The sequence below is a fragment of the Lactuca virosa genome, chromosome 9 (assembly GCF_052849685.1).
Source record: "Lactuca virosa cultivar CGN04683 chromosome 9, Lactuca_virosa_CGN04683_v6, whole genome shotgun sequence".
Lineage (NCBI taxonomy): Eukaryota > Viridiplantae > Streptophyta > Magnoliopsida > Asterales > Asteraceae > Lactuca > Lactuca virosa.
The window spans coordinates 167,247,938-167,320,026 of record NC_136434.1 but is presented as its reverse complement, the minus strand read 5'-3'; the positions used below and the strand labels follow the sequence as shown (position 1 = coordinate 167,320,026).

The following is a 72,089-nucleotide window of genomic DNA, read 5'->3' as shown; positions in this document are numbered from 1 at the left end:
CTTATAGGCAACAAATCATATCTCTAGGTTTGAAGACTTATATGATATTACCGTCTCACGATCACTCGAGATAAATTCCATGAAGTGATACAAGTGAGCGTGGGTTGAATCCAATACTCAGAACTTATGAGCACTCATGAGTGATGTAGCCCCTCTTTGTCTAACATCTTAGACCTCTACAAGCCAACCCATGACAGTCTTGATTCATATCTACTTCCAACATATGACCGACTGTGGAGAGTTTGAATAATATGATATAAACCATAACATAATTATTCTGGAAGTCAAAACATGCAAAAAGAAATAATAGTAAACGATTGACAAGAGATAGCAACACTTTACTCATAAATAACAGCTTTTATTTATCATCAAATGTCAATTACATTTTACAAATTTCAAGATTATCTAACTACTAAAACTAATATCATCCTTCAGCCCTATGCTCCGAGCATGCTGGAGATGCTTAGCCCGAGTCAGTCCCTTCGTGAGGGGATCTGCTGGGTTCTCATCCGATGATACCCTCTTTGCCACGAGGATTCCTTATTCTATTCGATGTCTGATGAAGTGATATTTTCTGTCAATGTGTCTGGATCTCCCATGATCTCTTGGTTCCTTGGCTAAGGCAACCGCACTATTGCTGTCACAGAAAATCTCCATTGGCTCCTTTATAGCTGGTACAACTCCAAGGTCTCCGATGAAGTTCTTTAGCCATATAGCCTCCTTTGCTGCCTCGCTTGCTGCTATATACTCTGATTCACAAGTGGAATCAGCCACTGTCTCCTGCTTGGAACTTTTCCAAGTAATTGCCCCTCCGTTTAGAGTAAAGACCCAGCCCGACTGAGAGCGGAAATTATCCCTGTCAGTCTGAAAGCTAGCATCACTGTACCCTACAACTCTCAAGTCCTCACTGCCACCGAGGGTAAGGACCCAGTCCTTAGTCCTCCGTAGGTACTTGAGGATATTCTTTACCGCAGTCCAGTGTGCCTTGCCAGGGTTCCCCTGATACCTGCTAACCATGCTCAAAGCAAAGGCTACATCAGGTCGAGTACACGTCATAGCATACATGATCGATCCTACAGCTGAAGCATAAGGTATTCGACTCATTTCTGCTATCTCAGCCTCAGTACTAGGGCTTTGTGTCTTACTCAATCTGACGTTACTCTGGATGGGTAACTCTCCTTTCTTGGAGTTATGCATGTTGAACCTTTTCAACACTTTGTCCACATAGGTGCTTTGACTAAGTCCAATTAGTCTTTTACTCCTGTTTCTCAAAATACTTATCCCTAGGATATAGGCAGCTTCTCCAAGGTCCTTCATAGCGAAACACTTCCCAAGCCAGGACTTTACTTCCTGCAGGGTTGGGATGTCATTTCCTATGAGTAGTATGTCATCCACATACAGTACCAAAAAGCTTACTATACTCCCACTAGCCTTGATATAGACACAAGATTCATATTCACTCCTTGAAAAGCCAAATTCTTTGATTTTCTCATCAAAGCAAAGATTCCATCTGCGAGGTGCCTGTTTTAATCCATAAATGGATTTCTCGAGCTTACACACTCTACTGGGGTACTCTGTACTGACAAAACCCTCTGGCTGAACCATGTAAACATCTTCAGCCAACTTTCCATCAAGGAAAGCGGTTTTGACATCCATTTGCCATATTTCATAGTCATGAAATGCAACAATGGCTAACAGAACCCTAATAGACTTAATCTTGGCCACTGGTGAAAAGGTCTCATCATAGTCAACTCCCGGAGTTTGAGAATAACCCTTTGCAACCAGTCGTGCCTTATAAGTGTGTACATTACCATCCATGTCGGTCTTCTTCTTGAAGATCCATTTGCACCCAACTATCTTACGATCAGGTACATTGTCAACCAAGTTCCAAACTTAATTGTCATACATGGATTGTATCTCGCTATCCATAGCCTCTTTCCATTTAGCAGCCTCAGGGCCTGCCATGGCTTCCGTGTAGCTGTTAGGCTCATCCAGATTTACCAGTGTGTTATCACTGATAAGTGTCTCACCTTCTGCAGTAATATGAAAACCATAATAATGCTCAGGTGCATTCCTAACTCTGGTGGAACGCCTCAGAGGTATAGATTCTTCAGTCGGCTCAACAGGAGTTTTCTCCTCAGGTTGAGGGCTAGGGTTTGAGGTTCCTTCACCACTTGACTCTTGAATTTCCTCAAGGTCAATTTGCCTCCCACTGTCTCCTTGGCTCATGAATTCTCTCTCTCGAAAGAATCCTCTTCTTGCTACAAAGACCACATTATCACTGGGTCTGTAGAAGATGTAACCAAAGGATTTATGTGGGTAGCCGATGAAAATACACCTTTCGCTTCGGGGTTCGAGCTTATCGTGAGTCTCGCGTCTCACGAAAGCCTCGCAACCCCAAATCTTGATGTGGTCTAGATTGGGAACTTTTCCAGTCCACACCTCGTGAGGTGTTTTGGCAACCTTCTTTGTAGAGACTAGATTAAGGATATGGGCGGCAGTCTCTAAGGCATACCCCCAAAATGAGAATGGTAGCGAAGCTCGACTCATCATGGAACGAACCATGTCCAACAAGGTCCGATTGCGCCTCTCAGCTACACCATTCAACTGTGGTGTCCTAGGAGGTGTCAATTGTGAGACAATCCCACATTCCTTAAGATAGTCAAGGAACTCAGTACTAAGATACTCACCACCACGATCGGATCGAAGCATCTTAATGTTCCTGCCCAACTGATTCTCCACTTCTTGCTTAAACTCTTTGAATTTCTCAAAGGTTTCTGACTTATGCTTGATTAGGTAGACATACCCATATCTACTAAAATCATCAGTAAAAGTCACATAGAACCGATTAGCATCTCTTGTGGCGGTTCTGAAGGGTCCACACACATCCGTGTGTATGAGGTCCAACAAACCTTCACCCCTAGCATAAGTGCCAGTAAAAGGTGACTTTGTCATTTTACCAAGCAAACAAGATTCACAACTATCATCTGACTTTAGGTCAAATGACTCCAAGACTACATCCTTTTGGAGTTGGCCTATGCGTTTCTTGCTTACATGTCCAAGACGACAATGCCATAAGGATGCTTTATCTAAGCTAGTGGAAGAGTTAATACACAATACATTATTTCCTAGATTATCTACAACAGATACAGTTTCATACACGCCATCACAAGGTAATGCTTTAAAATAAAGAACATTATTAAAGAAAGCATCAATACTACCATTATTATTATCAAAATAAAAGGTAAAACCTTGTTTAAACAATGCATGAAAGGAAATAACATTTCTTGCCATTTCTGGCGAATAATAACATTTATTCAAATCTAATGTAAACCCACTATTTAGCACTAAGGAATAAACTCCTATCTTGGTGACAGGTGAAGCTTTCCTGTTTCCCATGATCAAGTTTATCTTTCCCTGCTCCACATTCTCACTTCTTTTTATTCCCTGCAAATCACAACATATGTGAATACCACAACCTGTATCAAGGACCCAAGACTTAGAATGAGGTGAGTTATTAGACAATATAGTGTATATACCTGCATGGTTGGGTTTTACTTTCCCATCCTTCAAATCTTGCTGGTACTTTGGGCAGTTTCGCTTCCAGTGCGACTTTTCATGGCAATAGAAGCATTCAGCCTCATTAGGGTTAGCAGAAGGAGTGACAAAACCTTTCTTGGTTTTGCTTGAAGAGGAGCCTTCAAGGGTCTTACCCTTGGTACCCTTAGAAGGGTTCTTTCTCTTCTTCCCTTTGCCATGCCCGATTGCCAAGACATTGGCCGCAGTTGGAGTAGGAGTAGGAGTAGTAACAACCGACTTACCCTTTAGACCACTTTCGGCGGTCTTCAAGAGTCCTTGAAGTTTGCTGAGGGTGACTTCTTCCTTGTTCATGTGATATGTCATGCGGAATTGATCATAACACGATGGCAAGGAGTGCAAAATGATGTCTATTACTAACTCCTCAGGGAAGTTCACATTCAGCTTCAGTAAACGGTCCACATACCTTTGCATTTTCTGCATGTGGCCCGTGATGGGTTCACCATCCTTCATTCGGGTTGTTATCATGGAGGAGATTAGTTCATATCGCTCTTGACGAGCACTTTGATGGTAGCGGTCCATCAAGTCCTGGTGCATCTCAAAAGGATAATAGTCCTCATAGGACTTTTGGAGCTCGGCTGTCATGGTGGTCATCATGATGCATGCCACTTTTGTAGCATCTCTTTCATGTACCTCATATTCAGCAAGCTCTTCAGGAGTAGCAGTTGGCTCGGGTACCTTCAGCTCCTTGTCGAGAACATATTCTTTGTTCTCATACCGAGTGACCATCCTGATGTTTCTGATCCAATCTGTAAAGTTGGACCCATCAAAGATGACTCTCCCACAAAGATTCATGAGAGAGAAGGAGCTAGTAGGGTTTGAGCCAGAAGCATTGTTATTGGAAGACATCTGAAAAGAAGAGGGAATAGATTAGATTAGATATAGAGATAGTCCTTAACAAAACACCCAAATGTAATATTAAGGCTAGGACCCAACACAATATTTTATAACTTAGAAGAGGGATGCCGTAATCTAAGTTATAAGATATTTGAAGGTAGGTGAATGACGATTCACCAATTTCCACCATGAAAAACGAAATATTTAATTAGGTTTTAATTGGTTTAGAAACTCCTAGATTCTTTGAGATTCATTGAACTTTCTTCAATGGCATGTTTCAATCTCGAGTGTGCCCTTCAAGTTTTGTGACTGGGATGCCGAGGATCACAAAACAAGGTGTGAAGTAACCATGCAAATTACTTGGTACCCTTAATGTATTACCCCTCAATCGATGTGCCGGTTAACCACACACGCTCCATCGATACTATGATAAACATTAAGTCACCCTTTACCTACCTTGTTAAGTTCAAGTTAGTGTGCCGGTTAACCACACACGCTCCACTAACGACTTAAACAAAGTGTAAAGTGTAATTTCATGGATTAGCACCTTATTCACATTTTCCTAAAATAACTAAGATTGAGAATTCAATAAAGTTTAGTTACTTTAGTATTATCATTATACTTTTAATGAGAATTTATAAGTCTTTGTCCTACCCGTTCGGCTAACGACCCTCCACCGATCAAGGAAGTGGTGGGTGAGAGTGGACACCCATTAAGTTGCCATTTTATAGGCAACAACCTTATACCCCCTTATAGACCGGCTTCGTGAATGAGGCGTACTAGCGGTAAGATGACTTGATCTTATACATATATAAATATTATTAAACTTATAATTATAAAGTATAAGGGTTGAATTTTAACTTTTAAAATTCTAGGGGTTGGAACTAAAGTTTTTAATATGACTTTACATGTTCCAAAACTTGAGGGCAAGTTTTGTAAACTTTCAAAACTTTTCATTTCTCATAACTTATGAGTTAATGGTTATTAAAAATGAAGACTCTTCATTTTTTGTAACCTATGTGTTCTTTTAATGGTTATTTATAAATGTGACTTTTGGTTATCCATAACTTAAGAACTAGTTATGGACTCCATTAAAACACATAAAGATCAAGAATTAATCTAATCAATTATTAGCATATAATTTCTATGATCTTCTAAACTCATATGTTTATGAATGTTCATATCAAAAATTTCAAGAATCGTAAGAACATATACAAAACTTGAAATTTTGATACGAGCTTTTGAACAAAACTTCGATTTTCAAGTTTTTTTTTTTTTTTTTTTTTTGCATCAAGTATCAAATAAACAAACCAGGCTCTGATACCACTGATGGGTTTTTGAGCATTCTAACACTCCTATGGTGTACATGCAACCCTAGAAACCTTGGATCTATGTTTGACTAAGATACATGCAAATAATTATTTTTCCAAGGTTCTTATCCTATCTAGCATGGCATGGGGAACTTGAATCAAATAAAGCTAGTAGAATTACTTACCTTGTAGTTGTAGTTGATTGCTTGGAGTTTTAGAGCCTAGCACCAATAGTGTGGATGCCTCAAATGGAAATCACAAATCACCACAAACTTGGAATTTTGAGAGAATAGTAATCACCTTTCTTGAAATCGGCCCTCTTACTTTACTCACCACAACTAGTGTGATTTCAAGAACCAAAGCCTCCTTTATATAGTGTGGTGGATTAGGGTTACATTCATGTAAACCCTAATACCCATGTCTTTTCATTTCCATGAGATCTATGGGTTAAAGCTCCATGGAGTATCCATGGACTTTCCATGCAAGCCTAGCCCATTCCAAATAAGCATTAGCCCACACTATATAAATACAAGAGCCCATATTTAATTAGTCATACTTTTGATCTCTAAATTAATTCTAGATTAATTATAGATCAATACTAATTAAATAATATGATTTTATATTAATATATTAGGACTTATAATATATTAATAAATCATAACTTATACTATTCTCAAACGATTATCCATAAATTGTTCGGGTGAAGTGCAACCCAAATGGACCATGCCGGGTCGGGTCAAGTACATACCAAATATAGTTATGGACTTAGACACTATATCCAACAGTTGAATGGTGTAGCCGAGAGGCGTAATCGAACCTTGTTGGATATGGTTCGTTCCATGATGAGTCGAGCTTCGCTACCAATCTCATTTTGGGGGTATGCCTTAGAGACTGCCGCCCATATCCTTAATCTAGTTCCCACAAAGAAAGTTGCCAAAACTCCTCATGAGATGTGGACTGGTAAAGTACCCAAACTAGACCACATTAAGATTTGGGGTTGCGAGGCTTTCGTGAGACGCGAGACTCATGATAAGCTCGAACCTCAAAGTGAGAGGTGTATTTTCATCGGCTACCCACATAAATCCTTTGGTTACCTCTTTTACAGACCTAGTGAGAATGTGGTCTTTGTAGCTAGGAGGGCTTTCTTTCGAGAGAGAGAGAGAGAGAGTTCATAAGCCAAGGAGACAGTGGGAGGCAAGTTGACCTTGAAGAAATTCAAGAGTCAAGTGGTGAAGGAACTTCAAACCCTAGCACTCAACTTGAGGAGGAAACTCCTGTTGAGCCAATTGACAAGTCTGTACCTATGAGGCGTTCCACAAGGGTTAGAAATGCACCTGAGCATTACTATGGATTCCATATTACTGCAGAAGGTGATACACTTATCAGTGATGAGACGCTAATAGGTCTGGATGAACCTAACAGTTACGCGGACGCCATGGCAGGCCCTGAGTCAGCTAAGTGGAAAGAGGCAATGGACAGCGAGATACAGTCCATGTATGACAATCAAGTTTGGAACTTGGTTGAGAATGTACCAGGTCGTAAGACTGTAGGGTGCAAATGGATCTTCAAGAAGAAGACCGACATGGATGGTAATGTACACACTTATAAGGCACGACTGGTTGCAAAGGGTTTCTCACAAACTCCGGGAGTTGATTATGATGAGACCTTTTCTCCAGTGGCCAAGATTAAGTCTATTAGGGTTCTGTTAGCCATAGCTGCATTTCATGACTATGAAATATGGCAAATGGATGTCAAAACCGCTTTCCTTAATGGAAAGTTGGCTGAGGATGTTTACATGAGTCAGACAGAGGGTTTTGTCAATACAGACACTGATAGGTCTGGATGAACCTAAAGTAACTAAACTTTATTGAATTCCCAATCTTAGTTATTTTAGGAAAATGTGAATAAGGTGCTAATCCATGAAATTACACTTTACACTTTGTTTAAGTCGTTAGTGGAGCGTGTGTGGTTAACCGACACACTAACTTGAACTTAACAAGGTAGGTAAAGGGTGACTTAATGTTTATCATAGTATCGATGGAGCGTGTGTGGTTAACCGGCACATCGATTGAGGGGTAATACATTAAGGGTACCAAGTAATTTGCATGGTTACTTCACACCTTGTTTTGTGATCCTCGGCATCCCAGTCACAAAACTTGAAGGGCACACTCGAGATTGAAACATGCCATTGAAGAAAGTTCAATGAATCTCAAAGAATATAGGAGTTTCTAAACCAATTAAAACCTAATTAAATATTTCATTTTTCATGGTGGAAATTGGTGAATCGTCATTCACCTACCTTCAAATATCTTATAGCTTAGATTACGGCATCCCTCTTCTAAGTTATAAAATATTGTGTTGGGTCCTAGCCTTAATATTACATTTGGGTGTTTTGTTAAGGACTATCTCTATATCTAATCTAATCTATTCCCTTTTCTTTTCAGATGTCTTCCAATAACAATGCTTCTGGCTCAAACCCTACTAGCTCCTTCTCTCTCATGAATCTTTGTGGGAGAGTCATCTTTGATGGGTCCAACTTTACAGATTGGATCAGAAACATCAGGATGGTCACTCGGTATGAGAACAAAGAATATGTTCTCGACAAGGAGCTGAAGGTACCCGAGCGAACTGCTACTCCTGAAGAGCTTGCTGAATATGAGGTAAATGAAAGAGATGCTACAAAAGTGGCATGCATCATGATGGCCACCATGACAGCCGAGCTCCAAAAGTCCTATGAGGACTATTATCCTTTTGAGATGCACCAGGACTTGATGGACCGCTACCATCAAAGTGCTCGTCAAGAGCGATATGAAATAATCGCCTCCATGATAACAACCCGAATGAAGGATGGTGAACCCATCACGGGCCACATGCAGAAAATGCAAAGGTATGTGGACCGTTTACTGAAGCTGAATGTGAACTTCCCTGAGGAGTTAGCAATAGACATCATTTTGCACTCCTTGCCATCGTGTTATGATCAATTTCGCATGACATATCACATGAACAAGGAAGAAGTCACCCTCAGCAAACTTCAAGGACTCTTGAAGACCGCCGAAAGTGGTCTAAAGGGTAAGTCGGTTGTTACTACTCCTACTCCTACTCCAACTGCGGCCAATGTCTTGGCAATCGGGCATGGCAAAGGGAAGAAGAGAAAGAACCCTTCTAAGGGTACCAAGGGTAAGACCCTTGAAGGCTCCTCTTCAAGCAAAACCAAGAAAGGTTTTGTCACTCCTTCTGCTAACCCTAATGAGGCTGAATGCTTCTATTGCCATGAAAAGTCGCACTGGAAGCGAAACTGCCCAAAGTACCAGCAAGATTTGAAGGATGGGAAAGTAAAACCCAACCATGCAGGTATATACACTATATTGTCTAATAACTCACCTCATTCTAAGTCTTGGGTCCTTGATACAGGTTGTGGTATTCACATATGTTGTGATTTGCAGGGACTAAAAAGAAGTGAGAATGTGGAGCAGGGAAAGATAAACTTGATCATGAGAAACAGGAAAGCTTCACCTGTCACCAAGATAGGAGTTTATTCCTTAGTGCTAAATAGTGGGTTTACATTAGATTTGAATAAATGTTATTATTCGCCAGAAATGGCAAGAAATGTTATTTCCTTTCATGCATTGTTTAAACAAGGTTTTACCTTTTATTTTGATAATAATAATGGTAGTATTGATGCTTTCTTTAATAATGTTCTTTATTTTAAAGCATTACCTTGTGATGGCGTGTATGAAACTGTATCTGTTGTAGATAATCTAGGAAATAATGTATTGTGTATTAACTCTTCCACTAGCTTAGATAAAGCATCCTTATGGCATTGTCGTCTTGGACATGTAAGCAAGAAACGCATAAGCCAACTCCAAAAGGATGTAGTCTTGGAGTCATTTGACCTAAAGTCAGATGATAGTTGTGAATCTTGTTTGCTTGGTAACGGGACAAAGTCACCTTTTACTGGCACTTGTGCTAGGGGTGAAGGTTTGTTGGACCTCATACACACGGATGTGTGTGGACCCTTCAGAACCGCCACAAGAGATGCTAATCGATTCTATGTGACTTTTACTGATGATTTTAGTAGATATGGGTATGTCTACCTAATCAAGCATAAGTCAGAAACCTTTGAGAAATTCAAAGAGTTTAAGCAAGAAGTGGAGAATCAGTTGGGCAGGAACATTAAGATGCTTCGATCCGATCGTGGTGGTGAGTATCTTAGTACTGAGTTCCTTGACTATCTTAAGGAATGTGGGATTGTCTCACAATTGACACCTCCTAGGACACCACAGTTGAATGGTGTAGCTGAGAGGCGCAATCGGACCTTGTTGGACATGGTTCGTTCCATGATGAGTCGAGCTTCGCTACCATTCTCATTTTGGGGGTATGCCTTAGAGACTGCCGCCCATATCCTTAATCTAGTCTCTACAAAGAAGGTTGCCAAAACACCTCACGAGGTGTGGACTGGAAAAGTTCCCAATCTAGACCACATCAAGATTTGGGGTTGCGAGGCTTTCGTGAGACGCGAGACTCACGATAAGCTCGAACCCCGAAGCGAAAGGTGTATTTTCATCGGCTACCCACATAAATCCTTTGGTTACATCTTCTACAGACCCAGTGATAATGTGGTCTTTGTAGCAAGAAGAGGATTCTTTCGAGAGAGAGAATTCATGAGCCAAGGAGACAGTGGGAGGCAAATTGACCTTGAGGAAATTCAAGAGTCAAGTGGTGAAGGAACCTCAAACCCTAGCCCTCAACCTGAGGAGAAAACTCCTGTTGAGCCAACTGAAGAATCTATACCTCTGAGGCGTTCCACCAGAGTTAGGAATGCACCTGAGCATTATTATGGTTTTCATATTACTGCAGAAGGTGAGACACTTATCAGTGATAACACACTGGTAAATCTGGATGAGCCTAACAGCTACACGGAAGCCATGGCAGGCCCTGAGGCTGCTAAATGGAAAGAGGCTATGGATAGCAAGATACAGTCCATGTATGACAATTAAGTTTGGAACTTGGTTGACAATGTACCTGATCGTAAGATAGTTGGGTGCAAATGGATCTTCAAGAAGAAGACCGACATGGATGGTAATGTACACACTTATAAGGCACGACTGGTTGCAAAGGGTTATTCTCAAACTCCGGGAGTTGATTATGATGAGACCTTTTCACCAGTGGCCAAGATTAAGTCTATTAGGGTTCTGTTAGCCATTGCTGCATTTCATGATTATGAAATATGGCAAATGGATGTCAAAACCGCTTTCCTTGATGGAAAGTTGGCTGAAGATGTTTACATGGTTCAGCCAGAGGGTTTTGTCAGTACAGAGTACCCCAGTAGAGTGTGTAAGCTCGAGAAATCCATTTATGGATTAAAACAGACACCTCGCAGATGGAATCTTTGCTTTGATGAGAAAATCAAAGAATTTGGCTTTTCAAGGAGTGAAGATGAATCTTGTGTCTATATCAAGGCTAGTGGGAGTATAGTCAGCTTTTTGGTACTGTATGTGGATGACATACTACTCATAGGAAATGACATCCCAACCCTGCAGGAAGTAAAGTCCTGGCTTGGGAAGTGTTTCGCTATGAAGGACCTTGGAGAAGCTGCCTATATCCTAGGGATAAGGATTTTGAGAAACAGGAGTAAAAGACTAATTGGACTTAGTCAAAGCACCTATGTGGACAAAGTGTTGAAAAGGTTCAACATGCATAACTCCAAGAAAGGAGAGTTACCCATCCAGAGTAACGTCAGATTGAGTAAGACACAAAGCCCTAGTACTGAGGCTGAGATAGCAGAAATGAGTCGAATACCTTATGCTTCAGCTGTAGGATCGATCATGTATGTTATGACGTGTACTCGACCTGATGTAGCCTTTGCTTTGAGCATGGTTAGCAGGTATCAGGGGAACCCTGGCAAGACACACTGGACTGCGGTAAAGAATATCATCAAGTACCTACGGAGGACTAAGGACTGGGTCCTTACCCTCGGTGGCAGTGAGGACTTGAGAGTTGTAGGGTACAGTGATGCTAGCTTTCAGACTGACAGGGATAATTTCCGCTCTCAGTCGGGCTGGGTCTTTACTCTAAACGGAGGGGCAATTACTTGGAAAAGTTCCAAGCAGGAGACAGTGGCTGATTCCACTTGTGAATCAGAGTATATAGCAGCAAGCGAGGCAGCAAAGGAGGCTATATGGCTAAAGAACTTCATCGGAGACCTTGGAGTTGTACCAGCTATAAAGGAGCCAATGGAGATTTTCTGTGACAGCAATAGTGCGGTTGCCTTAGCCAAGGAACCAAGAGATCATGGGAGATCCAGACACATTGACAGAAAATATCACTTCATCAGACATCGAATAGAATAAGGAATCCTCGTGGCAAAGAGGGTATCATCGGATGAGAACCCAGCAGATCCCCTCACGAAGGGACTGACTCGGGCTAAGCATCTCCAGCATGCTCGGAGCATAGGGCTGAAGGATGATATTAGTTTTAGTAGTTAGATAATCTTGAAATTTGTAAAATGCAATTGACATTTGATGATAAATAAAAGCTGTTATTTATGAGTAAAGTGTTGCTATCTCTTGTCAATCGTTTACTATTATTTCTTTTTGCATGTTTTGACTTCCAGAATAATTATGTTATGGTTTATATCATATTATTCAAACTCTCCACAGTCGGTAATATCATATAAGTCTTTAAACCTAGAGATATGATTTGTTGCCTATGAGTTGGTTATGCATTGATTGCACGAAAACGCATTGGTAACTCGATGTTATAAACCGTGCTTTTGTGTGTAATTCAACAAGTAGTAGAGCAAACATATGAGTCGAAGTTTATCTGTTCCTTCTAGGATTAGAAGCGATATCTGGGCCCCTCGATGATTTTGTTTTGACCTATGTATCGAGCCCGGTCAGAACTAAATTGATGTGTTCAGTTAAGTTCTATGTCAAACAAATCGGAAATCGGGAAACAAATGCTGGACAATAAGAGCCAATGGAACTTCATTGGAGACCTTGGAGTTGTACCAGAGTATATAGCAGCTAGCGAGGCAGGAAAGGAGGCGATATGGCTGAAGAACTTCATTGGAGACCTTGGAGTTGTACCAGCTATTAAAGAGCCAATGGAAATTTTCTGTGATAGTGAAAGTGCAGTTGCCTTAGCCAAGGAACCAAGGGATCACGGGAGATCCAGACACATCGACAGAAAATACCATTTCATCAGACATCGAATAGAAGAAGGACTCCTCGTGGCAAAGAGGGTATCATCGGATGAGAATCCAGCAGATCCCCTCACGAAGGGACTGACTCGGGTTAAGCATCTCCAGCATGCTCGGAGCATAGTCCTGAAGGATGATATTAGATTTAGTAGTTAGATAACCTTGAAATTTGTAAAGTGTAATTGACATTAGATGATGAATAAAAGGTGTTTTATTTATGAGTAAAGTGTTGCTATCTCTTGTCGATCGTTTACTATATTTCTTTTGCATGTTTTGACTTCCAGAATAATTATGTTTGGCATATCATATTATTCGAACCTCCACAGTCGGTCATATGTCGGAAGTAGGTATGAATCAAGATTGTCATGATTGGTTGCAGAGGTCTAAGTTGTTGGACATGGCTACAACACTCATGAGTGCTCATAAGTTCTGAGCATTGGACTCAACCCACGCTCACTGGAATCACTTCATGGAATTTATCTCGAGTGATTGTGAGACGGTAATATCATATAAGTCTTCAAACCTAGATATATGATTTGTTACTTATGAGTTGGTTATGCATTGATTGTACGAAAACGCATTGGTAACTCGATGTTATAAAACGTGCTCTTGTGTATAATTCAATGAGTAGTAGAACAAACATATGAGTCGAAGTTTATCTGTTCCTTCTTGGATTAGAAGCTGATATCTGGGCCCCTCGATGATTTTGTTTTGACCTATGTACCGGGCCCGGTCAGAACTAAGTTGATGTGTTCAATTAAGTTCTTTGTCAAACAAATCGGAAATTGGGAAACAAACTGCTGGATAATAAGTAAGACATTGTTCCATGTATTTGTCCGGCTGATATCTAGAACAGAGGATTATATGATCACTTATCTTAAATGGCGTATCATCATCTTCTCAATTCCGAGAGATCTTGAAAGAGCTACGATTGCCGATCGGTTCCTGAAGTATTGCAGTTATAGTTATTAGACTTATCCAAGTGGGAGACTGTTGGATAAGGTGTCTAAGTCCATAACTATTTCTGGTATGTACTTGACCCGACCCGACATGGTCCATTTGGGTTGCATGGCACCATGCAATTGGATAAACTAAAATGAGAGAAATAACACTTATGGTTTATTAATATATTATAAGTTCTAATATATTAATAATATTATTTAATTAGTCTGATCAAGAATTAATTTAGAATTAATTAAGTGATCAAAAGATAACTAATTAAATATATGGGTAGATTATGTAAATCTTCCATATCTTATATAGTGGGCTAAGAGGCTCCATGGATTATAAAGTTGGGTTCCACCCATATGATGCTCCATGGATGCTCCATGGAGTTAACCCATGGATCATGAAATGAAGAGTCATGTTACATTAGGGTTTACCTAATGCAACACACTATATAAACAAAGGTGTTTTCCCCAAAATCGGTGACACTAAGAAACAAGAGGGCTAGAGCCGATTTTGCAAGTGTAAGATTCTCTCAAAGTTTACTCCTTTGCATTTAGTGTTGTGTGAAACATTTGAGGCATCACACTTGGGGTGCTAGGCTCACAAGGTTTCAAGGATCATAATCTACAACAAGGTAAGTTATTCTATCTTTCATTCAAGTTAAAAATGTTCCCCATGTATGCTAGATAGGAATATAACCTTGGAATTCAACTTTGCATGATAATTAGACAAACATAGATCCAAGGTTATTAGGGTTGCATGTACACTTAGGAAGTGTTAGAATGCTCAAAACCCATCAAAAGGATCGGGGCTCCCCAAGGCGAACTACTCGGCCTGATAAATCCCTTGTCTAACAGCTCCTGCAGCTGCGTAGACAACTTTTGCATCTCGGGAGGAGCCAACCGATATGGTGCCTTGGCTATCGGAGCCGCACCAGGGACTAGGTCGATCCTGAACTCCACCTGTCGCTCCGGAGGTATCCCAGGCAGCTCCTCCGGGAATACATCCGCATACTCTCGCACCACCGGTACATCGCTCACCGACACCTTACCCGCCTCCCGGGTATCCATAACATAGGCGATATACCCGGCGCAACCCTGCTGGAGGTAGCGCCTAGCCCTCAATGTTGAACATAAAGCTGGTCCGTGCTGTGGTCTCTCACCCTGAATCACCAGCTCTCCCCCGCTTGGGGTCCTGACACGCACCAACTGTTGTGCACAGTCAATCACAGCCCCATTAGAGCTCAGCCAATCCATACCAATGATGACCTTATTCCCACGCAAAGGAATGGGAACCAAGTCTACCAGGTAGCGCTCCTCGAATAGCCTCATAACACAATCTATGAAAACCGCTGCCACTCGCACTAATCGGTCATCGACAATCTCGACCTCTAGAGGGCAATCCAACATGCCCGAAGACTCAGGGAACCTCTTGCTAAGTGCAAGAGAAACAAATGATCGAGTGGCACCTGAATCGAACAACACCTGTACTGGGATACCGTTCACATGGAACGATCCTAAACAAACATACAACATGACATATCACTATCATAAACAACATATAATAAAAGCTAGGGAGAATAAATCATACCCGTCACCACATCGGGTGCGGCACGTGCCTCCTCGGTAGTCAACTGGAAGGCTCAGCTCCTTGCCACTGGAGTCTCTGTCTTGCCCTGCCGGCCATCAGTAATCCACAGGGTCGCTGGAGCTGGCGCCGCTGCTGTCAACTGAGGACAATTGGCCTTTTTATGGCCTCGCTGGTTGCAGTGGAAACACAATAACTTCGATGTCTGGAAAGTGGGCGTAGGGGCGGTACAATCCCTGCTGAAGTGCCCCGACTTGCTGCACTTGTAGCAGCCCGATGATCCCAACCTACAAACCCCCTCATGAGTCTTTCCGCACTTTACGTAGCGGCCCCGGCCCTGCTGGCCCTTCGTCCTATAGTCGGATCCCTTGGGCTTCTTCCCCGAAGCCCCAGTCACATGCCCCTCCTCCGCCTTCCTCTTCTTGATGTGATCCAAGTCAATCTCCCTCTCCCTCGCCCCTGGCAATCTTAGAATTCAGGATCGGGCATGCTGAGAAGCTGACATGCTCCCGGATGTCAGCTCTCAACATGTCATGGTAGCGGGTCTTCCGCATCTCCTCGTCCCCCGCATATTGGGGCACCAACAATGCCCTCTCCTGGAATTTGGCGGTGATCTCCGCCACTGACTCAGTCGTCTGCCTCATGTCGAGAAACTCCTTGGCTAGCTGCTGAAGCTCCACAACCGGCGCAAACTCTACCCTAAACCTAGTCACAAAGTCAGACCATGTCATAGCCTTAATGGCTGAGGCTCCCAAGGAATCACCAACTGACTCCCACCAGTCTCTAGCTCTGTCCCTCAAACATCCCACAGCATAACGAACCTTCGACCCCTCAGGGAAGAAGCTCGTCAGCTGTGCAGACTCCATGTATGTAATCCATCGTCTGGCAGCAATGGGGTCCTTCACCCCATGGAAATCTGGTGCACCACTGCCCCTGAAGTCCTTGAAGGACGGTGTGCGTGATCCTGACTGGCTGAATGCCATGTCGTTCCTGAACGCCCTGAGGCGATCCTCCATCAGCTCTATGATCCCTTCCTTGATCGACCCTCATCCACTGGCTCGGAACCTGCACCCGAACCTGATCCTGAACCGGATCCTAATCCTGAACCTCCCCCTCCATGACGTGTGATCATCACCATTCTGAAACAGAACACATAATTGTCAGAATCATACATAAATCTCGGGAAGTCTCATACACTCTACAGTTCCCTGATTCCATCTTAGCCCTCCTTGAATCGAGTACGGATCCTCTGCTTTCAGTAGTACGGGCCCATACTACCTTCCACATTTATCCGTACTTTCCTCAAGGATTGCTTCGACTTCACCAAATCCCTTCTACTACGACTGCTCACAGCACTAATTCTCTTCCTAGGCTTGCCCTAGGGTAATCTCCCCGACATACTCTCCGCCATCAGTTACATAAGGAATCCCTGTTACCTTTACCTAATTAGCTTGCGAATAACATTACATATCACTAAGACCAGATAATTCTTCGAATGAGAGGTCCTACCCTACAACGGTTGGACTCAGACAAGAGCTGCGCAATAGAGCTAGACCTAACCTTCTGAAATTATTTAGTCCTCGTAATATGTAACTTAACGTATTCGTTTACTAGTTAGCTAAGGTTAACTAGAACTGCTAAAGCACAAAGCCAGCAGCATTCGAGCATTGAGTAACCATACCAAGCATATCCTATTCAGGCCATTATTTTACTGATTATTCAGCTCTAGCATATAATCCAACAAGCACATATAGCAGGCACATAAGGCATCTTCCTAGATCCTTAGCCCTAATCTAGCATGCAGTTCTCACACATAGGCAATAAGCATATAAGGCATCCTTCCTAGATCCTTAGCCCTAATCTAGCATGTAGTTCTCATAATCGTAGCATATCATAACATAACATGTATGGGTATCTTGGGGAAAACTTACTTGAGCTCAGCCCGTCGCGCACATCACACTCCTCGTTCTTTCTCAAAACTTCTCACTTTGTCTTTTGGAAAAACATTTTTTCTTGTGAAAAATCTTTCACATCCTCGATTTGAGTCCAGACACCCTCGAAGGTGTGTCCGAATCCCTCAAACCAAGGCTCTGATACCAATTTGTAACATCCCAAATTTCAAGACCAAAAATTTCATTTTTGATATAACAATTTAGAAAACATTTATAAGAAAACATAATTGAGTCATATCATTTCATAAAACCATAATCTAACGTCTCAAAATCATATCATAGAAATAGTAACAATGTCAGAGTACAATCCCAAGAAATATCATAGTGCGGAAATCCTGCGTGTGTGTGATGTGCCGCTACCGCGCCGGCTCCTTCCCCTTCGCTGAAGAGGTACCTGAAACAAAACTGAAAACTGTAATCACGAATCTTAGTGAGTTCCCCCATCATACCACATACCATACAATCACATGACATACATACTGCCAGGCATATCTGGGTGCCCGACCTACCCCTTCGGTCCTCTCGACCGGTGACCTTGCCTAGCATATCTGGGTGCTGGCCTACCCCTTCGGCCCTCTCGACTGGTCTCGGGGGATTATCTCACCCCTTACTACTACCACATATTATCATATAATCATAATCTGGCTAACATAGCTGGGTACTAAACTATCCCTTCGGCCCTATCGGCCGATAACTTGGGAACTATCTCCCCCTACTGCTATGATCACATAACATCATATCATGCTAACACATAAACATATCAAGTAGCGGTAAATACAGACAATTATCACAAAGACAATTGTCTAACATACACTCCTACTGGTGGGTCGGCATTGTCGCCTTAGACCCACCGCTACTGGAAGATAACTCACCTCGATGTCGCGTAGTGTCTGCATAATCCTTGGTACAGAATCCTCTCGTCTCAACTCCTCAACCCCTACACAACAACCCTCCTTGATTACTAATCCGTACCCACAACCCTCTTTTACAAGGGTCAACTCAAGTCCAGGTCAAAGTCAAATTCAACATCCAGTTGACTTGACTCGCCGAGTTGGTCCACCAACTCGTCGAGTCCCTATTCTTTCAAAATGATACAACCCCCGACTCTACTCATCGAGTCTAGCAAGAACTCGACGAGTTCACCTTCAACCATAGCATCGGGACCATCTTCAATCGACTCGCCGAGTTCATCCTTGAACTCGCCGAGTTCATCTTCATCATATAAATGTGTCCAGTCTATGACTCGCCGAGTTCTATGAACAACTCGTCGAGTCCGTCTTTATGGGTTGGCAGATTGCCTTGGACTCGCCGAGTTTGTTCATACACTCGCTGAGTCCCATGATTTCCAGGTCCATAATCACGTCCATATTGTTGAGTCCCCTTCTAGACTCGACCAGATTCCTCAGAAACAAAAAAGGTTGGGGAACCAATACCCGACTCGCCGAGTCCCCTAAATTCCATGTCTATAAACTCGATTTCTGTTGAACCCATCTCATCCAGAGAGTAGATCTGACCTCCTAGGGTCGATATAACACGTAAAGTCACGAACTTTACGTCCATGCATGGGTCTTTAAGCTCAAAAGACCCAAAAATGAGGTCTACAAGATGCATGGGGATCTCATGGCCATAAAGTTGGCACCTTTATGCCATGAGAACCCTCCAAAGTTCAAGATCTGAAGCCATTACTCTACATTACACTCTAAACCCGAAATGGATTAGAAATACCCCAAAGATGTCAAGATCCAAGCCCTAAAGTAGATCTAACAAATAAGAAGTCAAGGTTGGAGCTTTTTACCTCCAACAAGCTGGAAATGCAACCAAATCTCTGGATCTACTAACTTCCTCTTGAACCTCCAAGTCTTTCCTTCCTTCTTCAAACTTCAAATCACAAAGAATGGCACAAAAGAGCTCAAGAACACTCAAAAGTTGATTAGGGTTTGGAGGTGATGGAGGCTGGGGTGGAGGCCTCATAAAGTGTTTAAATAGGGTGCAAACCCTCAAATTTAGGGTTTCACTCAGACAACTCCTACTCTCCGAGCCGGTCTCCCGACTCGTCGAGTATGTCACTTACTCCCCCCGATCCGAAGTCTAACCTACTCGACGAGTTGGGCCTCCAACTCGCCGAGTACCAGTGTAATATATGAAGTTTTGCTTAAATTTAAATACGTACCTGAAACCGTGTGTTACATATGATTTCTCATGTTATTCTTGAAATCGGAAACCAATCCACCTCAAATAGAAGGCCCACCCTGAAGTCCCGTATACAATCTATGTGCTCTTGAGGCACCAATATTTTGCATTGACAGATTATGAATACACATCTCCTGAGAATAATCAAGTTTCTCTTTGTACGAGACAAAAACATGTTGTCCTTACCAAACAACTCATGAGTATGTTGTTTGACAAAAAATCATCAACAATATATTTCTGAGTACCATGTATTAGAATAAAAACAATTTTCGCTTTGCATTCGGACTGAAATGAGTCTTTCCTTCTTTGAATCTTATTATGTCGAGGGTCTAGAGTATCCACTTTACCGGATTTTGGTCTGCCTTCCCGATTGCATAGCAAATGTCTTTGTGTGATAATGTCAGATTTTGGTTGTTCTAATTGTTCCAATCCTGACATCAAAACCTGCTTCTAATGCATAGTTTTTATACATTGTTACTGCTGCACCATATGAATCAACAATTGAGTTGATTTTTGGTTTGATATCGTCAGAAACAACAGGAGTCCAATAAGGTGAGCCACCAGGAGAAACGTAATCATGTGTAGCATGTGATTGTTCTGCATCAAAAATAACATTAAGTTATAAAACACAAATTACATATATACAGTGAAACAAATGGATGTCGTCGATGTGCAAATTGCAAATAATCGAAACAAATTAACGAATTGTTCTAAAATAATTTGTTGTTGGTATGTTTACCTTTCTGTAAATCAATAGTATCATCCGTCTCAACATCAATGAACTCGTTTTCATTTTCTGCATCTTATAATAGATTAGTGTAATGGTATATATATATATATATATATATATATATATATATATATATATATATATATATAACAGATACATAATTAAAACACATCACATTGATTATGATTACTAGTTTCGTTACCGACTAGGTTAGAGTTCGACAGCGACTTTGAGAGCTACAATTTGTTAGTCAATTTTTTAAGTTATACTTGCAATTATAGTTATTAGAATTATCTAAGTGGGAGACTGCTGGATTAGGTGTCTAAGCCCATATCTATAATTGGTATGTACTTAAATTTATAGTAGCATAGTCCTTTTTGGGTTGCCTTTACACTAACAACTAGACAAGATGATTATTTGAGGGAGAAGTTGAATTTATTATTTGGAATAATAAATTAGTATATAAAATGATTTATTAATATGTTATGAAAATAACATATTAATTAGAAATCATGTTTTTTAATTAATATTTAATCAGAAATTAATTTGGAATTAATTTTGGGATTAAAGGAATTAATTGAAAGTACATGGGCTGTTTTGCAATTAATTAATAGTTGTGGTTTGGGCTCTTGGATCACCCTAAAGAGGGTTGGCTGAAAATCTTAGGAAAGCCCTAAGGATTTTCGTCCAAGGCCTTGAGGAGGGGAATCCATGGGCTGCTTAGGCCTTAAGCTGGAAATTAGGGTTTCCACCTTCAAACCCTAGTTTTAGGACTAAGCAACCTTAAATATAAAAGGAGCATCACCCCATCCAAGTTTCGATGATCTGAGGAAGCCCTAGAAGTGTTGTAACTTTGAGCAACTCCCTCCTCTCTCCTCTCTCTCATAATCATCTTCTTGCTTTGGTGTGTTTGTGAGCCATTATAGGTGTTACATTTGTGGCACTTGTTCTCAAAGCCAAGATCTTCAAGGAATCCATTGTTATTACTAAATAACAATAAAGGTATGTATCTAAACCCTAGTTTTATGTTAATTTCGATAATCATACATGCCTCCTAGGGTTTCTAGTTTTTGTGTTTAATGCTTGTATGTTCAATAGAGAAAACATAGATCCAGCAATTAGGGTTGCATGCACACATATGATTGTTTTCTATGTAGAAAACCCATCACCGACGACATACACTACACAAGTGTTGATTTGCAGATCTCCAACACCATCGATTTGTAGACCATGCCAACAATTCATGCCCACCGACGAACACCACCACTACCAACTCCTGCCTAAATCCTAAACCTCTCCTGCTAGTGACCAACGGCTAAAGAAATTCCATTTTTATGTAGTTATAAACCCAATCGACACTTAGCCTGTAAAAAACGTTTTTTACACACTCAACCTGTAAACAAAAATCTTTTCCTGATATGGTTTCGAGATTAGGTTAGAGAACAGAGGATGAGAAGAGAGGAACTGAGAGAGCGAGATAGATGATAATGTTCTTGGTTTCTGATTTCAGTTTGTCGGAAACAACCACGACGATAACGTCGTGATCTATGGAAGCATATTGGAGTGTAGTTTTTCCATTGGCAGCCTTGTGGATCCCCTGTGAGAAATCGATTTCCATAAATCGATGTTTTACACGATGAAGGAATAGGAAGGGTGTGGGAGGGAGACAGTAGGTCGAAGGGAGGTGGCAACGTAATGGTCGAAAAGTGGGGGTTGTAGAGAGATGGTCACTGGAGACGTGACAGGAAGAAAAGAATGAGAGGTGGCCATAGAGAGCCTGATTTGAAAGAGTTGAAGGCTGAGTATCACCGTGGGAGAGAGAAGGATATTCAGTTTAGGATTTTTTTTTAATATTTATTTTATATAATAATAACAAACAAATAAATCATTAAAATTTTAAAAAAGTCTATAAGGGTATATTAGTCATTTTAAGTCAATCAGGGACTAAATTTGAAACAAAATGTCCGAGTTAAAAAAAAGTTGTTAGGGACCAAGGATGCAGATTACCATAAAACACAGGGACCATCCGTGTAATTTACCCATATATATATATATATATATATATATATATATATATATATATATATATATATACACACACACGTACGTATGTATATAAATTTTTGACCGTTCAAACGGTCACTTTTGTGGTATCCAATCAAAAAACGCGGCAGAAAATGGGAGAGGTGCGGCTTAACCACACTCAAGACCGCATATGATGCGGTGTTTCCTTGCTTATGTGGCATGGAGTGCGGCCAAACCGTCATCAATTCCCTTGAGTCTTAGGCTAAGGGGAGTGATAACACTCATAGCACCTTGCCACGTAAACTTTTTGAGTGCCACCTCATTTTCTTCCATTTAGCACATAATTTTAACATTTGGTAGGGAGTGATAACACTCATAGCACTCAATTCTTTTTTTTTTCTTTTTCTAGTTTAATTTAATTACTTTATTTTAATAAACAAACATTTTTTTTAATATTACACAAACATTTTTTCGATTTATTTAATATGACATATTTTTTTACGACACACATTTCATATTAAATAAAAACGATTACAACAATTTAAAACACGATTTAATACTACTTAAGACTTAAAACACGATTTAATACTACCTAAAACATAATTTAAAATGTCGATTTAATACTACCTAAACGACCTAAAACTTACTTAAGACATAAAACACGATTTAATCCCAATTATATTGTTTTGCAAGGTCTTTTCTTGCATTGTTGAACACCCAACGATCATCCCGAGACAAGTTTTTCCCCTGTTTTAACCAAAGCTTCAATGCATGATTTCTTTCTTTTTCCTTTCCCATTTCTAATAAAGCATCAAGCTTATTGTCTAACCTTCGGAGATCTTCCCTAATCTCCTCCATTTTAGTCGATGAGCTTTGAGCACCTTTGAGCTTTCTTTTTTGCTTTGTCTCGTTCCATAGGACGAGTTGAAAGTTCATATGGCTCATCATTGTTGAGGTCAATCCCTCCAATACGCGCATCAAAATATTGACCGTGGGTAGAATTTGAAGTTTTGTTTCGTTTGGACATCCCCGCGTAATTATCGAGACTTTTTAGATCTAGCCATTTTTGATTGCCCTTCACAACTTCCCAAAACGACTCATTGGCAAAAGCTCTTTTGGCTTTCACCTTGTAAATATGACAGACGTTAGCCATGTCATCCACCTTAGTTGCACCGCTTTAGGGGTTGCAGATCTCGTTCAGGTAGATGTCGTTGAACTCCATTGCGGCTCGGTTGACGGTCCTCCATTTTGAGTAGAGTGAATCGGGATTGCGGTACTTCCTTTTCATGCGTTGACAAAAATTAAGCCAAACTTTTGATTTGAAGGTTGTTGAGTCTTGGTTGTTGCTGTGGATCGGGTCCTCCAACACATCTAGCCATGACTGTGCTAGTGCCTTCTCTTCATCATCCGTCCACCCTCTACGTGGAGCCATCATATTATTATTTTATTTTATTTATTATTATTTTTTGTACTTGTGGTTCGACCTTGGGCTCTTGAAATGACTCTTGAACGGGATCTTCAACGGGGCCTTCATCGGAAGAATCGGTTGACTCGTCGAGTATGTGATGTGGTTGAGATTGAAAATTACTTTACGGTTGAAGAATTGAGTTTCTTGAACCGTTTCAAATGAATCAAGATCGACATTAGGGCGAGGTGTTGGTTGGGATTGGTTGTGGTAAAATGCCATTTGTTGAGAAGAGAACGGATTAAATGAAAACATTTTCATAGTCATTTTAGGAAAGTAGCAGCTAACGGAAGAGTGAATTGGTTGATCAAATGATGGTCGATAACATGGTGGTGATGGAAGGGTTGAGGATTGAGTGTTTAGAGGTGGAAGATTTAGTGATGGAATGTTTGAAGCCTTCTTTTTGTTGATTTTTGGGGTTTTCTTTGTTTGAGATGAAGACATTCTCCTTAGTGAATTGAGAGAATTTGTGAGAGAGATATGATATTTTGTGTGTGTAAATTGTTGACAGTGTGGTTTGATTTATAGTAGTTGAATATTTATTTATTTTTATTAAAATTGTTTTTTTTAATGAAAGTTGGTAATAAGTTGCTAAAGTTAAATTCAACAATTAAATTCGGTCAAACAACAAACAATCTACAATCTGGTCAAACACACTCCTACCAATCAAATTCGTGCATGTCCTTCTCTCTATTCTCGCCAAAAGCTTGGCACGTCTCCACTAACGACCCCTAGCAAGAGTCGTCGCTAGGGAGCCGTGTTCTAGCGAGCACGGCGAATTCCACTCCGCTTGGCCTTAGGAGTAAGTTAGACAGTTAAATTTGGATCAACACGATAATAAGATAGAAAATAGTTATTCCTATAAATTAATAAAAGTGGATTTAGCTTTTGAAGAGGAAAGAGAAAGACGGCAAAAGAAACAAGCCATACATAGACGAGGGTTTACAATGAGCAAAGGGGAAGATTACATAAGAACCTTGCATTTGACTCGCAATTTTATGTATTATTTTCCCCAAATTAGTGGCTTCGTGATCTTATAGTCAAAACCTTACAATTTGTTATGAAGATTTGATTTAAGGAATTTGTTTTTTCACTATCTGATCATTGGTTGATAATGGAGGCATTGACGGAGCTATGCGATTTGATCGCGCAGAACCCTAATCAGTTTTCCGACAAAATTGCTTGGATTTGCAGCCGGTGTCCTCCGTCGGAGTCTCTCCTATCCGGATCTCCGAGAATTTCACGTTCTCAGCTCAATGCGGTTCTTGTAACAGCCCGATTCATCTCCAAATGCGGCAATTACAGTGATACCCGTCCTCGAACGATTGCTCTTGAGTTCATAAGAGCAATTCCAGCTTCCTTTGAACAATCATTCTGGCCAAAATCGTTTGGGAACTCTTCGATTGCTTCTTTTTATGCGGAATTCTTCGGGTATGTTTGCAAAGCAGCTGAACTGTATCCGGAGTTCGACTCTGATGTGGCAAAGTTCATGGGAGACATTGTTTTTGTTGCTGTTAATGATAGATGTGGTGATGTAGCGATTTCCAAGGCCTTTCTGAGCGCTTTATCTGAGAGTTTCCCTCCTATTATCCCATCAGATGCAAATAAATTAGTTACTTCTTTACTTGATGGCCTAGACTTTGCTCTTCCAAGCAGCAGTTCTCCTAAAGCTATAATGGGGTCCAATTCATCTTCACAGAGCTCTCCAGTTAGTGTTAGCCACGTTGCTGCTTCCAGTTCATCTAATGGCGGTGTAGACGATGCCAATTCAAAGGCTATAGTTACCAACGGGGGAACCACTGGTGGATGGGCTACAATAGGGACTCCCTCTGGTAGTGATAGGAGGGGGGCTGCTTACTTTGAAGAGGAATTGGTGGAGAATCTTGAGAAACAGGAGATTGCCTTCAAATTAATCGGACATATTCTTGATAAAACACAGATTGATCCCAAGCTTTTGGAACGGCTGCACATTATTACAAAGGATCAACTCAAATCAATTTCATCTTTTCTCAAGGTAAGATTTGCATAAAATATTGCTTTGTTTTCTGTTCATTTGCATTGCGAAACAACTCCACCATTTAAGAGCTAGTATATGAATTTCCATTTCTTGGGCAGATAAGGAAGCGCGATTGGACGGAGCAGGGCTCATTACTGAAAGCTAGAATCAATACAAAACTTTCTGTATACAAAGCTGCAGTTAAGTTGAAAGTCAGAAGTCTTGCATCCCTTGATTCAGATGGGAAATCAGCAAAGAAGTTATTGCATGGAGCTTTGGCCTTGTTAGTAGAAGCAGCAGAAGCTTGTGTATATTCAGTGTGGCGCAAGCTGCGAATTTGTGAAGATCTTTTCAGTTCGTTGCTTGATGGTATCTCTAAAATTGCTGTTACACGTGGAGGTCATCTACTACGGGTTCTGTTTATACGGTTTAAACCCCTTGTGCTAACTACATGTGCTCAAGTATGTATCTTTTTGTTTGATCTGTGATAAGTTCTGTATCTTCTTTAGTTTCTTTAGTGAGCTGAATGTTTTTTTCTTTGAATTTATCTTGTAGGCTGATACTTGGGCAAGCAGCCAGGGAGCTATGTTTGAGAGTGTCTTGAAGGCAAGCTGTGAGATTATCGACTATGGATGGACCAAGGATCGAGCTCCTGTGGATACATTTATTATGGGACTTGCTACAAGTATTCGTGAGCGCAATGACTATGAGGAAGAGGTTGGTTATATGCTTTCTTAATCTGCGTTTATTCTTGATAAAAATATAAATTCTTATCATCTATATGTATATATAACTTCAGGATAATGCCAAAGAGAAGCAGGCAGTTCCTATTGTACAGCTTAATGTCATCCGGTTGCTTGCAGAGTTAAATGTACAAGTTAAAAAAACTGAAGTGGTTGACACTATCTTGCCACTTTTCATTGAAAGTTTGGAGGAGGGTGATGCTTCAACACCTGGCTTATTACGTCTGCGAGTATGATACCTATCTTTAATCATGTTTTATTATGATTATAAGTCCTATTTCTTTAAATCACTCATTTTTCTTGTTAAAATCCATATCAAAGTCTCTTGTTATTATATGAAGGCATTCTCAAACTTTCTTTGGTGAATCACTGCAGCTTCTTGATGCTGTTTCTCGCATTGCAAGTTTAGGTTTTGAGAAGTCTTATCGTGAAGCTGTTGTGTTAATGATAAGAAGTTACTTAAGTAAACTTTCCACCATTGGATCTGCTGAAAGCAGGACCTTGCCACCAGAGGCGAATACAGAACGTGTTGAGGTATGTCCTGCTGGAATTATGCCCCTTATTTACTTATATATCTTTTGTAAGTTGAACTAGACAGAAAACTGGCACAGAGGGGCACGTGGAAATCTTTATCAAATACACGTAGGCGGTGTTTCTTTTTGATTTAATTGAATTAATGCAGACAAAAGAAGTTATAAGGATTTATAATTAGTGTTGGCTTATGTAGTATGAAATAAAGATGAAAAATGAAATCGTAAAATACTTATTCATCTATCGATCTTTATAAGTCCACAAAAAACCATAGAATTTTATTCAAAAGTATAAAAATATCATGCAATTGTAAAAAACAAAAAGATTCAACCTACCCATTTGATGTCATACATATCAAGATTATAAAAATGATGAAATTATCATGCAACACATATTTTTTTGTTATTTATATTTGATTGCAAGCTCTTTAAATCCAAATCTTAAAAAACTAAAATTTTGAATTTGGGCATATTTTGTCTTGGATAATTTTGGTTATTATCATAAATTGGAAAGCATTATTGTGAATTGTTAAAGTACAATGTTATTGTAAACATATATATATATATATATATATATATATATATATATTACCATAGTTATTTATGATTTCAATTTATAATGGTTCCCAAATAAGCAATCAGTTATTATCCTGCATCACTTCTAGACAGACGGGTAAAATGGTCATTTTCTCATGTTTAAACTGTTCATTCGGTCAAAAAAAGAAAAAATGAAACAGTCTTTGACTCTTTGTTTATACAACACTTACTCCAGACAGACATCATTTATGGATTGAGTATTTTATCCCTACAACAGTCAATTAGGAGAAAAAAGAAACCGCCTCTTAGTATACTTGCTTACTATATATAATATAAGTTTGATTTTAGAACTGTTTTACATCAAGAAAGAATTTTTATAAGTTCACATTCAGTATACTTTCTGTAAATCCTCACCTTAGATGCTCACTAGTTCAATTACATTCAAGACTCTTCCTGCAGGATTTCAATCCATAGCTAAAGGCCTTACCAATGAAAAACTTCGTGTGGACTTTCGTCATCGCCTGCTGTCTTTATGCTCAGATGTAGGCTTAGCTGCTGAGTCCAAAAGTGGAAGGTATAATATGGAATATATGTATAATATATAATATCATTATATGCCAAAATTATCTGAAAAATATATTCTTTCTTATTTGCAGTAGTGGAGCTGATTTTCTTGGGCCTTTACTTCCTGCTGTGGCTGAAATCTGTTCTGATTTTGATCCAACGGTTGATGTTGAACCTTCACTCATGAAGTTATTTCGTAACCTATGGTTCTACATTGCTCTTTTTGGCTTGGCACCCCCAATTTTGAGGTCTCCAGTCTCAGTGAAGCCAAATTCTACAACATTAAACAATGGAGGGAATACAAGTGCTGTTGCCCTTCAAGCTGTGGGTGGGCCCTACATGTGGAATCCTCAATGGTCTTCTGCTGTTCAACGCATTTCTCAAGGGACCCCACCCCTTGTATGTAACCGTTGACTTTATTTTTATTTTTTAACTTTTTTGGTCTTTGAGCATAGCTGATTTTTGCAATTTTGGTCCCAAAAAGTTGTCTTTTGCAAATTTTGTCCTTATTTTGAAGTTTCCTAACGATTTTGGTCCCTGTGTCATCTAAGTTGATTAAGTTTTTTAAAATGGCCATTTTGTCCTTGGACCAAAACTGAGAAAACAGTATACCACATAGACTAAAGTTGTAATTTTCTCTTATTTTTAAATAAAGGTTTTGTAATACTTTATGTGCATATGATCTTTTAAATTTGTAATATTTTCAGTTATACTGTTTATTGAATAATTTGTTAATATATCAAATTTATATTATTTGTATATTAATATAACTTGCTATGATAAAATATATTATTTTTTAAATATTCTCTATGTACAAAGGTATAAGTTGACAGGATCATTATTCTAAATTTCTTATAGTTTAAAAATTTAATATTTTAGGGCCATATGTTCATTTTGCAACGTTTTTGAATCTGTACTTGAGATTAATGGCACCATATAGTTATGTTTATGTCTCCTGCTTCTGTGAAAACTGTAAAATGTGCAAAACCAAAAGCATGAATTTTGTGATTTATATTTTTTTGTCAGGTTGTGAGCTCTGTAAAATGGCTAGAGGACGAATTAGAACTTAATGCCCTTCATAACCCTGGTAGTCGTAGAGGAAATGGAAATGAGAAAGCTGCTGTAAATCAAAGAACAGCTCTTTCAGCTGCATTGGGAGGGCGTGTTGAGGTTGGAGCAATGACCACAATTTCAGGGGTGAAGGCAACTTATCTTCTTGCAGTGGCATTTGTGGAAATCATACGGTTTAGCAGCAATGGTGGAATCCTTAATCATGGTCCTAATTCCACTGCTTCTAGAAGTGCCTTCAGTTGTGTTTTTGAGTATCTGAAAAGCCCAAATCTTATGCCTGCTGTCTTGCAATGCTTAATGGCCATTGTTCATCGTGCTTTTGAGACTGCATTATCATGGCTGGTGATTCTTTTTTTCTTATGAATTTCTTTATATTATGCATTTTTATTAGTGTAAATGTGTAATGTTAGGTGAATCTTGTAATGGATGCAGGAGGCTCAAATATGTGAGACAGGAGATGCTGCTGAGGTCAGAGAGTCAACTCTGGCTGTACATGCTTGTTTTCTCATAAAGAGTTTGTCTGTTAGAGAAGAACACATTCGGGATGTATCTGTTAATCTGTTGTCTCAATTGAGAGAGAGATTTCCACAGGTAAACTATTGACTTGCATTACAAATTTATGAGCTTTTATATTTTGTTCCACTTTTACTTTAGGGTAACTAACAACGTATAATGCACTTTATTTGTTACCCATAGTAGCAATGTACACACTTGCAATTTATTACCGATAATAATAGCAATGTACTTACATTTCTTTAAATGTATCTACGTTGCCATTATGGGTAAAAAACAAAGCACATTTCTATTATTCGTGAAGTAATGAAAGCATGTTGCTATTACCTGTAAAAAATAAAGTACATTACATATAATGGTAAAAAGAGTAAATTGCATTGCTATTCTCCGTGATTTGCCCTTTACTTTAAGTAACATTCTATTGGGTGCAGATCTTGTGGAAATCATCTTGTCTGGATTCTCTTTTGTTCTCTGTGAATGGTGATCCACCTTCATCTCTTGTGAATGATCCTGCTTCAGTAGCTTCTGTTCGCTCTTTGTACCAAAGTGTTGTCAAGGAATGGATTGTTGATTCACTATCCTATGCTCCATGCACCACCCAAGGTCTTCTTCAGGTTTGTGACATTTGTCTAAGAGTTAAGTTAATGACCATATTACCCTCATATTCTAGACTGAATAAGCCTTTTAAGTGTGACTTAATGACCATGTTACCCTTGTATTCCAAAAAACAAATTTCACAATATTCATCAATTTTAAACGTGAGAGGAAAAAAGAAGGGAAAATAGCAAAAGGGTTGTAAGATAACTTCTGTCTAGTTTAAGTAAAAAAGAAACAACCCTATAGTGTCTATTATTACATGTTGTGTTGACTCATCATTAAATCTAACAGACTGAGTCTGACTGTGTCCAAACATAAACGTTTCAGGAGCAACTTTGTAAAGCAAACACATGGCAAAAAGCACAGCCCACTACAGACGTTGTTTCTCTTTTATCTGAAATAAAAATAGGAACAGGGAAAACGGATTGTTGGAAGGGTAAAAAAACTGCCAACATTCCTGCAGTAATGGCATCTGCAGCTGCTGCATCGGGTGGAAATTTGAAGTCAACAGAGGCGTTTAATATTGAGGTTCTTAGCACTGCGATTGTTAGTGCTACAGTGAAGTGTAATCATGCAGGAGAAATTGCTGGCATGAAAAGGTTATATGAGAACATAGATGGTGCAGATGATGATGATGATAAGGGTTCTGAAGTTGCACCTAAAAAAAAGCAGTCGTTTGGGGAGATATTGCTTATTAAGTTTGTAAGGCTTCTTCAGAAGTTTGTTTCCATGGCTGAGAAAGGTGGAAATGTGGACAAGTCTTCGTTTCGTGAGACGTGTTCACAGGCAACTGCTTTACTACTATCAAATCTGGTAAGAATAAAATGAAAGAGGATTCACAATGGTTATAACCTGTTAAAGACTTTTTATTTTTTCCACGTCAGCATTCCACTGACCCTTAACTAAAAGTCACAAACCTTTTTCAATGCATAAACTTTTTTTTTGAAAATATTTAGCATCATCCATCTAGAATCTTTTATAAACCACCCTCATCTAATTTGTTGTTTTTTAAGCACATGCCATATTTATCAACAAAAAACATCACTTGACGTTAACATATAAATAAACAATTATTCGAATAATATTGAAGGTTTTATAACTTAAATATGAATACAGAGTAAACTGAAATATAATTGAATGAAGGGGTTTAAATGTAAAAAAACATAAAAGTAAAAGAAGCACTTATATAATTCTAGGAGTGGTTGATCCATAAATGTAAAATACAAACTAATGATAGAAACCTCTTGAAATAAATCCAAGTAGTAGAAAGCTATCTATGTATTTTGGTACTGAGAATCCATTTGTTTTCCTAATATTTGGTAAATGAAAATTTCAGGCATCAGATGCAAAACCCAATGCAGAAAGCTTCTCACAACTCCTGCGACTTCTTTGCTGGTGTCCAGCTTATATTTCTACACCTGATGCGATGGAAACGGGTATTTTCATATGGACATGGTTGGTCTCTGCAGCACCTCAATTGGGTTGTGTAGTTCTTGCAGAACTTGTTGATGCATGGCTATGGACAATTGACACCAAACGGGGACTCTTTGCATCTCAAGTCAGATTCCATGGCCCAGCTGCCAAATTAAGGCCTCAACTTGCACCTGGTGAGCCAGAATCACCACCTGAAAAGGACCCTGTTCAAGAGATTCTAGCACATCGCCTCTGGCTCGGCTTCTTCATTGATCGTTTTGAGGTCACTTATCTTTATTCACACTCACACAACTTCCTTTTATGCTACTACATAAAACTCTAATACAGTTTTACATACATATTCTTGTCTTCATCTAAACAATTGTGTATTTTATTCCTGTTTTTACAGGTGGTTCGACACAACAGTGTGGAACAACTCTTGCTTCTTGGTAGAATGTTACAAGGGACTACCAAATTCCCATGGAGATTTTCCCGCCATCCAGCCGCCACTGGTTCTTTTTTCACTCTCATGCTGCTTGGACTTAAATTATGCTCATGCCAATTTCAGGGGAATTTGCACAAGTTTAAATTAGGACTTCAGCTTCTAGAAGATAGGATTTACCGGTATTTAATATTTTACTTTCTACTCTTTGCTTTACTCATTTGTCCTCTTCAATTAATTTCCATCTTCCAACTGCTACAGGGCTTCATTAGGCTGGTTTTGCCATCAACCTGAGTGGTTTGAGACAAATAATGGAAATTTTGCACACAGTGAAGCTCAATCTGTTCATTCTTTTGTCCAATTTTTGTTAAATCAGCGAATGGATGTTCCTCAAAACGATTCAAAACTACAAGGCCAAGAAAATGGAAATGCTTTGCTTAATATGGTAAGAGGCTGTTTCTTTTTTACTTAATCAGCTGAATGGCTTGTTTCTTTTTGACTTAATCTGCACAGAATGATGTTGACTATTTATATATTTTTCCTTTCTTTTCTTCATCCCAACTCCTCTCTCGTTAAAATTGATAGAATATTGTGAAAATTTGTATTTTGGAATGTAAGGATAAAATGGTCATTTAGTCTCATTCAGACGATTTGTTCAGCCACTTTACCCATACAACACTTAACAAGGGGGAAAAAAAAAGAAACAACCCTAAAACCACAATATTGCAAATTTTCTGTTTTGTTTTTTTATATCTGATGATTGTGTTTAAATTGGTAAATCCAGAAGGATTCATATCACCCTGTTTGGGGAACAATGGAGAATTATGCTGTTGGTAGGGCCCAAAGAAAGCAGCTACTTTTAATGCTCTGTCAGCATGAAGCTGAAAGGCTTGATGTTTGGGCTATGCCTGTTCCTCTTCCTGGCTCCAAGTAAATATTTTCCACCATGTCTTCAACCTTTTCATCTTTTTTCCATTATCTATGAGACTATGACTAACAATCTTATCATTTACTAATTTACCCTCAGAGAGATCATCACACCCTGGAAGCCTAAGATTAACCCAGAGAAATGGATTGAACATGCAAGAACAGCATTTGCTGTTGACCCTCGGATTGCTTTCTCTTTAGGTGCTAGATTTCCTACAAATTCTCCTTTAAAAATGGAACTAACTCACTTGGTTCAGGTAACTATCTCCATTTTTTATATTTACATAAATAAAATTTTGTTCTATAGTTTATATTAGATTTTAGTGACACCTTTTTTTTAATGTTGCAGACACATATATTAGAGATTCGTACCATACCTGAAGCTTTACCTTACTTTGTGACCCCAAAAGCTGTGGATGAAGATTCACCACTTTTGCAACAGTTAACACATTGGGCTGCTTGTTCAATCACACAGGCTTTAGAGTATTTCACACCAGCATACAAAGGCCACCCACGTGTGATGGCTTATATTCTGAGGGTATTAGAGTCATATCCTCCTTCCCGTGTAACCTTTTTCATGCCACAGCTGATTCAAGCTCTAAGATATGACGATGAGGTACTGTATTTTATATAACTACATTTAATTAAATTGTCTGATTAAAAAAAAATAATAATAACATTCGCTTAATCTGCAGAAATTGGTTGAGGGATATCTGATTAGAGCTGCGCAAAGAAGTGATGTATTCTCTCATATTCTCATTTGGCATTTACAGGTCGGCATTTTTTGTCTCCAGTTTTAAATATATTAAAGTAAATTACATCTTTGGTCCGAGTGTAGTTGGTTTTTTGTGATTTTGGTCCCAAAAAGTTCTCTTGTAAATTTGGTTCTTACTTTGAAGTTTCATAAAGATTTTGGTCCATGTGACGTCTAAATAAACAGCATAGCTATTAGATTTTTTAAAATGACCGTTTTACCCTTGGACTAAAACCGGAAAAAAGTATACCACAGGGGCCAAATTTGTAATTTTCTCTTATATGGTCATAATGAAAGGCTGTTAAACTTAGATGACACGGGGACCAATATCGTTTAGGAAACTTGAAAATAAGTTCTTGGAACAAAAATTGTAAAAATCAAGTATACCCAGGGACCAAAAATGTAATTACTGAATGGATGTATTATAAGAATATGTGTGAGTTGGTAGTAACTGAAGTGAAGTATTTATTGATGATAGGGAGAGACATGTACACCAGAGCAAGTTGGGAAAGAAGGTGTGTCAGCAAAGGTACTGACGGACTTTTATCCTTTTGTATATGATTAAGTGATTAAGAGAGAGCAATCAACATTTATCTTTTTTTGTTGATTAAATTATGTGTATTGATTGATTGATTGATTCAGACTACAGCCTTTTTGGGTCTACTGCCTCTTGTTAGACAACACATCATCGATGGTTTCAGTCCAAAAGCTCGTGACATATTTCAAAGAGAGTTTGACTTTTTTGAAAAAGTGACGTCTATTTCAGGTGTTCTTTATCCTCTTCCAAAAGAAGAAAGAAGAGCTGGCATAAAGAGGTAGGTATAGGTATATCTTTCTATCGTTTGTTCATCTGTTTTGGTATTTTATTAATTTAAAAAAAAAAAAAAAATTTGGTTTTTGGGTGCAGAGAGTTGGAAAAGATTCAATTGGATGGGGATGATCTTTATCTACCTACAGCTCCTAATAAGCTTGTGAAGGGTATTCAGGTGAATAGTGGAATACCATTACAGTCGGCTGCAAAAGTCCCAATTATGATCACGTTTGATGTGGCTGATCGAAATGGCGACCCTAATGATCTAAAACCACAAGCTTGTATTTTCAAGGTATATGAAATTATGAATGCTGTAATGGGAAGAAATGAAAATAAACACATACATATTTATTATGCAGGTTGGAGATGATTGCAGACAAGATGTACTTGCTTTACAAGTGATTTCGCTTCTGAAAGACATATTTGAAGCAGTTGGACTTGATCTTTATCTGTTTCCTTATGGAGTACTTCCAACTGACCCTGAAAGAGGAATAATTGAGGTCACTCATCTCATTTCTTACATTATTACATATCTACTTCATCTTCCATACTTTTTCTTCTAATTTTTAAGCAAAAAACTAATGGTGTTGAATTTAAATTTAATTATATGTATTTTATTATTGTGCAGGTTGTTCCAAACACGCGGAGTAGAAGCCAGATGGGTGAAACCACAGATGGTGGATTATATGAAATATTCCAACAAGATTTTGGGGCAGTGGGTTCTCCAAGTTTTGAAGCTGCCCGACACAATTTCATCATCAGTAGTGCTGGTTACGCTGTTGCAAGTCTCTTGCTCCAACCAAAAGACAGACACAATGGAAATCTTTTATTCGACAGGTACCTACCTACCTCATTTATATATATATTTTTTAATTAATAAAAAAATGTTAATAACATGAACATGAATTCATGATGAATATGCAGTTGCGGTAGGCTTGTCCATATTGATTTTGGATTCATTCTGGAGACATCACCCGGTGGAAACATGCGGTTTGAAAGTGCTCATTTTAAACTGAGTCACGAGATGACTCAGTTACTTGATCCCTCTAAAGCCATGAGAAGTGAGACATGGATATTGTTTGTAAGGTATTCATTCAAAATCAAAAACTCTCTTTTTTCGCTCTTTGCTCTTTGCTGCTGCTACAAATATAATATAGAATAGAATAATAATAATGAAAGTGTATTTGTGAATAGCTTATGTGTAAAGGGGTACCTGGCTGCACGTCGATACATGGAGGGGATCATAAGCACGGTGTTGATGATGAAGGAAAGCGGGTTGCCATGTTTTAGCAGAGGGGACCCGATTGGGAATCTGAGAAAGAGATTTCATCCGGAAATGAGTGAAAGAGAAGCTGCAACTTTCATGATGCGTGTATGCGTAGATGCATACGATAAATGGTCTACTGCTGGATATGATCTCATTCAATATCTTCAGCAAGGGATCGAGAAGTAAATTCACTTTCACTTTTCAAGTAATTATTTTTCCATTCTTCTTCTTTTAAGAGAGGTGGTGAGTTTTTTTTTACTATTATTATTTTTAAATACTTGTGTATAAAGTTTGTAGGAGTTTGTGTTTTTTTTTTTTTTCCACTTGTCACGAGTGCAGGATTGGTATTGTAAATTGGTAAATTTGTAGGATTTGGGTTTTTATCTTTTTAATTTTTATTTAACATAATTGCAACCAGTCTCCTTTCAACCCTTGTCAACTCCTTAGAAATCATTAGACATAATTCATAAATTTCAACTGATTTGGAATGAAATAGATTTATGATGATGGTCGACTCATTCACAGGAATCTATAATGCAACAAAAGACCAAATCTCTTGAGTTCTTGTGCATATGGTATTTCCGGGTAGGAATTTTCACCATTAAATTTATTTATACGGGTGTTTGAGATTGTTTATTTAAAACAATGTGTGTGTGTGTGTATATATATATATATATATATATATATATATATATATATATATATATATATAATAAATTAGCTCATGTGTTACTAAAGCGCAGTTTAAAAAAAAATGTGTTTTGATTACTTTATATGGCACCAAAACATAATAATTGATATATTGTTTTTTAGTGTTTGAAAGTTTTTGTTTATACATGTAAAATGACCGAAAAGTAAAAGGGAGAATTACAAATTGATATGTACATTGTAGGTCATGAAAGTATGTATGGGGTTTTAAGGTTAAAAGAATGATAAAAAGGTAAAATGGTTTCTACTTATAATACAAACTTTCAAATAAATTTAGAAGCACTTTCAAATAAGTTAGAAGAAAACAACTTATCAAAATTTGCTTTTTTAAATCACAAGGTATTTTCAAATAATCCAATCGCTTTTAAATGCTTATTAGTGGTACAAAATCCCAAACACCACCCTAAATAAAATAAAAAGTTTTAATTACTAACTAAATAATCACCCACAAAATGACCATATATTTGAAGAGTATGCTTTGGGGTAGCATTAGGTATGCAAACCAAACCTCACGAAGTGATGACATAAGACAAAAGGTCACAAAAGTCCGCACTTTTCAAAAGTTATTTTTCATCATCGTGGTATGATGGTACTTTCTATTTTGTTCTTCCCACAAAAAAAAAAGTAAAGATCATCATTTTAGTTTGCACCTAAGGATCTTCGGTTGTTGACAAACATGAATGATATGCAAGTAAGTAATCAATAAACCTTTGTTTTTTTTGGTATATATTAAGCGTAACCGTTACACGAACACTCTGGGAAGCGAGTTTTAGTATTTCATGTTATTTTGTTTAGTTACTTGGATTTGATAAGCATATACACCATTTCCTTGAACGAAATTGAAGTAATGTAAAGGGAATTGGAACCAACGTGAATGATGAAACTCTAGTGAATAGTTCATGCAAGTCCATGAGACCTTCATGACAATCTGTTAACCATGTGCAAAAGGTTTAAGTTATTCACATTGATGAGGAACAGAAATTAGGGTTTAATGAATCAACAGAAACAAAGAAGAGATTGTAAGGAAGACGGAGATGAAATTGAACTAATTGATTAAATGATAACACAATCTAAAAGATTGCCCATGGAAATCTCCCTCTCTCTAAGCCGAAAGCTTACGAGCCAATACAAAAGTATTACACGATCAAATTTCTAGACTGTGACCTTTCTCTCTATTTATTATAATCCTAGCCGACCCAAATGAATTTCCTGTTTTACCCTTTATTGGGCCTTCTAGATAAACCCTATAAGACTTTTGCTTTAATAGTATTTGAGCCCATCAATACTCAATTCGTATCAATGTTCTTGTAACTGTTTGTGTGCAAATGTGTAACGTTATTTTCGCTTGTGATTCGATATTGTCTAAAACGCCATTTGATCCGGGGCTATTACATAACCCTATTGACTATCAAGTCAAAGGTGCACTTTATGACTGGAATAATGGAGATGTTATCTGGCACTATATATCGAACAACACTATTTAGAAATTCATGATTCAGGTCGTGGTTGGAGCTACGTAATATGAATGGGGACCCTCTACTAATACAATGTTGATTTCAATGATCCATCATGAATCTTATGATTATGTGTCGTGTTTTCAAGCTGGAGGACACAAGCTACATTTTGGATGCGAGGAGTTTTGTCTTATATACGATCTTCGGTTTAGCAGTGTTACATGGATAGATAAGAATAATATTTTTCTAGTTTAAGACACGATGTTTCGTCAACAAAATTTTACTGATCTCATATATATTAAGGATTTACTTGACATGTTTAAGAGCTTGAGGTTTCACAATGAACGTAAGTCTTGCAACACCAGACCTTTAAATATGTCCTCACTCCATATTTCAAAGGGTGTTTGGAAACCTTTTTTTTTGGTACAATGTTTAGGACTCCTGTAGCATTCTCCATGAATTACCCTATAAATTGATTGGAAGTATAGTGCAACTCATCATGAATCGAACCATAATCAATAATATTCTGTTACTCCTCTCGGCTACACCATTGTGTTGTGATGTCTCAAGTGGTGTCAATTGTGAGATAATCTCACAATTCCTCAAATAATTGTAGAATTCCTGACTAATGAGTTGTTTGGCAACCTCTGAATGACTTTGTCGAATGATGAAAATGACCATTTTAACCTTCTAAACTGTTTTGTTTTGAGTGAAATGTCTTTGTCTGATCTGAATAAGTTCGTTGAATAATTATATAAAAAGTTACAAAATATCACACAAAATTCAAATTAAACATAAATCCTAAATTTTTATCAAAATGTTATTACTCAAGTTAATTTATTTGACCAAATAAAAAGCCATATGATTGTGGACAAAAACCGATTGAATATAAGCTATAATGGTAAAATAAATAACTTTGGTAATATGCTTTATTATTATTTTTTTTTTTGTGGTTTTGCTCTTTGTATTATACGATTATATCTTATGTAGTTATATTTGTCCATTTTAAGATAGAGATATTTGCGTTCTATTTATTCTTTAAGTTGATATAAATAATGGAACTCACAATCATATTTTTATTCTGTAAAAACAACTAGAATCACCAACCTCTTCATTAATATACACATACATCAATCGAAAGATTACACAACAAAATTTACAAAGGTAAAAGCTACAAGTTCTTGCCATCTTTCCATAATTTTTTACAACTCAAATCCATTTGTAAAATCAACAAATATAATCTCCACTAAAAACAAGCTTATAAATTATAATCAACATAACTTATAGCTCACATTTGGTGCTCATGCTCCACCATGTCTTATCTATGTGGCTCTGCCACTCTCCAAATAACCCAAACGCTGAGTAGAGACTCGAGATAGAATAGCCCTAAAACCGAAAAAGTAGAAGATCTATGCATAATAATCATAATTAGTACTAAAATAACAAACTTTATATTGATAAAAGTTGCATAAAAACTCATCCTAACTAAAGCTTGATCACATACAAGAACAACAACCGGTACGCATTCCTATGTTCAATGAAAGGCACATTTGTTACATAAGACCATACGGTATACTCTCAACGAGAGCATCCGTGGTCCATGTGGCCACGAGAAAAATTCGTGCACACCACCCTGACAAATCGTGGTCGGGCGTGGTCGTTGTCCTTCGTGTTCCCGACGACGAGTTTAAACGCAAAAGGTGATTGGTGATTGCTTTTCTCGACCGTTGAACGGCCATTTGGCCTTTTTTTTTTCAAACTCAATTCAATACACATAAATAAACCTTCTATTTTCACCAAAACTTACACCTTCATTCTCTAAAACCACAAAACACAAGCACATGGAATTCTTAAAAACTTTTGACTCGGATGACGACGAAGAATTCGTCGAGACATTCTTCAACGTTGTGCAACACATTCACGACGAAGAAAGTTCGAATGTTGCTCGTCCAAGGGCGGTCGTCAATCGTGATCGTCAAGCCGCACACGACTTATTGGTACGTGATTACTTTGCCGATAATTGTCTTTATAATGACGACTCGTTCGAACGTCGTTTCCGTCTGAATAAGACTATATTTTTACGTATTAGTAATGCTTTAGAATCTCGTTATGATTTTTTCAAACAAAAACCCGACGCTAGAGGAAGAATGAGTTTTAGTAGTATACAAAAATGTGCGGATGCTCTTAGGTATTTGGGATTCGATATAGCATTTGATGCATCTGACGAATACTTGAAAGTATCCGAGAGGACCGCAATTGAATGTGTAGATTGGTTTTTTGCATGTGTGTATGAGGTTTTTCACGAACAATATTTGCGCAAACTTACTCAACGTGATATTGAGAGATTATATTCGGCTCATGAAGAGAGGCATGGATTTCCGGGTATGCTTGGCAGTCTAGATTGTACGCATGTGGCTTGGGAAAAATGTCCAAATGCATGGCGTGGTCAGTTCACTCGAGGAGATATAGGTGAACCAACTATCATCCTAGAAGCTGTTGCATCTCAAGATTTGTGGATATGACATGCCTTTTTCGGGGTAGCGGGGTCTAACAACGACATTAATGTTCTTGGCCAGTCTTCTCTTTTCAACGATATTTGGACCGACAAAGCACCTGATATGACGTTCATGGTGAACGGGCACGCGTACAAATACAGTTACTACCTTGGTGATGAGATATACCCGGATTATTCTACATTGATGAAGGCATACTTGGTTCCTCGAAGTGAAAAGGCAAAGTTGTTTACAAAAAAATAGGAATCGGTGAGAAAGGATATCAAGAGGTCATTTGGAGTCCTTAAGCAGACATGACATGTAATGAAATATGCTACACGACTCTGGGATAAAGAAAGAATTAAACGAATGGACCTAGCATGTATTATAATGCATAATATGATTATTGAAGATGAAGGTCGAGCGATTTGCACGTATGATCCGAACGACGTTGTCATTCCAATTGAGGAGTTCGTACCCGGAACGAATGAGTTTTTAGAGCGAGTTGTTGAAATTCATAACAGTGAAACGTGTTTCAATCTTCGAGAAGATGTCGCGGAACATTTGTACCAACGTAACATGAACGAAAATTAGTTTTTTTTATATGTATGTTTGTTTGTTTTTTTAAATTAATGTAATGTTTTTTTTCCTAGATTAATTAAGTAATGTAGTTTGAAGTTGTAATTTTATTTTTATAATTAATGAAAACATAGTTTAAAAAAATGAATGTTTTTTAATTATAAAAAATGTAACTTTATTGTATTTTTGAATTAAAAAAATAATAATGATGTGGAGTGATGTGTTAGTGGTAGGTATCTCATGTTAGTGGTAAGGGAATATGGTGCTGACGTGGCACCCACCACATATGTGGTATGTGGTGGGGTATAACAGATGATCTAAACGCATATGAAAAAAGTCAAATTTAGTAATAGAGGGTATTTAGCTGTTGTAACAGCCCCTACAACCTTTGAACAATAAGAAGGAAAGAAAACAGGTTCCTGTTGTTGCTGCAGCACACGATAATATAAGAGGAAAAAACAGATGGAGACTTTTGTTTATTCTGGACTCAACTTCACTATATTAATAAAAAACAATTGTCTATAAATAGCCTACAAAAAACCAACGGGAATAAACAACCTAAAGCCTAAAAACTAGCCATTACTCCTAAAGAAAAGCACCCTATAGTGACCAAGTATATCCACACGTTTTCTCTATATTTGAACTTGGTCAAAGCTATTTTATTCAAACATTAAACAAACAATCAAATACTACCCATACCCATAACTTCAATAAACCCATGACCCATGTCAAGATTACCCAACATTAGCATCCTAGTTTTATTTAAATGAAAAAAATGTTATATTAAAAAAACACAACAAAAAGAACCTAACCCTTAATTTAATATGAGGTAAAAACAAACAATATGTATACATCACTCGCTTTATTTGCATTCTTGTTCTGGAGTTAGGTATTCGAAAGGGGGCAAGTATTTCCCACTTGTGTCTCTAATGAGGTAAAATGGATCAAGTATGAATGCACGTGCCCAAGCAGGGTGATAGTTCTTGAATCAAGCTTCATAGAAAGAAAATTGAATCAAACTTCTTGAATCAAAATTCATATAAGATATGAAAGATTTGAGCTTACAATGAAGGATGAAAATATGTGTGCTACACCAAATACAAGCTCTCCCTCATCAGTAGCAGGTCCAAGGGTAACACTGTAAGTAGACTCTTAAACATGTCATAAATTACTAGATTTAGAACCCACAAAATTGAGATTGACAATTAGAGCAACCATAAGAAGTTAACACATCCACAATAGCATGTTCTTGGTATATTATTTATTACACAAACCTTGTGTGTATGTCAAGACTAAAATACCTACGTTCTAGCAGTATACATTAATGCCCTTAAACAAATTGGTGATAGAGATGTAGTCAAAATCACAATTCGCTAGATGTCAAATAGAAGAATACAATATTTACCAAACAAAATTTAACAAAACCCAATGCAACCACAACAATTTCTTCTTGCGAGATTAACACCATTTTTCATGACATGATTAACAACAAACAATTGTATTTTAGAAGGCATGCCAATTACAATATTAAGAAAATATCTCACATCATCGTCAATAATTTGCATAACTAAAAAAAAAAAAAAAAAAAAAAAACCAATTGTAAATATTGATATGTCGTCAAACTTGAAAAACTACTAGGATTTATGATATTGTTTGCAATTCTCCCAGTAAATATAATAAAAGTAGAAGCTACATCGATCCTAAAGTCAAATTTTATGGACCTTTACGTCAACCTGAGAAAAATTATGGAGTGGGATGTAAATATGTGCTTCAACGGCTAGACCGGACTCTTCGTTTAATCCGTTCATCATATCTGCAATCTGTTACACGTATAAGCCCTATATAACAAAATCATCATTTCCATCATTAATATAATCATTGTGTAGTCAACTGAATTTAATCACAGTCTCTTCTTGCTCCAATGGCGTCCCTCGGATCATCAATTAATATGCCGACGAAGGTAATCAAACTCCATATTATATCTTCTGTATGTTAGGAATCTTCTTCTGTTATTATAGTAAATTTAGCATCTTCTCCGATCCCATGTTCTTCACCTTTGATCTGAACTGATTTTATGATATTGTTTTACTAATATATACTACTGCAGGCTGGTTTGAGATTGCTTCTTGTTCCCCTTAATTCCAATATTGTAATCAAAACAGCATGGTAATAAGCTTTCAAATAATGAGGCTCTATATATAATATATTATCATTCATTAAAATCTGATGATTAATTATTGTTTGTGCAGCTGCACTGTGGGGGTTGCATTACCAGTTTACTCCACATTCAAAGCAATAGAAGCCAAAGATCCAAATGAGCAACACAAGTGGCTTTTATACTGGGCAGGTAATTAGTGAATGCTATATTCGTACTCTTTAATTTTGATTTGATGAACTGTTGCTATTTAGTATTTACATGTATATATAAGTTTTGCAGTTTATGGGTCTTTTAGTGTTGGAGAGATATTTGCAGACAGATTCATATCCTGGTATTTATTATCTTCAAACAGAAAAACCTTTTTTTTTCTTTCTTTTGGTATAACTATTAGCATTCTCAAGTCTCCATGAATCTCAAGAAAGTCTTTTTGTTTACTTTTTTCAGGTTTCCACTTTATTATCACATCAAGTTTGCTTTTCTTGCATGGCTCCAGCTTCCCACCACAAGTGTAAACAAACTTTTTATAATTTTATTTGTTATCCCTTTTCTTTTATTCTCCATTTCAACCAGCTAATGTCTGATTCTCATTCTATTATTAATATAGTATGTCTCTTTTAGTTCCACATGTTAATTGTTTTGCTGTTTTTCAGGGGGCTAAGCAATTATACATGAACCATTTGCTTCCTTTCTTATCGAGACATGAAGCTAGGCTTGATCAAATTGCGGGGTTGTTTTACAACAAAATTGTAATTAAACATCTTCACATTTTATTTGTTTCCTAATCAACTGATTCATGTAGTTTAGTTTTTTAAAAGTCATCAAAGTTAATCCGACAAGTTCTAAAAACATGGTGTTTGCTCAAACTCACTATGCCTCAAAACAACGGTTTTATTTGGGCGAAATACTGAAAAGAACAATGTAGTTTCTCCTTTTATGATTTAGCCACTTGACTGTTTTCTGTATTAATGATTATACCATTATATTGATTTAGTCATTGAATGATTATATATGAAAACAATTTCAGGATAAATTCATCAGTGCTCATCAAGGCGAGTTTGAATTCATGAAGACTAAAATTATTAAGATTCTGATGTCAGGTATATCTTCTTATGCTTTTGCTTGTTTGTTATATAAATGATTGTCTTTCTAAAAAATCATAGTTGGTTTCTTGTTGCAAACTCATTGTCATTAGAAAAAAAAAAGTCACTTAGGGTATGTTTGGTTGGATGGAATGGAATGACAAAGTAATGGAATGGAATAAGCAAGATAATGAAATGAGTCATTACATTCCATCACCGTATATGGTTATCCTGTAGCATTGGAATCAATTTTAATAAAAAATATATTTTCTAGTTAACTAGTTAATTTTAAAAAATAAATTGTTATTTACATATTATTATATGACAGAATTAAAAAAAATAGCCCCTGACTAAGGAATGGAAATTAACAAAATGAAACGGAATTCCATTCCATTCTCCATCAGCCAAACATCTTTTCCAATAATATCCATTCAATGGAATAAATTAAGCGTTCCATTCTTTTTCTGATTTCATTAGTTTTTCATCAGGGAAGCAGTTGGTCAACGGTAGCAGTCAACCTGTTGCAACACAAGAGATAAGAGCAATTGTGGACCCACGTGAACAGGTGGAAACCTCTGATTCGACTGATGAAATTAAATGATGATGATGATAATAATGATGATGAGGACGCATCTATCCTGCAGCATCCTTAGGCTTCTAGTTCTACCTCATGCTTAAAAAAACATTGTCTGTATTTTTAAACTCCTTATTAGAGTTTTCATCCCTCCTTCCTACAATATTGCGACTGTTGTCTACAATGCATTTCTAGGAGCTCTTTGATTTATTAAAATAGTTGTTTCAGGGTATATTCTACTACATTTGATATGACTAGGACCGAGATTACATTTAATATTATTAAAAAAAAAAACAAGAAAAAAATGTTAAAAGAAAAGCATTTAGTCATTTTACATGGGTTCAATAAAAACATAGAGACATTCTCCCTAACAAATGACAAACATAGGCACCATATGGTTAGATTTTTTTTACAACTCCATGGACCATTTATGTTATTTACTCTCTAGAAAAAAATCTTGTCCTATATTTAAAAAAATACCCAAATAAATAGTAAAAAAATACCCATATGGTCCCTATATTTTCCTTTGGGGTAGATTACAAAAAATCAATGTTCTATATAATGCAAGACGTAACTTGGCGGCAATGTCAAGCCTCAAGCTTTTTTTAGTCGTTGCGAGCCACGTCGTTTGTAAAGCGTGATTTAAGGCGACAATTTTATATATATATATATATATATATATATATATATATATATATATATATATTATACTATTATTCATTTTTATATACATATGTGACTTAAGACGACATTTTGTCGAAGCTTGACGGCAAGTACAAGTCTTGGAGTCATGGGGCGTCATGACGAGCTTTTTAGAACATTGCAAAAAACAGACAATAAAATGACATTTTCCAAATATATACATGGATTCCGCAGAGCTACCTTCGAGGGCTCCGCGAAATTAACTTATACTCCGAGGAATGAAGAACAATTCCTCCGAGGAATCGATGTGGCAAAAAAAAATGACGGATCGATTCCTCGGAGGCGGAGCAAAAGTTCATTCCTCGTAGGTAGCTCCATGGAATTGTTCTTCAGATTTTTCAACAAATTTAAACTTTTCAAAACAACCCATTTACTAATAAAAGTGTTTAAAAAATTAGTATTTCCAAAACATTATTTAAAATCAGAGCCTCCCAAGATCCATTCAGTCGTAAAACCAAGGATGTGTACGGTCATGCCATCGCCTTGCCACTATCCTCCGAGGTACCTGAAGCCATAAACCAAATTGTAATCACGAAGCTTAGTGGGTTTCCCCCAAAATACCACCACACAATAGATAATGACAACTAGCATGCTCAAACACTCATGCCTGGCCCAATCATCCTCGGGTTGGAATACCAGACATGTCTACGATGGGCCCACTCATCCTCGGGATGGAATACCCTCACACCCTAAGCAGTTTGGCCTAATCAATTATCGGACTGGAATACCAAACATGTCGGGTCCAATCAACCATCAGGTTGGGATACCCCATGTCTATTGACTGACGCACAGAGCAGTCCAGCCTCACCACATACCATACTATCATATCGGGTCCAATCAACCATCGGGTTGAAATGCCAATATACAACGGGTCCAGTCATCCTCGGGATGGAATACCCTCGAACCCAATCAACCATCGGGTTGGAATGCCCCGGTCTGTTGGCTCATGCACATAGCGGTAAAACCTCAACCACCAATAATATGTGCCCATATATAACAGATAAACATATAAACAGTCTACAGGAAGACAGACATATCTATAGATCACTAAGCATAGCATCATCCTATATACCAGGATACCGATCTAACAGATCACTATAGCACGATAGTATGCATAACAGGATGTCAATACAATGGGCCGACATTGGTGCCTTCGACCCACAAGTACAATAAGGAAAACTCACCTTGCACTGCTGAATCTCACAAAAAGAATCTCTGGCTGCTGGCCCATAAGAATCCCTGCACTATCAATCACAAGTTAATCATCCATCAATAATCGGATCCGACCCACACTAAGTGTCCAAACTAGGGTAAAGACCTTTTTATCCTCTTCATAACTTGGCCCAAAGCCAAGGCCCAATCCAGAAATCCAAAATCCCATTAAATACCCAAGGCCCAAATATGGCCTAATTTTCCAAATTGGGCCCAAACCCTATCATGGGCCTTAACCAAGGTCCAAAACATTCCTAGTCCAAAAACACTTGAATTCTGATGGCCCAACAAGGCCCAAAGCTCCAAAGTTCAAAAATGGCCCAAACCGAAGATCCATTAATCTGAGGCCCAACCTGCTGAGTACACGGGGCGTACTCAGCTTGTACAGGCAACATACTTGCCTTAGGGCTTGTACGCTAAGCGTACTTGCTTGTACGCCTAGCTGTCACACCCCCGAACCAGACGGCGGAAACTTCCGGGGGCTCGTGTGACTAACAATTAAATAATCATCACCATGAATATACATGAATCATAACACGATCATCACCAACATTACATAATACAACTGGCATTGTTTACATCAAGTACATTGCTAAAATACATAAGTTCTAATTGTTAAAAGTACGATAAGTGCTATTACATAAAACGAAACCATACACACTTGCATATATTCCAGCTTAACGATTACCTGAGAATATAAGTTATTTTGAAAACGGTCAACATATATAATGTTGGTGAGTTCATAAGTAGGTTTGAGTAAAAGTCTTTGTATCTTTCATAAAAACCCAGAAAATCCGATATTTTCTGTAAAATGTCTGAAAATGTTGTGAAAATCAAGTATAATGCATGTGTGAATTTCATAGCTATAGTTTATAAAAGAGTAGTTTAGTTTCATTGTATTGTGAATAAATGATAAATGTATATGAATAATTTCCCCCAGAAAATCCGATATTTTCTGTTTTATAACAATGTCTAAATTCTTATATCGTTAAATAAGTTGTTTTATATTGACACAATCGAAGAGTTTATCTTCGAAAGTTTACTTTTGGTATTGAATCCCTATATGAGCCGTTATAACCATGCATGATAATGACTAGGTGGCCCGTCTTGGTATTTTTCCAAATGCCGGTCTTGCTAAGGATGTTGTCGCCCTAGACTGGCCTAGTCTAGCTGTAGCGAACAACTAAGGCGTGAGGGGTCACCCCGTATAGATCTATACATAAACTCCCGCTTTCCTACCAGGAAACTATGATTATAACTACAAGCTATGATTGTACACTCAGTGGTGCCAACCGACAAGTCTCACTAGATTCACAACCTCTTTTTGTACTATGTTTAATGTTTACGTATATGTGAGATGTTTTTGGTATTCGAAAGGTACATGATTCAGTTTACGAAGTTTAATGATTACATAAGGGTATCGTTATGGCTTACTAACACATGAAATTTCCATTCCAAGCCCTATTAGTATGTAATTAGCCCACAAAGGCCCAATCACATGTAAAAGGGTAATTTAAGCCCAATAGGCATGTAAATGGGCCACAAAAGTCCAATAAACATGTAATCCATAACTTAGGCCGAAATTAACATGTAAGTGGGCCATAAAGCCCAATAAACATGTCATGGAAAACATTGGGCTCATTTCACACTTAATTGGGCCCTTAGGGCCCAATGGCCAAGAAATGTGAATATTTGGCCCAATAAATAGTTTTTGACGTATTTTGTTCGTTCGTTTGATTCGGTTGTTTGTTTTAGTTCGAGACTTAATAGATTGATGATAAAAAAGCTTTCATTTTGTAAAAATGACATTTTTGGCCAATAATACTCCAATCTTTAATTAAGGCCCAAAGTTTTGTAAAAATGACACTTTAGTCCATAATTTATAAAAATTTGTAATTTTGTCCCAAATGTCTAGAAACTTACGGTTTTAACCCAAAATGTTATGTTTTTACATTTAGCACCCTGTTTCGCAGAAAAATACATTTTCAGCCCCTTGTTTGTAAAAGTTTACACTTTCGGCCCAATTTTTGGAAAACTTTACATTTTTGGTCCAATTTGAAAATAAATGATATTTTCACCTCTAAATTTGGTTTATTTACATTTATGACTCAAACCTTGGCCAAATAACATTTTTAAACCTTAAAACTTCATTTTTTTCGCAAATTGGGCCCAAAGGCCGTGAGGCCCAAAAGTTTGGCCGAATAAGCTTAAATTTGCATTTTTGACCCTTTTTAAAATATGTTTAGCATAAAAATACCTTTTTATACATGTAGGACCTGTTTGGCCCTTTTAAAAACAAAATTTTCACTTTTTACCCTTATCTTTTGTTTTCTTGACATCTTTGACCTTTAACAAGGTTTTTGTTGAATTCTTTTGCATCTTAAACGTGTGTTCACTTTTGGATTGATAATATGATGTATATAGTGTTGTAGTTCTTAGATCTTTGCTACATAATACTTAAAATTTCGAGATTCACTAAGATCTAACACATTTTTACCAAATAAACTAAGAATTCACACAAAACATGCATATAACACATAGATCTACACATTTTACTTGAATTCTCCCCCAAAAATCATATGAAAACCGAAAATAAAGGGGGTATGAAGTCACCTTTGCTTGATGTTTCGGTTTTTGGAAGAAGAAGTGGAAAGATGAAGTGATTTTCGGCCCTAGCAACTTCCTTGAGTAGATCTCGAACTTAAGAAGATTTCTAGGAGTATGATCACCAAAAACTTTGTTTAAAAGAGTGATCTATCATGAAGTTGGAGTTATAAAACTTGAGTTTGTAAAGGCTTACCAAGAATGATGATTATCTTGTGAAAATCCTCTTGAAACCTAAGCTAAATCTTGAGAATTTTGGAGGAAGAAGATGGATGATCCTTGAGAGAATGGAGAGAATTTGGTGTAGTGTGTGTGTGTGTGTTACATTCGGCCGAGAAGAAGGAGGGGAGAGAGAGAGATGAAGTGACTAGTATGGATACATGTTGGTCCTTGCATGGATATATGATGTATAAAATGGAGGTGGCACCTCCCAAAGTCAACCCTCCCCATTTCACTTCTTTTCCTTTTTTTTTTGTTTTATACATGGGCCGAGATTTTGGGCCAAGAAGAAAGGGTGGAGTAGTTTGGGCCCATTAACTTTAGCTAGGATATTTGGATCCTAAACATAAAATTTTTCGGCCCATTGGGCTCTTGGAAGCATTCACGGCCCAATTAGAATAAAAGAATGGCTTATGGCTCGCTAAGGTTAAATGGATTAATTATGGCCCAATAAGGCCCCTTAGGGTTAGAATGAATCATTCTAGACCCAATTGGTCCAAAATGTTTTAGATTTATGAATTGGGTCCAATTAGGATCCAATTAGGGCTTCTAAAAAGTTGAATTGGGTGCTTATTGGTCCATTAGGCCCAATAAGGAACTCCTAGTCCAATATGGACTTAAACCATGGATCTTAGGGCTGCAGACTCTTTAATGAATATAATTGATGAATCTAACTGAGCATTGAGTGAGATTTGCTTAGAATATAAGTTTTACAATAGTTGAATGGTAACACAGGAATAGAATTTCCTAGCTAAAATGCCAGTTGTGACATCATCCCCCCGTTAGAGGGAATTTCGTCCCGAAATTCTTTTGAAAACTAGGTTTGTGAAGGAAAGAATAGGTGAGGGTACTTTTGCTTCATCTGGTCTTCACGTTCCCATGTGAATTTCGGTCCACGTTTTGCGCTCCATCGAACCTTCACGATCGGGATGCGACTTTGCTTTGTACGCTTCACTTCCCTATCCATAATCTCAACTGGTTCTTCGACGAACAGGAGATTCTCGTTTATCTCTATCTCTTCCAAAGGAACGACAAGGGTTTCATCTGATAGACACTTTTTCAGATTCGAGACGTGGAACACTGGGTGTACGTTGCTGAGATCGACGGGTTGCTGCAGCTTGTAAGCCACTGGACCAATCCGGGCAAGAATCTCGAACATTCCAATGTACCGCGGGTTCAATTTTCCTCTTTTCCCAAATCGAATCATTCCCTTCCATGGAGAGACCTTTAATAGCACGCGATCCCGACTTGAAATTCTAGTGGCTTTCGCCGCTTGTCAGCATAGCTCTTCTGTCGGTCTTGCGATGCCTGAAGTCGAGCTTTGATTTGGACTATCTTCTCGGTTGTTTTACGAATGATTTCAGGTCCTGTAAGAGCACTGGCTGTCGATTTCCCTTTTTCTAGTTGAGTGTCACCCACCTCGGCCCAGCATAGGGGCGATCTACATTTACGACCATAGAGAGCCTCGAAGGGAGCAACCTTGATGCTCGTATGGTAACTGTTGTTATAAGAGAATTCGATCAGAGGCAAATGGGCATCCCATGATTTTCCGAAGTCAATCACGCAAGCTCGGTGCATATCCTCGAGTGTCTGGATGGTACGCTCACTCTGACAATCCGTTTGAGGGTGGTAGGAATGCGTCCCGGAAGATCTTCTGGAAACACGTCCGGGAAGTCACATGCCACTGGGATGTTGTGAATGCTCGCTTCCTCTTTGGTTTTGTCCACCACGTGAGCAAGGAATGCGTAGTTCTTCTTTTGTAGACTCTTTTGCGCCTTGATACATGAGATAAGGCGAAGGTTTGCACCGGGTTTATCTCCGTAGATTATTAGGGTTTCGTGATTAGGAAGATGAATGCGAACGACCTTCTCGTGACACATAATATCGGCATGATGGGGGCTTAACCAATCCATGCCGATGATCACATCAAAACTCCTAATATTTACATGCATTAAGTTTATTTGGAAGGTGTAATTGTTTAGTGCTAACGTACATCCTATATAGATATCTTCTGTTGTTTCTGATTTCCCATTAGCCATTTCCACCGTAAAGGCTTCGTTGAGCTTCTGGGGTTGTTGATTTAGCAAGTGTTTGAATTTATTACTAACAAAACTTCGTTCCGCCCCACTATCAAATAGGATGCATGCATACGAGTTGTTAAGTAGGAACGTACCGGTGACAACGACTGGGTCCTGCACTGCTTCACCCTGACCCATTGTCAGCACTCTCCCTGCTGCTCCTGCCCCTTGATTGTTCGCGTTGGGGCAGTTTTGCCTGAAATGCCCGGTCTTCCCACATCCGTAACAGGTATAGTTGGCTCCAACATTGGTGTTGTTGTTGTTGTTGTTGTTGTTGTTGTTGTTGTTGTTGTTGTTGTTGTTGTTGTTGTTGTTTGTCATCTGGTTCTGTGGGAGTTGAGTCCTACAATACTTTGTTGTATGGCCCTTCCGGTTGCACCTTGTGCAACTCATCTCTCTGCACTCTTCATGATGGTGGAAGTTGCATTTGTTACACTTGGGAAGAATTTCCTGAATACTGCTTTGAAGCATTTGGTGTGGATGAGGCTGGAACATGTGGTGTGGTGGTAGCTTGTGTTGCAGCATGGACAGACACCGTTTGTTGCTTCTTAGACGATTCCGAGTTTTGCTTCCCCTTTCTGTTGTTGTTTCTCCCCTTCTTGTTATCTTCTTCCTTTTTAACCTCCGTTCCCACTGTCTTGGCGCCCTTCTTATTGCCATGATCGTACAGTTTCTTGGCCAGTCTCTTGGCGCTATCAAACGTCTCAGGGTTTGCCACAATGACATTCCCTTGGATAGGTGCAGTCAATCCCCAGATAAACCTCTCAATCTTTTTTCCTTCTGAGGTGATCATTCCGGGACACAGAAGAGATATCTCACTAAACCGGGATACGTATGCGTCGATGTTGGAGTTTTGAACTGTGAGGTTCCACAACTCTTGTTCCATCTTTTGAATCTCACCTCTAGGACAATATTCTGCTAACAACATCTCCTTCATCTCTTCCCACGACATCGCGTTTGCCACCGGGAGTGTCATGGCCTTCACATGACCATTCCACCAGGAAAGGGCTTGGTCAATGAACGTGCAGGCTGCGAACTTGACCTTACACTCATCCGGACATCCGCAGATTTTGAAAACGGATTCTACCTTCTCGATCCATCTCTTCGGGGCTATTATGCCTCCTGTCCCATTAAAGGTTCGAGGTTTGGCGTTGGCGAAATCTTTGTAGGTGCATGCCCGTGCGGCTCTGTGGTTTGTCCCTCTTCGATTTCTTCTTCCGGTTCCTCCTCTTCCACGGGGTCCTCTTCAGGTTCCTCGTTGGATTCCTCTAGCCATCCGTTATTTCCCTGATTGGGAAAGTAGGGATCTCCAGGGTGGTGGAAACCAGCCATACTGACTGCACGAGGGTGCATAAATAAATCACGTTTTGAATATTTTATGTAGTATATTTTTAGTTATTTAAGTTTTGGGTTCCCTAGACTTTTGGAGACTAAGGTAGGCTTTTGGATTCATTTCCCGCTATGATTACTCCCGAACAAATGTTGGTCATATTCTGAATAAATAAATTTGACCAGACTATACTTATCCCTAATATGATTACATAACTGCCCAGGTTTAATCATAATGTTCAATTTCCTCCAGAAGCTTTTATTAGATGTTGTTAGATTATTATCCTAGTATACGCACATAAGTGTGAGATTTTTGTTTTGTTCAGAGTTATTTAGTCCCACTGTGTTTATAGTTGCATATCATGTATGGTTAGATATGCTAGTTCACTATAAACATTGCTTTGATACCAACCTGTCACACCCCCGAACCTGACGGCGGAAACGTCTGGGGGCTCATGTGACTAACAATTGAATAATCATCACAATGAATATACATGTGATGTGTGTGAAACATACTAGTTTTAATCCTACTAACTTAAACACAAAGACAAACACACAAAGGCAGTGTCCCTATCGATTAGTAGTTTAGTTCAGGTAAGTAGGGTATCGAACAAAGGGAACGGTAAACAATTAAAATAAATGCTAATATTATGCAAATAAAACAATATAAAAGGGGGTTTCTCTAGTTTTGCAAGACTAGAAACTTAAACAATCAATTAACACTCAAACAAAATACAGTTAACAATTAAGAAGAACAAGAAAGGACAACTAGATTCAATGATAAAAGATACTTCTGTTCAGATTTGATGCACTTATTCCTATGTTTGATTTCGTGGCAAGTGCAATGGATCAATATGTCAATGGTTACTAATTCCTAATATGATTGGGTTCATGTTCACTATTTAGTAGACAGGTTAATTAAACAGTGGCCAGTTGATTAAACAAACAAGTTTCCTAGTGTTCAGTTCGTATCAAGTAAGACTTGTAATAATAGCTAATCAAATTTGTTCAATTCAATCAACTCATATGTGGTTGTTCATCACACATGCTCACACATTGATTTACATATTTTCTAGTTAACCCTAGTTTCATGTTCACTATTCATAGACATACAATCTTGTATTCTCAAAATTATATGAATCAAGTAATCAAGAAGATGTTCATGCAACTCAATAACTTACTTATTAACAAAAAATATTTATCATCAATACATGAGGATCTTTAACAAGCTTAAAAAGATGAATAACCAAATCAATATTAATCCAACCACTCAATCAAACCATGTTCATAAGATTATCTCATCTAAACAGAAGTAAAAGCTTTTAGCTCATATCTGTAGCAAGTAATAACCTAAATTCAAAATCTAATGATTCAAACATGGTTCAAAACAAAGATTAAGAAAAGAATAATAATTATTTTCCTTTGATTCTCTTCTAAATTGTCTCTTAGGTTGCAATCTCGAAAACTGAAGCTCCAAGAACCCTTCTGATCTTCAATAATCGCAGCTAGCCTCCAGAAAGTGTTAGGGTTTCGGGCATATATGTTCTCTATTTATAGTTACCAAAAATCAACCCAACTCGTCGACTTTTTAAGAATAACTCGACGAATTTTTTCTACAATTCGCGTATACAGCGTGTAGAGCAAGGCATCTTTGAATCGGGAACATTCTGACCAAATCGTCGAGTCCGTTTGGAATCAACATTTTCTCAAAACACGAAAGTCGTCCGAAATCGTGTCTAGTTTTCAGAACATTTTGAATCTCGTCAATCGAAGTTACGGTTCATGAGATATAGCCAAAATACTGACGAGGGGTCAAATTGTCCAACAACATCCTTCTTTCTTCAAAATCCAAGATCCAAGCTTCCAATCGCCAATTCCACTTCATTTTCCTTCCGAGCATGTCTTTATTGCTGAAAATGAAATTTGAAAACTAATTAAGCATCTTTTGTTCATTAAATGAGATAAAATCAACATAAAGTATTAAGATAATGCATGAATTTTATAACTAAATATGTCCATATCAAAATACCCCACACTTGACTTTTGCTTGCCCCCAAGCAAAACTGAATTTTAACACACTAGTACCACATAAGACAATCCCAATTGAACCCGGCCATTATGCCAATACTGCAACACATGCATTTGTGTCTAATTTTTTTCCTAAGGACCCCCTAACCCTAAATACTCACAATCCTCATAAACACTCGCCCACTTCTTTTGAACAACGCTCTGTAACATCCCAAATTTCGAGTCCAAAAATTTCTTTTAAAACATTACTAATTCATAGCGTTAAGTCATTCAAACATACAAAAAGGTTTATATGACAAATCATAGTTTCATTTCCAAAACACTTGTTCATTTCATCAGAGTAAAACATCCCAGGCTGACTAACTATGGTGTGTGCCATGCGATCATCCCGAGCTCTTCCCTCCGCTACCGGAAGTACCTGAAACCAAAACTGAAAACTATAAGCACGAAGCTTAGTGAGTTCCCCAACCTACCACATACCCTGCATAATCACATACTGCAAATATTGGGCCACGCGCGCTACTTCGGGCCTCGCCCGCTACAACGGCCCCGCCGCTCCAGGCCCCGCTTGGCTTCGAGCCCCGCTCGGATACAGATCTGTTTCTCTTAGGCCCCGCCTGTCTCTGGGCCCCGCCCGCTAACATATACTAACACATAAACATACCACAACACATAATTGAACATATACTACTGAATCCTGTTCTATGGCCTCGCCTATCTTGGGCCTCGCCCTTATCCTGCTAGTGATGAGTTGTGGAACCCCGTCCACACTCCTTCTGATAGTGAGATACGGGCCCAGCCCACACTCACTCTTTTTCTAACTTGGGCCTCGCCCCTGCTCTGCTGCTAATGAGATATAGAACACCGTCCATACTCTGCTATTGGTGAGATACGGGACCTCGCCCACACTCACCTCCCTACCAGGCACATACATGTATCACACAGACAACAAGTATACTCTATCATGCAAACCATTCCTTGGGCACCCGCCCGACATTGGACCTTGGTCCTGAATATCATACTAGCAACAGTGCCTAGGGCTAACCCCCGGGTCTTCCTACTCATAACTACATGGGCCGGCATTGTGGCCGTAGACCCATCCACACAAAGGGAAACTCACCTGCACTGCTGAACTTGCTGATAACCCTCTACTGCTGACTGGAAATTCCCTGACTGCTGCTTCCTCGGCTCCCCGAGCTACCAAGATCATAATATTACTTAGCTCAATATCATAGTCTTTTCTCAGGGTAAGATTACTATTTTACCCCTACCCCAATATAGTCCATAACTAAGGCCCAAGCATAATATATAAAGGCCCAAACCCTAGGTAGGCTTCCCAAGCCCACTAATGGCCCAATTTGCTACATTGGGCCCAATATCTTTATTGGGCCTTACCCTAAGCCCAACACCCATACTTGGCCCATATTCCCTGACTCCTGATGGCCCACTAAGGCCCAAAGACCCAAAGTCCAAAGCACAGCCCACACCGAGGCCCAAATACTCAAGGCCCAAACTGGCAGCGTTACGCGGGGCGTAATTCAATGTACGCTGGGCGTACAGGCTCGATGACGTGTACGCTGGGCGTACCTGCACGTACGCTCGGCTTAATGCTCTGTTAAGTCCTTTCTCTATTAAGAGCTGAATACCTCGATTCAGAAGCTACCAACTCAGATCCAAGTCTTATTTCACGTCTTAAACCATAAAGTTGCTTACTTTATGGCTTCCTTGACTCAAATAAGCCCCAACTCCAAAAACCATAATCTATTTCCATGGATGAAGGTCTTAACCCATGCTTGAACTCATATAAGTCCTAAAGGTTGGAACTTTACTGCTTATGGGACACATATGACTCTAAGGGAGGCAACCCTGGTCTTAGAAACATGCTTAAGTCTCAAAGACCCATTGTTGGGACCAAAAAGTCCATAAACTTGTACTAAGAGAGATCTAAGAGAATAATCATCAAGCTCAAAACTTTTTACCTTGTAGAGGTCCGAAATGAAGCACTTATCCCAGATCTATAAGCTCTAGCTTCCAAGGTTCCTCCTTGCCAATCTTCTTCTTTTCTCTTCCAAGCTTTAAACCAGCAAAATAAGCTTTTCAAGGTCAAGATCTCACAAAATGAAGGTTGGGACGTTCTAGGGTTTCTTCTGAGGTAGGGGAGGCTGATATGGGGGCTAGGGTTGAAGCCATTATGTTCTTTATATAGTGGCACTCCCAAAAATAGGGTTTAGAGGCTGTTAGCGTACGCTGGGCGTAATTCTCGTACGTTGGGCGTACGCCTTAAAAATCCGCGATCTTTTGCCCCGCTACGCTGGGCGTACCCAGCTAAACACGCGTGCACTTTGTGCATGCTAGGGACTGCCTTGTAAACTTTTCCATTAAGGGCCATAAATGTCAATATCTTCAAAGTGTCATAACTCCTTCATTCTAGATCCGTTTCCGATGAACTTTATATCCACGGAAAGGTGGCGAGAAGCTCTACGCGTCTAACAACACTCCTTGGCCCAAAACCTTCTCGAATAATACCTCTAGGACTCTTAAAAGACTAGAACGTCCCTAGCCTTGGCCTCTGAAATTCTATAATTGAGTAATTTAGAACAGGGCGTTACACGCTCATTTTATGCATCCCTCTGAATCCATCCGCAGAAAACTTTCTTAACCTCAAGTCATTTTTGGTTAAACCCCCAAGCACACATACGATAAAATAACTTAGAAAAGAAAATTACAATAGAAACACTTGATACTTTGTATCTTCAATAATTTGTAGTTTTTCTTCTTGATATTTCTTCTTTGTCTTCAAAGCTTTGTAGATTCTTCATTTCAAACATTTCATCACTCTCTTTTTTGTTCTTTCTTTTCTCTTTTTTTCTCTTTTTTTTCTTTCTTTTTTTGTAACTTTTTTTCACTCAAACTAAAAACCTAGAGAAAAAAAACATATGCTTACGCAAGGGGATTTAACTTCATCCTTTATTGGCTAAAGATATTATTTTTCCTGGATACATTTCAAGTACACGATGCTAAACATGTTGCGTCCCTCAAACTTAGCAAGGTTGTGTTTTTGTCCCATGATTTCACTAGAATAAAGGGGCCACAAATGCATTATAACGTATATTGGCTCAACTCAACATTTGGGTCTTCATAGAATCATCAAAAGCAATATTAACATGAATCCTAATTGCTTTTACCATAATTTTCTGAATTAACCCTAGCAATTTTTTATGCAATTTTTTTCAAACCAAGGATTCTAATCTTTTTCACTATATGTAATCAACCCCTTACCCCACACTTAAATTATGCAATGTCCTCATTGCATGTTATGCATGATAAAGAATATAAACGTAAAGAGAGAATTAGAACAAACTCCCCTGGGATAGAAGTTGCGAGATTGATATTCTTCTTTTGAGCTCATACTTCAGCTGCGTTTGGACATGGGAACAACTCATCCATGCCTTGGGTGTCAAATCTCGTGTGGTTATGGTCCAAAATATAGAGGAAAAAGGTCTTGGAAATTCTTGGAAATTGATCTTTAATAGTATAGCCAATTGCCCTTGTCAAATGTAATCAAATCACCAACTTGAAGGTAAGAGAAAGAGTAACTCGTCGAGTCCATAGATAACTCGCCGAGTTGAGTCGTTAAAGCTGGTACAGTCGGGTTTTTCCGCAAGGACTCGTCGAGTTTATAGAGGGAACTCGACAAGTTTTCTTCACTGAGTGAACAAAAACAACTCCAGCTTCAGGTTCGTTTCTGGATTTTGAGGAAATGATTGTAGTAATATTCCCCCTCATTTTTCTTCAGGAAAAGCACATCCTTTCAGCTGTTTAATCACCGAACTTGTAAATAGACTCAATTCTCCCATTCTTCTCGTTTTAGACTCGATCTCACTTTTTATTCCTCACGCTTTATTCTTTTAGGCTATCCCTCACCCTAAATTTTGAAAAGATCAGAAACAAATACCAAGTAATAATAAAAAAAACATCAAAATAAAAATCCTAAATTATCCCTAAATACTAGAAGTTTAGAAAGAAAAAGAAAAGCAAACTCCAATGACGGGTTGCCTTTCGCAAGCGCTTCTTTTTGTGCGAGTCTTTAGCTAGACTCTCAACTTAATAAACTTCCAATAAACTCAATGCCAATCCATCCGTTGCATTGAATATCTTCTTTGGTGGACCAATTTGTAAAATTTGGCTCTTTGCTTCAAAAATTAGCCAAACGAGCTTGAATTCATAAAACCCAAGAATCTTGACAAGGGTTGGAACCGGTTGCATACTAATCAGAAATGGATCGCGCTTAAGAACTTTCTCCAAAGTTGGAGTCATCACCCTATGTTTCGAAACACAATCTGGGAAAATAGGGGGCCACGTCGTGTTAACGGTCAAACCACAACTTGGTTCCTGCATTTCAGCTTGTTCTTGTTCTTCGTCCGACCTCTCTGCTAGCAACCTTTCCAGCTCCTCCAAATCCTTTTCTGGATTAAATTCTTCATCTTGTAACTTTAGCTCTTGTGACTCAGATTGTTCTTGTTCGTTAGACAAGATGTTATCTAACCATCTTCCAAATTTCATCAAATCTTCATCTGAGTCATACTCCTCATCTTCTTGCTCAATTTCCTGTACTACATCCTCAAGAAAAGCATCAAAAGCATCGAGATTTTGAAAATACATAATAATAAATATTAAAACAAAAAAACTCGTAACTTTATATGAGATAAATCTCACACAAAGGATCGATAATGCTAGCAAATAAAATTAACTATTAGAACCGTTCCCCGGCAACGGCGCCAAAAACTTGATGTGTGTGAAACGTACTAGTTTTAATCCTACTAACTTAAACACAAAGACAAACACACAAAGGCAGTGTCCCTATCGATTAGTAGTTTAGTTCATGTAAGTAGGGTATCGAACACAGGGAACGGTAAACAATTAAAATAAATGCTAATATTATGTAAATAAAACAATATAAAAGGGGGTTTCTCTAGTTTTGCAAGACTAGAAACTTAAACAATCAATTAACACTCAAACAAAATACAGTTAACAATTAAGAAGAACAAGAAAGGACAACTAGATTCAATGATAAAAGATACTTCTGTTCAGATTTGATGCACTTATTCCTATGTTTGATTTCGTGGCAAGTGCAATGGATCAATATGTCAATGGTTACTAATTCCTAATTTGATTGGGTTCATGTTCACTATTTAGTAGACAGGTTAATTAAACAGTGGCCAGTTGATTAAACTAACAAGTTTCCTAGTGTTCAGTTCGTATCAAGTAAGACTTGTAATAATAGCTAATCAAATTTGTTCAATTCAATCAACTCATATGTGGTTGTTCATCACACATGCTCACACATTCATTTACATATTTTCTAGTTAACCCTAGTTTCATGTTCACTATTCCTAGGCATACAATCTTGTATTCTCAAAATTATATGAATCAAGTAATCAAGAAGATGTTCATGCAACTCAATAACTTACTTATTAACAAAAAATATTTATCATCAATACATGAGGATCTTTAACAAGCTTAACAAGATGAATAACCAAATCAATATTAATCCAACCACTCAATCAAACCATGTTCATAAGATTATCTCATCTAAACAGAAGTAAAAAGCTTTTCGGTTTGGAAGGATATCACTGGAGCACTACAGAGGGCTTGCTTCAAGGTTTGGAAGGCAAACTCTTGCTTTTCGGTCCATTTGAAGGGTACGCCTTTTTGGGTTAACGTGGTGAGGGGTTTGTCTATCTTGGAAAAATTCTGAATGAATCTTCGGTAGTAGCCGGCAAGACCCAAGAATTGACGAATTTCTGTTGGCGTTGACGGAATTGCCCAATTTTCGATTGATTTGATCTTGGAGGGGTCCACATGTATTCCTTCTTGACTGACTACATGGCCCAGGAAGTTCACACTGTGGAGCCAGAACTCGCACTTGGAGAGTTTCGCATTCAACTTTTCAGCCCGTAGGGTTTCTAAAATCTGTCGAAGGTGTCAGCTATGATCTTCTTCACTTCGAGAGTACACGAGAATACCGTCGATGAAAACGATGACGAATTTATCAAGGAATGGGCGACATATTCGATTCATGCGGTCCATAAATTCAGCGGGGGCATTTGTTAGACTGAAGGGCATTACGACGAATTCGTAATGACCGTATCGAGTTCGGAAAGCAGTCTTAGGAATGTCCTCATCTCGGACTTTGAGTTGATGATAACCGGATCTCAGATCTATTTTTGAAAAGTAACTAGCTCCTTGAAGCTGGTCAAATAGATCATCAATTTGTGGAAGTGGATACCGGTTTTTGATGGTGAGTTTGTTTAATTTCCTATAGTCGATGCACATCCTGAAGGATCCGTCTTTCTTTTTAACGAAAAGAACCGGATCTCCCCATGGCGAGAAGCCGGGTCTGATGAATCCTTTATCCAGGAGTTCGCTTAGTTGACTTGATAATTCTTGCATTTCTGCAGGGGCTAACCTATAGGGTGATTTGGCTATTGGAGTGGCTCCAGGCACTAGGTCGATTCGGAATTCGATTTGTCGCTCTGGGGGTATTCCCGGAAGATCTTCTGGAAACACGTCCGGGAAGTCACATGCCACTGGGATGTTGTGAATGCTCGCTTCCTCTTTGGTTTTGTCCACCACGTGAGCAAGGAATGCGTAGTTCTTCTTTTGTAGACTCTTTTGCGCCTTGATACATGAGATAAGGCGAAGGTTTGCACCGGGTTTATCTCCGTAGATTATTAGGGTTTCGTGATTAGGAAGATGAATGCGAACGACCTTCTCGTGACACATAATATCGGCATGATGGGGGCTTAACCAATCCATGCCGATGATCACATCAAAACTCCTAATATTTACATGCATTAAGTTTATTTGGAAGGTGTAATTGTTTAGTGCTAACGTACATCCTATATAGATATCTTCTGTTGTTTCTGATTTCCCATTAGCCATTTCCACCGTAAAGGCTTCGTTGAGCTTCTGGGGTTGTTGATTTAGCAAGTGTTTGAATTTATTACTAACAAAACTTCGTTCCGCCCCACTATCAAATAGGATGCATGCATACGAGTTGTTAAGTAGGAACGTACCGGTGACAACGACTGGGTCCTGCACTGCTTCACCCTGACCCATTGTCAGCACTCACCCTGCTGCTCCTGCCCCTTGATTGTTCGCGTTGGGGCAGTTTTGCCTGAAATGCCCGGTCTTCCCACATCCGTAACAGGTATAGTTGGCTCCAACATTGGTGTTGTTGTTATTGTTGTTGTTGTTGTTGTTGTTGTTGTTGTTGTTGTTGTTTGTCATCTGGTTCTGTGGGAGTTGAGTCCTACAATACTTTGTTGTATGGCCCTTCCGGTTGCACCTTGTGCAACTCATCTCTCTGCACTCTTCATGATGGTGGAAGTTGCATTTGTTACACTTGGGAAGAATTTCCTGAATACTGCTTTGAAGCATTTGGTGTGGATGAGGCTGGAACATGTGGTGTGGTGGTAGCTTGTGTTGCAGCATGGACAGACACCGTTTGTTGCTTCTTAGACGATTCCGAGTTTTGCTTCCCCTTTCTGTTGTTGTTTCTCCCCTTCTTGTTATCTTCTTCCTTTTTAACCTCCGTTTCCACTGTCTTGGCGCCCTTCTTATTGCCATGATCGTACAGTTTCTTGGCCAGTCTCTTGGCGCTATCAAACGTCTCAGGGTTTGCCACAATGACATTCCCTTGGATAGGTGCAGTCAATCTCCAGATAAACCTCTCAATCTTTTTTCCTTCTGAGGTGATCATTCCGGGACACAGAAGAGATAGCTCACTAAACCGGGATACGTATGCGTCGATGTTGGAGTTTTGAACTGTGAGGTTCCACAACTCTTGTTCCATCTTTTGAATCTCACCTCTAGGACAATATTCTGCTAACAACATCTCCTTCATCTCTTCCCACGGCATCGCGTTTGCCACCGGGAGTGTCATGGCCTTCACATGACCATTCCACTACGAAAGGGCTTGGTCAATGAACGTGCAGGCTGCGAGCTTGACCTTACACTCATCCGGACATCCGCAGATTTCGAAGACGGATTCTACCTTCTCGATCCATCTCTTCGGGGCTATTACGCCTCCTGTCCCATTAAAGGTTCGAGGTTTGGCGTTGGCGAAATCTTTGTAGATGCATGCCCGTGCGGCTCTATGGTTTGTCCCTCTTCGATTTCTTCTTCCGATTCCTCCTCTTCCACGGGGTCCTCTTCAGGTTCCTCGTTGGATTCCTCTAGCCATCCGTTAGTTCCCTGATTGGGAAAGTAGGGATCTCCAGGGTGGTGGAAACCAACCATACTGACTGCACGAGGGTGCGTAAATAAATCACGTTTTGAATATTTCCTATAGTATATTTTTAGTTATTTAAGTTTTGGGTTCCCTAGACTTTTGGAGAGTAAGGTAGGCTTTTGGATTCATTTCCCGCTATGATTACTCCCGAACAAATGTTGGTCATATTCTGAATAAATAAATTTGACCAGGCTATACTTATCCCTAATATGATTACATAACTGCCCAAGTTTAATCATAATGTTCAATTTCCTCCAGAAGCTTTTATTAGATGTTGTTAGATTATTATCCTAGTATACGCACATAAGTGTGAGATTTTTGTTTTGTTCAGAGTTATTTAGTCCCACTGTGTTTATAGTTGCATATCATGTATGGTTAGATATGCTAGTTCACTATAAACATTGCTCTGATACCAACCTGTCACACCCCCGAACCAGACGGCGGAAACGTCTGGGGGATCATGTGACTAACAATTGAATAATCATCACAATGAATATACATGTGATGTGTGTGAAACGTACTAGTTTTAATCCTACTAACTTAAACACAAAGACAAACACATAAAGGCAGTGTCCCTATCGATTAGTAGTTTAGTTCAGGTAAGTAGGGTATCGAACACAGGGAACGGTAAACAATTAAAATAAATGCTAATATTATGTAAATAAAACAATATAAAAGGGGGTTTCTCTAGTTTTGCAAGACTAGAAACTTAAACAATCAATTAACACTCAAACAAAATACAGTTAACAATTAAGAAGAACAAGAAAGGACAACTAGATTCAATGATAAAAGATACTTATGTTCAGATTTGATGCACTTATTCCTATGTTTGATTTCGTGGCAAGTGCAATGGATCAATATGTCAATGGTTACTAATTCCTAATATGATTGGGTTCATGTTCACTATTTAGTAGACAGGTTAATTAAACAGTGGCCAGTTGATTAAACAAACAAGTTTCCTAGTGTTCAGTTCGTATCAAGTAAGACTTGTAATAATAGCTAATCAAATTTGTTCAATTCAATCAACTCATATGTGGTTGTTCATCACACATGATCACACATTGATTTACATATTTTCTAGTTAACCCTAGTTTCATGTTCACTATTCATAGACATACAATCTTGTATTCTCAAAATTATATGAATCAAGTAATCAAGAAGATGTTCATGCAACTCAATAACTTACTTATTAACAAAAAATATTTATCATCAATACATGAGGATCTTTAACAAGCTTAAAAAGATGAATAACCAAATCAATATTAATCCAACCACTCAATCAAACCATGTTCATAAGATTATCTCATCTAAACAGAAGTAAAAAGCTTTTCGCTCATATCTATAGCAAGTAATAACCTAAATTCAAAATCTAATGATTCAAACATGGTTCAAAACAAAGATTAATAAAAGAATAATAATTATTTGCCTTTGATTCTCTTCTAAATTGTCTCTTAGGTTGCAATCTCGAAAACTGAAGCTCCAAGAACCCTTCTGACCTTCAATAATCGCAGCTAGCCTCCAGAACGTGTAAGGGTTTCGGGCATATATGTTCTCTATTTATAGTTACCAAAAATCAACCCACAAAGGCCCAATCACATGTAAAAGGGTAATTTAAGCCCAATAGGCATGTAAATGGGCCACAAAAGTCCAATAAACATGCAATCCATAACTTAGGCCCAAATTAACATGTAAGTGGGCCATAAAGCCCAATAAACATGTCATGGAAAACATTGGGCTCATTTCACACTTAATTGGGCCCTTAGGGCCCAATGGCCAAGAAATGTGAATATTGGGCCCAATAAATAGTTTTTGACGTATTTTGTTCGTTTGTTTGATTCGGTTGTTTGTTTTAGTTCGAGACTTAATAGGTTGATGATAAAAAAAGCTTTCATATTGTAAAAATGATATTTTTGGCCAATAATACTCCAATCTTTAATTAAGGCCCAAAGTTTTGTAAAAATGACACTTTAGTCCATAATTTATAAAAATTTGTAATTTTGTCCCAAATGTCTAGAAACTTACGGTTTTAACCCAAAATGTTATGTTTTTACATTTAGCACCCTGTTTCGCAGAAAAATACATTTTCAGCCCCTTGTTTGTAAAAGTTTACACTTTCGGCCCAATTTTTGGAAAACTTTACATTTTTGGTCCAATTTGAAAATAAATGATATTTTCACCTCTAAATTTGGTTTATTTACATTTATGACTCAAACCTTGGCCAAATAACATTTTTAAACCTTAAAACTTCATTTTTTTCGCAAATTGGGCCCAAAGGCCGTGAGGCCCAAAAGTTTGGCCGAATAAGCTTAAATTTGCATTTTTGACCCTTTTTAAAATATGTTTAGCATAAAAATACCTTTTTATACATGTAGGACCTGTTTGGCCCTTTTAAAAACAAAATTTTCACTTTTTACCCTTATCTTTTGTTTTCTTGACATCTTTGACCTTTAACAAGGTTTTTGTTGAATTCTTTTGCATCTTAAACATGTGTTCACTTTTGGATTGATAATATGATGTATATAGTGTTGTAGTTCTTAGATCTTTGCTACATAATACTTAAAATTTCGAGATTCACTAAGATCTAACACATTTTTACCAAATAAACTAAGAATTCACACAAAACATGCATATAACACATAGATCTACACATTTTACTTGAATTCTCCCCCAAAAATCATATGAAAACCGAAAATAAAGGGGGTATGAAGTCACCTTTGCTTGATGTTTCGGTTTTTGGAAGAAGAAGTGGAAAGATGAAGTGATTTTCGGCCCTAGCAACTCCCTTGAGTAGATCTTGAACTTAAGAAGATTTCTAGGAGTATGATCACCAAAAACTTTGTTTAAAAGAGTGATCTATCATGAAGTTGGAGTTATAAAACTTGAGTTTGTAAAGGCTTACCAAGAATGATGATTATCTTGTGAAAATCCTCTTGAAACCTAAGCTAAATCTTGAGAATTTTGGAGGAAGAAGATGGATGATCTTTGAGAGAATGGAGAGAATTTGGTGTAGTGTGTGTGTGTGTTACATTCGGCCGAGAAGAAGGAGGGGAGAGAGAGAGATGAAGTGACTAGTATGGATACATGTTGGTCCTTGCATGGATATATGATGTATAAAATGGAGGTGGCACCTCCCAAAGTCAACCCTCCCCATTTCACTTCTTTTCCTTTTTTTTTATACATGGGCCGAGATTTTGGGCCAAGAAGAAAGGGTGGAGTAGTTTGGGCCCATTAACTTTAGCTAGGATATTTGGATCCTAAACATAAATTTTTTCGGCCCATTGGGCTCTTGGAAGCATTCACGGCCCAATTAGAATAAAAGAATGGCTTATGGCTCGCTAAGGTTAAATGGATTAATTATGGCCCAATAAGGCCCATTAGGGTTAGAATGAATCATTCTAGACCCAATTGGTCCAAAATGTTTTAGATTTATGAATTGGGTCCAATTAGGATCCAATTAGGGCTTCTAAGTCCAATAAAGTTGAATTGGGTGCTTATTGGTCCATTAGGCCCAATAAGGAACTCCTAGTCCAACATGGTCTTAAACCATGGATCTTAGGGCTGCAGACTCTTTGATGAATATAATTGATGAATGTAATTGATGAATCTAACTGAGCATTGAGTAAAATTTACTTAGAATATAAGTTTTACAATAGTTGAATGGTTACACAGGAATAGAATTTCCTAGCTAAAATGCCAGTTGTGACACTAGCGTACCCTCGCATACAATCAACTTCCATTTTAAGCTCTTATTCCATCAAGAATTTACACCACAACCTAGATCTGACTTCCTTGGATTGATTAATCACGTAAAGTTACTAACTTTACGTTCATGCATGGCTAAATGAAGCTCTTAAGCTTAAAGATGACTTAATAGGTGACTTAATGCATGCATGTGACCAAAAATCCAATAAATCTTGCACCTTCATGCTCAAGGAGTCCACCATAAGCTCAGTATAAAAGAACAAGCTCTTAAAACGCCTTAACTCTTCAATCAACCCAAAATGGGACCAAAAGCATAATAAAACCAACTATGAGGAGATCTAAACATCTACAAGCCAAGGTATGAACTTGATACCTTAAAGAGATTGCAACAAGTGAGATGATTCTGGATCTATGACCTTCCTCCCAAGCAAAGCACCTTCAATCTTCAAAGCTTCCTTCACAATGAGTAAGACAACCACTAAAATCCTCTCAAGGGCTCAAGAACACCACCAAGGAAGCTTAAGGGACGATTCAGGGTTTTAGGAGGTTTGGGGGCTGGTAAAGAGGCCAACCCTAAAGACTTAAGGTGCTTAAATAGTGTACAACACCCTTAAATTTGGGTTTCTTGAATTCATCATATGCCCATCGTACTCCTCGTACGCCGAACGTACGAGGCCAAAGCTTCGCGACCAAACTGCTGATTACGCTCATCGTATGCCAAGGTACGCCTCGCGTAAGGGTCCTCGCACGAGTACACCCTGCGTACTCCCAATGTACGCCCTGCGTACTAGGGTTTTTCCCAAAACCCTAAATTCTTCCGAAGGCCATAACTTCTTCATTAAAAACCTGATTCTGATGATCTTTATATCTATGAAAAGGTAACGAGAAGCTCTACGCTTTAATCATCTTATGATCGCCTTAAGACTTCCCGAATAAAAAATCCAATTTCCATCAAAGTCCGAGCTGACACTTTACCAAAATACCCCTTGCTCTAAAACACAAACTGAACACTCAGATCATCTAAATTACGTCACCCACACCCAAATGGGAACGATTCGGGACATGGTGTTACACAATAAAGCTTAAAATGTACGTTCTCTCACTCTATTTTAAAACATGATTCCTTACTTTTTATCACATTGAAGAATCTATTGCATCTACAGATGGAATGGGAGAAAACGGATTTGGGTTTTTTGGAGGGATGGTTAGAGAAGAAGAAGAAGAAGAAGAAGAAGAAGAAGAAGAAGAAGAAGAGAGAGAGAGAGAGAGAGAGATGAGGATGATGCTAGTGGCGGTAGCTACAAAAGGAGGAGGAAATGGGAGACTCCAATGGTGGTTCTTACCAGCAAACTCGATGAACCCATAACACAAAATCAATTTTCCAAAACATTTTGTGTTTAAACCTGTGTTTGAGTTGCAGGTGTTCTCGATAATCTCATGAACCAATGATTCAGACTACTCACTTTTGGTTCCTAAACATGATGAAGATAAAGATGTTCTTGATTGATTTCAGGGGGAAATCCAAAAGCATGATGATGCTAAAGATGAAAAATCAGATTAATTTTTTTTTTAGTTTCAGTTATTGGTGTTCACTTTCTTTTAGCGGTGGAATGTGGGTGATGATGAATAAGTTGCATGAGGGGGGGGGATAGGGCCCTTTTATGTTAAATAATTACATTTTTTAAATAAGAAAAAGCCTCATAAATGGTCTATGTGGTAGTGAAATGATGAACATGTCATTTAGTTACTTAACAGAGTGAGCAATAAGGACCAACCATCAAAAGTTTTGAAAGCACGGGGACCATCTGTGAATTTTTTTAAACTTAGGGACTAAACTTTAGATTTGAGAAAAGCACATGGACAATTTATGATGTTTTTTATTTTTTAAAATATGCATCTTATTTTTAAACAAAACAATGAATTTTATTTGATTTTAAATCGAAATCATTTTGTCACCTGAACCCAAGTAGATTTGATTCTGCAACTGAATACATAAAAGGACACTTAACACATAAGATGCATAGCTCTAAAAAGTCAAAAAAGAAAAAAAAAATAGACACTTTAGGGTGAACTAGGCTATCGAGACAAACCAAGATTACCAAAGATCGAATCTTTTCAAAATAAAGCAAGGTGTCCACCAATTATTGGTGGAGATAAATCACTTTTTATAAGTAAAACTTAGGGATGAGCATCAGTACCAACCCGAGAATCGAACTTGGTGGAAAATAGGAATCGAACAGGACCTCCGGTTCTACCGGTTCCCGGTTTCTACCGGTTTTTGCCGTGTCTTCAGTGTTGGAACCGGTCCTCGAGAAATAAGAACACTTGGTTCCGATTTTTGCCGGTTCTACCGGTGCCGGTTCCAAAAATCCACAAGAATATCGTCCCGGTCCTGGCCTGACCGGTTCCATCGGGTTCCGGTTCCGGTACCTGTTCCGGCCGATTCCCCAGTCCAAATGTTCATCCCTAATAAAACTAGTTTTATTAATAACTATAATTAATTTATAATAAAAAGTTAAATAAAATATACTAATATATATAATTAAATTTTCTTTATAAAATTATATCAGTATTGATATAATTTTTTAATATAAAATTGCATTGGGTTGGATTGCTAATGAGTGTGTTGGATTGAATTGAATTGCATTATATAGACGAGGAAGAGAGAAATTAATTTTTTATAAAAAAATTGTGTTGGATTGAATTGATAAGATAACTATCCCATCGGCAACATATTATTTGTACTATGTTATAACCCGTGTACTACACGGGGCAACATAAAACAACTTCGGAAGTTAATAGACGTTATAATTAATAATACATTTGCAACAATTGTTTTTTAGAAACTTAGATGTTTGATTCATCTGTAACTATATACTTATTAATTTAAACTAAGTTTACAATGTGTTTTGAATTAACCAATATTTACGAAACGACGGTTGAAAAAAAACGTTACTGATAATTTAAATTTGTAATGACAAATAAAAGATTTGTAAAAATTTATTATTTTACAAAGATAGAAGTTTTATCTATAAGTTTATAACGATTAGTTAAATTAATATATACATTGTAATGAATATTTGACCTACGTTCTGTATGTGTAGAGATTTGATAAAGTTATGATTTTGTATTGAATTTAAATAGAGTGAAAAAAAAAACACAACTAATCATGAAAATGACATTGATATATGACAAATTAAAATGACGGTATTATAATAAACATATATAAACACAACACGATAAATTACAAATAATGATTGAAATGTGATTTAGTAAATTAATGAAAAGATGATATAAAAAATTAAAATCTACAAATTATTTATAAATTTTTAAAAACTTCTTTATACACAAAAATGGAAAAAACATCGTTGTTTCATGTATTAAGCACTATAATTAAAGACAAACATTAGTTTTGGAATAAAGGCTAAAACTCAATCCATAGCCGCCAAATCTAATAGTTAAGTTGATAAATAATTTAAAATATGCCTAATTGCCCTTGGGCCAAATCATTAGACATATAACGTATAAGGACCATACATTTAAACAGATGAAAATGAAATAAGGGGGCATTTCTTGATCATCCAACCAATTAACTTCATCTTCAATACCTACCACAAGTCAAAAAAAATATTAACATCTAAAGATCATATTTAAAATATTAAAAGCATGAAAAGAAAGAAAAATACACCATTATTCCCATTGATTGTAGAACTTGCATTTGCTGGTCAGCAACCAAGTAACTTCATTACAGTTGCAACTCCACGTCTTGGTTCTACAGGACAAAGACACATGTAATTTAGGCTTGACATATAATATGTATTGTTTATTGATTCTTTTTTGTATATTTCATACTATTCAATATTCAAAAAGCTGGAGGTAAAAGTGGTACACAAGACCATCTATAAAACAAAAGCCCACCAAGATCAAAACCCTAATTTACAATTCTTACAATTAATTATAATAAACCAAGAAGCAAAAATAGAATACTGACAAAAAGCAAATATAATAAACCCAAGATAGATGGATATTTTAAGTAATTGAAGTCAATCAATTTAGTAACTGTTATATTTGTGGAAAAATAATTAAGAAAAGATGGAAGATTAGTTTTGAGTGCATGAGTGAGGGAGTAGTGAAATCCCGAGAGCACGAATTACCCATTAATGTGTGGTATACTTCTATACGCATCTTTGGTAACAGTAATCGTCAAAACTCCAAATTGATCAAGGAAAAACACATTTGTCATCACCTGCATCTGATAAACAACAAAATAATGTTATTGAAGCAATAAAAATGGCATGAAGTGGAGAGAGCATCATCATAGACTTTAAAATCGTTTAAAATCCAGAATGTCCATCAACTCTTTTTAACTTTTTTTGGAAAACTAACCAAAACGTTGAGCTCAAAGAGCAATATAGCCTGCCAGGTTACAACTATGAGAATTGCTTTAAATTTCTATAATTACATTGTTTTTCCAACACTTATCATCAAATTCACACACATACAATCATATATACACATGCGATTCACTTACAAAGGGGTGAGTGTGGTGTTTTAGTGTTTTCAAACACTGCATCGACCATATATGTTTCAACAGCCTGTAATTGAAAATCGTCACCTTAATATTAATTAAAACAAAAGGAATATCATATTATGGTCAATTAAATTAAAAGTAAACTCTCATAATACATAATACAGTGATTTCACAAATGGATAAAATACATTTGCGTCCTGAAAAGTAATCCAGCTACATCAAGAATTGTCGATGTCTTGCCGGGTCCAGTTGGTCTATATAGTAACAAATGAGACATTTTGTTCTCACTCGTAAGCCTATCAACTGTTCCAAGAAAAACCCTATGGAAAATTTTAAT

General features: G+C 38.0%; 3 protein-coding genes across 5 annotated transcripts; all 3 read left to right on the top strand.

Moving 5' to 3' along the window:
• Window positions 1-24,740: 24,740 nt before the first annotated feature.
• On the top strand, window positions 24,741-36,424 carry LOC145137197 (Phosphatidylinositol 3- and 4-kinase family protein). Its single transcript, XM_079071337.1, has 25 exons — window positions 24,741-25,856; window positions 25,958-26,299; window positions 26,394-26,555; window positions 26,638-26,811; window positions 26,957-27,115; window positions 28,095-28,222; window positions 28,305-28,611; window positions 29,239-29,625; window positions 29,716-29,874; window positions 30,228-30,410; window positions 30,721-31,206; window positions 31,730-32,089; window positions 32,216-32,430; window positions 32,510-32,693; window positions 33,033-33,178; window positions 33,276-33,432; window positions 33,525-33,791; window positions 33,871-33,948; window positions 34,408-34,458; window positions 34,572-34,744; window positions 34,837-35,032; window positions 35,100-35,240; window positions 35,369-35,577; window positions 35,665-35,826; window positions 35,935-36,424. The coding sequence occupies exons 1-25, from the start codon at window positions 24,957-24,959 to the stop codon at window positions 36,191-36,193; spliced, it is 5,985 nt and encodes a 1,994-aa protein (XP_078927463.1). The 5' UTR covers window positions 24,741-24,956; the 3' UTR covers window positions 36,194-36,424.
• Window positions 36,425-40,010: 3,586 nt separating this feature from the next.
• Window positions 40,011-40,691, top strand: LOC145139990 (uncharacterized). Its single transcript, XM_079073621.1, has one exon. It carries the CDS (start codon window positions 40,011-40,013, stop codon window positions 40,689-40,691), a length of 681 nt encoding a protein of 226 aa, XP_078929747.1.
• A 1,438-nt stretch (window positions 40,692-42,129) lies between these two features.
• Window positions 42,130-45,283, top strand: LOC145137844 (HVA22-like protein k). Of its 3 annotated transcripts, none has more exons than XM_079071983.1 (9): window positions 42,130-42,380; window positions 43,147-43,200; window positions 43,348-43,406; window positions 43,490-43,587; window positions 43,678-43,729; window positions 43,843-43,906; window positions 44,049-44,144; window positions 44,423-44,495; window positions 44,966-45,283. In XM_079071983.1, exons 2-9 carry the CDS (start codon window positions 43,162-43,164, stop codon window positions 45,076-45,078), a joined length of 594 nt encoding a protein of 197 aa, XP_078928109.1. In that variant the 5' UTR covers window positions 42,130-42,380; window positions 43,147-43,161; the 3' UTR covers window positions 45,079-45,283. The 3 variants fall into 3 exon arrangements, with proteins under 3 accessions (XP_078928109.1, XP_078928108.1, XP_078928107.1); XM_079071982.1 differs by having other exon boundaries at window positions 43,127-43,200; XM_079071981.1 differs by having other exon boundaries at window positions 42,130-43,200.
• Window positions 45,284-72,089: the final 26,806 nt, after the last annotated feature.

Excerpts from the sequence above, each read along its gene's own strand:
- LOC145137197 (XM_079071337.1), top strand. The coding sequence starts at position 24,957 with ATGGAGGCATTGACGGAGCTATGCGATTTGATCGCGCAGAACCCTAAT. Across the intron at positions 25,857-25,957 it reads CAATTTCATCTTTTCTCAAG|ATAAGGAAGCGCGATTGGAC; the intron begins GTAAGATTTGCA and ends TTTCTTGGGCAG. Across the intron at positions 33,792-33,870 it reads CTCTAAGATATGACGATGAG|AAATTGGTTGAGGGATATCT; the intron begins GTACTGTATTTT and ends CTTAATCTGCAG.
- LOC145139990 (XM_079073621.1), top strand. The coding sequence starts at position 40,011 with ATGGAATTCTTAAAAACTTTTGACTCGGATGACGACGAAGAATTCGTC.
- LOC145137844 (XM_079071983.1), top strand. The coding sequence starts at position 43,162 with ATGGCGTCCCTCGGATCATCAATTAATATGCCGACGAAG. Across the intron at positions 43,407-43,489 it reads ATTGTAATCAAAACAGCATG|CTGCACTGTGGGGGTTGCAT; the intron begins GTAATAAGCTTT and ends TTGTTTGTGCAG. Across the intron at positions 44,145-44,422 it reads GGTTGTTTTACAACAAAATT|GATAAATTCATCAGTGCTCA; the intron begins GTAATTAAACAT and ends AAACAATTTCAG.